This window comes from Coffea arabica, chromosome 4c (assembly GCF_036785885.1).
Source record: "Coffea arabica cultivar ET-39 chromosome 4c, Coffea Arabica ET-39 HiFi, whole genome shotgun sequence".
NCBI classification, from domain to species: domain Eukaryota; kingdom Viridiplantae; phylum Streptophyta; class Magnoliopsida; order Gentianales; family Rubiaceae; genus Coffea; species Coffea arabica.
The window spans coordinates 51291317-51352264 of NC_092316.1; the positions used below are offsets into that span (position 1 = coordinate 51291317).

The window sequence follows — 60948 nt, forward strand, 5'->3', positions numbered from 1 at the left end:
TTTGAAAAGTTTTTATGCATACTAGTGAAGGAAATGATTTTGAGTTGGTTGTATACTTTATATGTTTTAGAATCTCAAATTTCTTAACGTATGTTCGTTACTTCTTCCAATTGTTGCTGCCACATTTATTCTCTTTGCATTTATATCTTCTTGAGTTTCACTAATTGTTTCCAACTTTTAATACTTTTCATTCTTTTACTAATACAATCTCACAAGAGGTAAAAAGGGTACAAATGGAACAACATTATTATCTCAATTCTCAAAAGACTTTTTTAACGATACTTTCTCTAATATGAGCTGAATTTGCTATTAAAACGTTAAGTTCAAGAGAGCTTAATGCTATTTTCGAAACCTCGGGGAGGTGAGTGTAACCATTAAAAACCTCAGAAGAGGTTTTTGCAATTATTGTGATGCCCCGAAAAATAAAAAAAATTCAAGGTATTTTCGAAATGTATTTTTTTAAATTTTCTACTTTGAATGAATTGTATTTCTTAGTGATTGGAAAATGATTTATATATAATTTTATACATTCTTGTTTCCGTCCAATAATTTTAAAAACATTTGCAAGGGTTTAATTGAACTAGTCAAGCTTATTTGGATGTGCAAACTATATTTGAGTGGAAATGAAAGGTTTATTGACAAGATTTCAAAGATATTTTGAAGGGAAGGAATTACCAATTGACATTTGCCAAAATTCCATTCAACGTTTGACCAACCCATTTTCTTTGTGAACCAAAGAAACTACCAATTTGTTCCATCTTCTTCCATTTTTCCTTCTTTGTGGCTTTCCTCTTAGGTTTTGATGGAAAAATGAGGTAAAAGTACTAACAACCCACCAATCTTTGAAGATACTTGAGTTTATATGATTGTATGTTGGATTTGAACCATAAAAGTTAAGTTTTGTTGAAGACATCTCTTGTTTCCCAATTATTTCTTTGCTGCCAACTTTATTTCAAATTTGCACTCATCACTTGAACTGCATATTTGTCTATGATAAAGGCCAAATTAGTTCCTGTTCAAAACATGAAAGTTGTAGGGATTTGAGTTAGCTTTCTACCTAGAAAATTCAGTTCAATCGGAGCACTATAGCTTGTGAAATGACTAAAATACCCCTAACTGTCCAAATACCCTGTTTAACCGACAGCTTTTTATTTTCTCTGAGATTTTAATTTTTGACCATGAAAATGCATGATTTGGCTTTGGAGGTTTTCATAATAAATATAGACCTATGTCTTAACTTCAAAACACCATAAGATTCATCTCAATCCGATAAGTGTAGATTCAGTTGTGATTAAAATGCTACAAGGTGAGAGGAACTTGATGATTTTAGAATTTTCTTTGCTTAATATGATATTTGTGATCTAGGATTTGGACGTGAGTAAGGAAACTATCTATGATGGATGACAATCATAAGCTGTGGTTGGTGAGTGATTCCAAAACTGTTTCCAAAGTTACTTTTCGAACTATTTCTTGCACTGTTTAGTCGATTGCATATCATGTGTGCTTGCGTGTATGCCATGCAATGATTTGATTCAAATGAATGCTTGGAAGTCTTGTATTTAACACCAACGTCTCCACCTTAATAACACTTGTCTTGCCTTGAATGTTGGAGCATCGATAACTCCCTTCTATTGCTTGATTATTACTTGATTTATTTGAGCATTGGATGTTTAAGTACAATGATTTCACTGGCTCACAAGAGCAATAAACTTACATTTGATCACTGATTCATGACATCATCTAAATACATTGTTGCGAAACTTATTTGATTATTAATTTTTATTGGACACTCGCTGAGCTTCTAACTCACCCTAAAATATTTATTTCCTCTCCACAGGGTTTGAGACAAAGGAAACACTTGTATTAACTTATTAGTGTGAATGAATGGAATATCTCATGTAAATTTTGAATTTCTATTCACTTGTGGTGTGTAAATTCATGGAGTATTTGATGTAGTATTTGAGATTCACGTTGTAATTTATTCGAGAACTATAGTGAGTCCTGGCGAGAGTTGGGCAGGCAGTCCGCCGAACCCTTTAGTTTGCCTTAGGGGAAGGTGGGGTCATCACAGTTGGTATCAGACTTAGCTTTCAGATCTTTGTAATGTATCTTAGGCTAAAAGTTTAGGATGCCAGACTGTGGGACTGGTTTGAAAGTTAAGTGACTGCTTGTAGGGATGAAAATCAGATAAGTGGAATTAGAGTGACTCTTAGTACTTGATTGACTTTCGAGAACTCTCTTGACCTAATTAGTACGAGTTGGAATGTCGAGGACAACATTCTCTCAAGGGGGAGAGATTGTGACTCCCAAAAAAAAAAAATTCAAGGTGTTTTCGAAATGTATTTTTTTTTAATTTTCTACTTTGAATGAATTGTATTTCTTAGTGATTGGCAAATGATTTATATATGATTTTATACCTTCTTGTTTCCGTCCAATAATATTAAAAACATTTGCAAGGGTTTAATTAAACTAGTCAAGCTTATTTGGATATGCAAACTATATTTGAGTGGAAATGAAGTGTTTATTGGCAAGGTTTCAAAGACATTTTGAAGGGAAGGAATTATCAATCGACATTTGTCAAAATTCCATTCAAGGCTTGACCAACCCATTTTCTTTATGAACCAAAGAAGCTACCAATTTGTTCCATCTTCTTCCATTTTTCCTTCTTTGTGGCTTTCCTCTTAGGCTTTAATGAAAAAATAAGGTAAACGTACTAGCAACCCACTAATATTTGAAGATACTTGAGTTTATATGATTATATGTTGGATTTGAGTCATGGAAGTTAAGTTTTGTTGCAGACATCTCTTGTTTCTCAATTATTTCTTTGCTACCAGCTTTATTTCAGATTTGCACTCACCACTTGAACTGTATATTCGCCCATGATAAAGGCCAAATCAGCTCCTGTTCAAAACATGAAAATTGTAGGGATTTGAGTTAGTTTTCTACCCAGAAAATTCAACTCAATCGAAACACTGTAACTTGTGAAATGACTAAAATACTCCTGACTGGCCAAATACCCTGTTTAACCGACAGTTTTCTGTTTTCTCTGAGATTTTAATTTTTGATCATGAAAATGCATGATTTGGCTTTGGAGGTCTTCATAATAAATGTAGGCCTATGTCTTAGTTTCGAAACGCCAAAAGATTCATCTCAATTCGATAAATGTAGCTTTAGTTGTGATTAAAATGCCACAAGGTGAGAGGGACTTGATGATTTTAGAATTTTCTTTGCTTGATATGATATTTGTGATCTAAGGCTTGGATTTGAGTAAAGAAACTATCTATGATGGATGAGAATCATGAGCTGTAGTTGGTGAATGATTCCAAAACTGTTTCTAAAGTTACTTTTCGAACTATTTCTTGCACTGTTTACTCGATTGCATATCATGTATGCTTGCATGTGTGCCATGCAATAATTTGGCTCAAATGAGTGTTTGAAAGTCTTGTGCTTAACACCAACGTCTCCACCTTAATAACACTTGTCTTTCCTTGAATGTTAGAGCACCGATGGCTCCCTTGTATTGCTTGACTGTTACTTGATTTATTTGAGCGTTGGATGTTTAAGTACAATGATTTCACTGGCTCACAAGAGCAATAAACTTACATTTGATCACCGATTCATGACATCATCTAAATGCACTATTGCGAAACTTATTTGATTATTGATTTTTACTGGACACTCGCTGAACTTTTAGCTCACCTCAAAATATTTATTTCCTCTCCACAGGGCTCGAGGTAAAGAAAGTAGTTGTATTAACTTATTAGTGTGACTGGATGGAATATCTCATGTATATTTTGAATTTCGATTCACTTGTGGTATGTAAATTCGTGAAATATTTTTGATGTAGTATTTGAGATTTACATTATAATTTATTTGAAAACTGTAGTGAGTCCTGACGAGAGTTGGACAGGCGGTCCGCCAAACCCTTTGATTTGCCTTAGGGGGAGGTGGGGTCATCACAATTATCCCATACGTTAAAGAGTCCAAATTGGTCTATTTTGGCTGACGAGTATTTCGTGTGCTCGCATGAAGCTAGACACGCTGCAGGTCCTTAGGCTTTGGTGTATCCCTTAAAGCATTAGACTATTAGACATTAGCTGCTTTATCAGCTTAATCCTTCTCCAAAGAGAGAAAAAGAAACTTGTTATTGTTGTGGTGCTTGTGTGTTGAACTACAGTAATACATATTTTAGACAAGATTATGACATGTGATAAGATAATGTTAGCACTTGATACAGAACCATCGTTATTAAATCTGGCGAAAGGATCGGGTTAACGGGTCACTGGTTGAATCGATAAATTCTAATTTAATATTTAAAATTATAAAATAGTAATTTTAATATACGTAATATATCTAATGAAGTGCTTTTAGATACTAATTATTCTACTTAAAAAGATATATAATGAATTTATAAATATTTGTTATATGTCAAATTGTGTTTTTACTTGCGTACAATATAAGGTTACTCGCACCAAATCCCTTGAACTTTTGATTCGATCAATTTGTCTTGCTCAACAATTTAGATAGGCATTTTACACCTTATTTATGGTTATCCTCAAAATTTAGAAACGATAATTACAAAAATCTCTCCTATATTATTCATAATATCACTTAATGCTTTTAAGATTTTAGTAATCTCACTTATCTCTCCTATTAGTTTGATAAGAGAAGATGTTTTTATCAAAGATCACAAATTGACAATACTCCCCTTGTACTCTTTATAACTATTCAACCAAATAGCCCTAAAACAAGAAGAGAAATTTTTAACCAAAAAAATGGACCAAAAAAAAAGCCAAATGACCTTGCAATATTGGTCCATATTTCTTTGTGTCCTATGGTGGTGAGGCTAACAAAGGAGGTGATTAAATTAGATTTAGTCAATGCCCCCTTGAAAAAACTTTGGTAATTAATTAATAAATTGGAGAATTTTGTAGAATGGATTTAAGGAAAGCCAAACAAGTATGTTTTGAGGTAACATACTTTAATATATAATGCTATTTAAGCTATACAAAAACACTAAAATAATATTTTCATATGTGTAGTTTGCGCATACATCCCACTTATTGAATAAAATTATAAATCAACTAGTATTACAAACATTAATCTAAAAGTGATCTTATGATAAAATATCTAGAAACTATCTGTGCTATTTTTTTCTTTACCAAAATAATGTCTATCATGCTGGTTGATATGTTGCTTCAACTTTACTCTTTATTACAATTATGGCCCTCCATATTTTCACTTTTATTTTTTAGTCTATGTTCAATTTTGTTTTTGTTGTGAACTTTATAAATAGGATAACATAACGATAGTATTGAAAAATTACTATTATGACTCTTGATTTTCCTTGAAAAGAAGTTGATATCTTACCAAAAAAACATGTCAAATTTGAGAGGGGTAAGTGAACTTTTGAAAACTTCAAGCATGTCAAATGATATTATGAGAAACCTCAAGATAATGTTCTAAAATTATCCAATTTAGAGTGGTAGACTTTACTTTTGAGACTCTTTCTTTTTTCTTCTTTAATAGATGCAGGCGCACCAAAAAGAACAATGTAGCCATCATATCGTATAAAATGCTCTTAAACGATCAGCTATGCCTATCAAAGTAATTGGGATGACAAATGGGAGCATTTCAATTTTCAAAAAAAAAAAAGTGCAGAAAGAAACTAGGGATAATTTCTAAAACCTCCCATAAGGTTTTCAATAATTTCATTCACCTCCTCTAAGATTTGCAAAATTACACTAATCTCCCCTAAAGTTAAGGTTTTGATAACAAAATCAGTCAAAATCAGAAAAAATATCATTAAAAGAGTACTTTAAGAATAGAGACGAAACTTTTATTCCATGAATACCTCTTATGTATTTGTATAAGTTGCATTAATAAAATAATAAAAATAATTAAAAGTCAGAAAAAACTAGAACACGGATTTTACTATTTAAAAAATTCACATTTAATACATTAGACAACACAAATAAGTAACAAAACTATACTAATGATTACAAAATTCAGCTAAATAGACCATTTATCTCATTTAATATGAGGTTTTGTATGATTCCTGTGATTTTGAATAGAAAATTTTCAAATTTTGCCGTTCTTCCCTCTCCTATCTCCTTCACTTCCATGAAATTATTTTACAACTATCACAGTTGTAAGAGTTTCAAAGAAAATTTTCTCATAAATAGTCTTCGTTTGCCTGTATTTTCTTTCTTCTATCAAAACCCTTCTTTTAACATTCTATATAACTAATTTCTAGTCATTGTCAAGTTCTTTCAATTACAAAAGGGTTAATCACAAAAACTACCCTAAGATTTAACTGATTTTGTACTTTACCTCCTAACATTATTTTTTGTCCACCTTACCCCTTAAACCATTAGTCAAACTTAACATTACGTAACGAGAATGTCAAAAAGACATTGATACCCATAACGGTTAATTACAACAAATGCGTTTAAGGTATAACTATTTTGCACTTCACCTTGTAATATCATTTTTCTGTTAATTTGTCTATTATCCCTAAAATCATTAGTCAATTCTAATATTTTGTATAACTCAACACAAATAATTATTAAAAAATTAAAATCCCTAACATAATATTAAAAATTAGGGATAATTTCAGAAACCTTCCCTGAACTTTCTCAAAATATTACTTAGCTCCTCTGACATTTACAAAATCTCGCTTACCTCCCCTGAAGTGATGTAAGGAACATATGTCAATGTCAGATGATATGAATTGTCAAAATTAGCCTCAATTCTATAGAAATTATTTAGTTGCAAAAATTAGAGAAGAACTGCAATGTAACAGAAAGGCCTGGGAAAGAGATGGCGCCATTCTTCTCTCTACTTGTAGCAAAGGCACGAACTTGTGTGTCAGAATGGTCAAGTCTATGAAGGGCCTGACGTTTGTATCTTATTGAACCATCCTTCTTTTCTCTCTTCTCTAAAGAACTAGAGAAAAGCGTCAATCATAAAAAGAGAAAATTGCTCATCCAGTGAATAGATTTCCTAAAAAAGGCGTGATTTGGCAAATTTTACAGCACAACAGGTAAACATCTTTACTTTTTGTTACTGTAAATGATCATGTAATAAATAATAGGACACTATCAAGGTTGTAAGACAATTTGATGCTTCATATACTATGGAGGATGATGATATCCATCGTTTAAAGGGACGTGGGGCATGGAAGGTTGTCAGATCAACCGTCCTTAAACAGTGTGATATTTTTTGAATATTTTGTAATTCTATGTAAACTTCTTGCACATCTTTACAATAGATTGCATCTCTGTTGTTAAGTTTAACAAGTAGTTTATGTAGAGTTACACCTTATTCAAAAAATATTACATTATTCCGAATGATTGTTACTAACAACCGTCCAAGCCTCGTATCCCATTTAGAGTGGTGATTAAACTTAATATTTTCATGATCAAAAGGAATAACATAAAATATGTGAAAACTGATTGTTTTCATATAACAATGAAGAGATGTTTTAGAGATTTTGAGAAATACTAGATGATCAAACCATCATAGCTATGTTTTCTATTTTTATTTAATTAATAATTTTGTTGTGCGTGCAAAGTAGTATTCAGTGTATCTAAAGTTAGATGCTTAATAATATGTGTAATTTGATAGGCCAGTTGTGAGTTTAGTTTTAGTTTTGAAACTTGATCTTTAGTTTCAATTTGATGGGCCAATACTATATTTGATATGCAGGGTATGAATAAGCTTATACTTGATTACATGTATAATATTGTAAAGGGGTAGTGCATAATTATATACTTAGTATATTAGTTGTACCTTGTTGTTTAAAAAAAATCATGACATATCAAGATAGAAGATGTTGTTTCTTTGCATGTTGAAGCTATTACTTGTGATTCTTGGTTTATCAAGCCTGTGAAGAAAGTATGTTGTTTTGAAACTTTGAGTTTTAGTTTGAACTTCATAGACGGCTAGTGCATAATGATATATCTAATATGATAGTTGTACCTTGCTGTTTAGGGAAATTACATGACTCTTATGAAGATAAAAAATATTTTTCCCCTTTTTAAAGTTATTACTTGTAATTCTTATAATAGTTGTCTAAAACTTTCCAATTAACACATTTAATGTAGGATAGGAACTATTGTTACACTTGATATTGTAGTCCATTACATGGGAACAAGAGTTAGAATTTCAAATGTTGATCCAAAAAATTACTACTACATTAACCCGCTAAAATATGTCGTAGAAAAAGCAATGAATGACTTGCCTAGAAATTTGAATCTACTTTTGCATATAAAGTGTGGGATTCCTTAGACAGTTGGTTTTATGGACATTATTGATGACAAATCAGTCCTAGATATGTTCAAACTCCATGAAAAGGATTTTGTTATAAACTTGTATGTGGTTCACATGGATGTTTATCGTACAACAGAGGATACTACCTAAGAGAACAACCAAATTGGACATGAACAGGAAAACTTAGGACTTCAAAACAATCCTATACATGTTCCAGACAGTAAGGGTGATAATGAGATATATGATTCTAACTCTAATAACTCTTGGATGACTGATCTGGATAGTGACTTGGAAGATGTTATAGCTGAAGATGGGGTGTCAATTACTTCTAGTGAGCAGAGTGACATTGACATGTCTAATTATGAGGACAATAAGGATGGAATTATCGTATCAGACTCTGAATTTGACAAAGAGGTTGATCCTGTGAGGGTAGTTATGAGCTCCAAAATATAGACTTACAATCCAAGAGATGAAATTGAATTTCAGAAATGGATGCTTTTTACCAATGTGGATGTTTTCAGGACAGCTTTGAAGGATTATGTAATTAAAAAAATATTTCCATTGGTAAGATTAAAAAATGAAAAAAAGTAGATACATTGCCAAGTGTGGTACTCAGAGTTGTAATTGGAGGATTCATTCATCCCCAGTTGCTGATACAACTATATTCATGATTAAAACATATAATCTTGAGGATACTTCTGTTATGAATGGAAAAAATGCAGAGGCAACCTCTAATTGGATTGCAAAGAAACTAATATATGTAATGAGAGGTCATCCAAAGATGACAAGCAAGGGAATAATTGCTGAAATGATAAAGTATGGAGTTCATCCAAGTAGAATGCAAGTCTATAGGGCAAAAAAGAAAGCATTGGAAGAGATAGAAGGGTCACATGTTGAGGCATATGGAAAGTTACCAAAGTATGCTGAACTTTTGAGGATTAACAATCGAGGTAGACCTAATCTTCTTGTGGAACCCAGATTCTTGGGATTGTTGATAAGTTTCGAGGCACAGAGAGTAGGGACAGGTGTCAGATCAACCGTCCCTAAATAGTGTAACATTTTTTTATTGTTTTGTAATTCTATATAAACTTCTTGTACATCTTTACAATAGAGGTGTAATATTTTGTTACTATTCTTATGGGTCCAATATGTAATAATTGTATCTCTGTTGTTAAGTTTTACAAGCATTTCACGTAGAGTTACACATCATTCAAAAAATATTATATCGTTCATAACGGTTGTCAGCAAGCTCTTAAAAGAATTTTTAGATTTCTTTGTCTTCTTTGGTTTGCAGTTTTCTTCCTAGTTTTTCTAATGGAGTATTGGTCGCCGTATACTGCACTAATTATTTTTGGATTATGGCTATCCAACTATGACTTTGGTATAACATTACTTATTTGGATTTCTTTTACCTCTCAATCTACTATGCAAAATGGCTTCTTGCTGCTTTGAGTTATGTCTGTTTGTGCCTTTTATTGCTGTTGCAACATTTAAACCAACCATTGGTTTCAATAGTGTACTAGTTGTTGATTGCAATAGCTTTTCTGCTAATCACACTTTTGCCCCCTCAATCTCAAATCATTTTATTTGTAAACCTTTTTCTTTTTCCTAGTTTATTGATTGTTCATAATGGGATAGCCTAAGGGTATTAATGGCACAAAAATAATCTCTCTCCTTTAACTTGCATTTTCTAATATTATTTTTAAGCATAAGAGCTTATATTATTTAGATAGAGTGTTATTTGAAATATAATTTAGAATAATTACGGTAATATTTTTTTGTAATATGATGTATGTGAGATAAAAAGATGATTGAAAATATAAAAAAGTGAATTGAAAAATGTGATTATGATACAAGCGAAATATTATTTAAAAAAATTTGGTATCCAAACAAATACATTGTTAACCAAATGTTAATTCAAAGGGAGGTAAGTGAGATTTTGTAAATGTCGGGTAGCTAAGTGATAGTTAGAGAAATATTGTAACAAGTAACATACCTTATGAGGCTTATCCCTATAATTACATATTTTTAGATAAAGAAAAATATCTTTCTTATCTCATATGATAAGGGAAAAATATCAGTGCAAAACTAAACTATGAAAATATTATTAAAGGTCTATTAATGGGTTTGGTTGAATTGGAGATTATTTGGAAATTTTTTTTTAGAATAATAGTACTTTTTAAAATTTGAAATTTGTGAGATAAAAAAGTAGTTGAAAAAAATAAAAAAGATTATTAAAAAACGTATTGAGATGCAATAAAAAGTTTTAGAAAAATTTAGCAATCCAAATAAATTTTAATAGCATCTACACATGGTATATTAAAAGAACAACTCTAGAAACTTTAAATTCCAAATCAATCATGTTTCTCTTTTTGTAGTATTACCAACAAAAATATATATGCCTCTATATAAAAAAGTATCTAGCTACTAAAAGAAAAGTTTAGCCACGTGTACATTCTCAAAGAGAAATTGACAATATTTTGGTCATTTTTAAAGTTTTAAAAATATTGTCACATTTTAGTTTTTTAATAACAATTTTTCTTTCTTTTAAATTTCTTTCTTTTTTTCCATTATTAAGTCAAATTAGCAAGATATTCTTCTCAATCTAAAAGAAGTACATTTATGGAATGAAATTTAACTAGAACCATATATATAAAATCATTATTAGTTATTATTATGTTAAGAACTAGGGGAGTGCCCGTGCATCGCGTGGGTGTTTGGTGCTTGTGGAGAAGGAAGTTTTTTTATTGAACAAATAATAGTACATTGTGAGAAGAAATAAAACTTAGTATGAAAAGATAAACGATATAATCAATCAATTCACACAGCGTTACAATAAAACTGTGTCAAATTGAAGGTCGTTGATAATGCAAAAAGGCAGAGCAACACAGAAAACTAATCTTATTCCAGAATCCCCACCGAGAGCTCTTTCTTGTTGTTGCTCCAAACCTATAAGATTATAACCTACCCAGACCAATTGGGGTTAGGCAACGCGAAAAATGTTATCCTGCAGCTAGGTAACACGATAAGAGTCGCAAATTGTAGGTACTAAGAACACACCGACAAAATTAAGGGAGGAATTGAAAAATTAGAAGGGGTGAAATCTAACCTCACGCTGAACCACCAGGAGTAGCTGGGACTGAAGAGCATTCTGAGCTGATTAGTATAAAGTCAGGTAGAATTATCCCAATCCTAAAATGCAAACAGGGAAAAACTAATAATCAACTGTTTAAGATACTAACGGTTCGGCAATTGAATTGGGTGTAATTGATGACGAAATAATAGTTAGAGTTCAACTCGATGGAAGAAAAAATGATGAGGCAAATCGTTGTAGATAAAGACAAAAAGGAAAAAATTAATTCCTGAAGCTGAAAGGGATAAAATGACCAACGTTTGTGGCTCATAAATGTATATTATAAATGACAGAGAAATGGGTTCCTACAATTGATAGAGAAATCGTTGGCTCATTTCCTAAATCCGATTGTTATTCAAATGTTCCAGACAAAGCAACATCTCAAATGGTTATTTGCGGCTGAAAAGGGGAATTATTGGTAGTTAAGGGATATTCCGGTAATTACACCAACACACAAGCATATATGGGTTGTACAAAATGTAAAAACAATTACACACTAATTACACATTCCATCAATACCCCGATGGCTCATCAATGACAACTTTAAATGTATTAAAATGGGGTCATTTCAGTAAACATACCCAAATACATGCTTCTTTAACTTGTACGTAAAGCTTTTAAACTAATACACAACATTTCACATTCCCAGAAAGCCCCCACCTATGCGGTTGAAATTCAACTTATTCTTTGACCAAAACTCAATCTTATATAGTATAAGGATATTGATTTTTTATATATTAATTGTCATAAGTGTTATCAAATATTGGAATTCACTAATGATTTTAGTAACAAACAAACAAATTTAAAAAAAATTATGTTAAGGAATAGGGTTAATCACATTTAATCCCCTTAAAGTATATTCCATTTCTCAGTTTACCCCCTAACCTATAATTTTGCTCACTTGACCCCCTATAAAACAAAGGGTTAATCGCACTTTATCCCATTTAAGTATAGGCCGTTTCTCACTTTACCCCCCAACGTTTGTTTTTCCTCAGTTTACCCCTTCCGTCAGCAATTGCACCGTTAAAAACTTTAAGATTTCGAATTTACCGTACGAAAAGGGCCGTTGGTTTTAGCAGACAACAATGCCCCTCAATGGTGTCTGATGCTTTTAGCCTACCTTTTCCCTCAAAGAGCCGTTGGTTGGTTGGTTTTAGCGGTTGGTTGGGCTTTATAAAAGGAGGTATTTTGCACCCAATTTTTCTCATACATTCTCAAAGGTTCCAAAGTTTCTAAAATTTCTCTCCAAAGTTCCTAAAATTTCTCTTTGTCAACCAAAAGCATCATAAAATGTCACAAAGTGCTTCAAATGATGTTGGAAGATCACCCCAAAAAATGTGTAGATGTGGTAAAGAGGCACCATTGTGCACGTCTTGGACACTTGAAAATCCGGGAAGAAGATTTTACGGCTGCTCAAATTACAATGTAAGAATTTTTCATTAATAATTTGTTAATATTGTCTTTAATTTTGCTCTATACCTGAATTAGTTAGAAAGAGTTTAAACAACTAATTATTTTTTTAATTTAGAACCGACACGCATGTGGGCACTTTGAATGGGTAGATCCTGAAGTATGTAGCCAAACAAAAGAAGTAAGTGCAGTGCTGCAATCTAGATTGCTGGAGCAAAAGGAGAAACTAATGTACTTGCAAAGGAAGCATGAAAAATTGGCAAATGAGCATGAGAAATTGAAAAGCAGATATGAAGCCTTAAAAACAGAAGTCTGCGTCTTACAAGTTGAAAACCAACAGCTACAGCAACAATACATGATGGTCAAAGCTGCTCGATTTTCATCATGGAGAAAAACACTAGCCATTACATTTCTGATTGCTAGCATTTTGTATATGTACTCTATTTCAGAACCAAAAAGTAACAAAAATCTGCTTTATCTACCATAGTTGTAAGCAAATATGTATGAAAGAAAATTATATTAAGTTAAAAGTATTTTACACATCAGATTACATCTTAGCATGTGTCTGCATGGCCACCCAAACAAAGGCCATTTTAGTAGAACCCAGCCAAAACATGATTCTAGAACATGTCCAAATAATGGGAGAAGAAAAACAACATCAGCATTTCTAACATTGCTGCAAAGGTAACTTCAAATACTAGTAATGACAAAAATAGCAACAGCAACACCATTTCACATCAAAACACATTCAGGTGTGCGCATAACTGTTGAACGTCCTGTTGCAGCAGTTGAAGATCCTTGGGTAGAAAATACAGCATCTCCAAATCTAATACTCTTGGTTTGAACCTACATGGATGAGGGGCATCTTAGTGCATCAAACTACTACTAGGGGTGGTAGCATGTAAACATAGCCAAAAGACTTGAACTCACCGTTCCAGTTTTAGTAGCACCTGAATTGGTTTTAGAACTTCCAGTTTTAGCATCACCCAACTTGGTTCTTGGTCTTTTAGTTGTTACTGAAGTGGTTGCTTTTGAACTTGTACATGGTACGCTGGTGGGAGCAACAACAGTAGTTGAACTCAAATTGGCACCAGATGTAGGTGTTCTTGTCCACTGTATCATCAATAGGAAACAACAAGTGAGCACGTATAAAATGGCCATGCATGCAGAGTTTTAAAATGTAGGCTTACCAGTTGGGTTGGAGGGGGCTGGCCAGTCTTTGAAGTACTTGGAATCTGCATAATAAAGGTAGTTTTTAATCATTGCAAGTGTCTAAAATTAAATTAGTTACATACAAATACAAAAGGAACTCACCATGCTAGACTCAAATGGGATATATGTTTTACTTGTTGATATCCCTTGACCATTCCAAAGTCCAATGCCACATAGTGGCCCATTGTTATGGTCTGAACCCCTACCCTTACCCCTGCCCCTACCTCTACCTCTCATTTTAGCTCTAGTTGGGTCTCTTGCAGTTATAGATTTAGTCACATCAGCATTTTGCACAACATCAGCATCAGTATTTCTCTCAACATCAGCATCAGCATTTGTAGAGTGGCCTCTACCAGCTCCTCTCCCTCGTTTAGTAGGCCCTTGCATCTTGCAATACATCAAAAAATGACAGTCAGATGTAGATAGAAAAAAGCCAAGCAACATATATTGATTGAAGTTACCTGTGCAGTCACTGATTTTCTTTGCCTCACAAATGAACAACCAGTGACCTTGCAACTTCTGCCATTGTGGTCAGTATGACCACAATGACTGCAGTGAATTGGCAGCCCTACTTTAGATAGTTTTCCAACATGTAAGTCCTCCAATGGAGCCTTTTTTCTAACTTTCTTAGGCCTGCCTGGAGCTATCTTCCTACGAGGTGGGAGTAGTGTATCACTGCTAGCATTCACCCAATTTGTTTGGTCTGGCATAGGCATAATAACACCAGCATATGCCTTTACATATGTTTCTACTGAGTAGCAATTATCAACATATGCATATGGATCTTTGTTGTCTTGCACAAGTCCAGCACATGCATGGACACATGGAATTCCTGTCATATCCCACTCATTACATGTGCAAGACCTTTGAACTGCATTAACAGCAAAGGTTCCTACTATACCAGTCACCTCATACACCTCTCTTGTAGACACAAGTGCATCAAACTGAGCTACCTGTTTTTTCCTCTCTTCAATTTTCTGACAGATCCTCGGACAAATATGAGACTTCACCTTCTGAATCCAGTCTCTTTTTTCTTGAAATCTGCACATAATCTGTCTTCGAATGGCCTCAAACATAGTCAAAATAGGCTCTTCCCTAGCTTCCTTAATGTATTGATTGAAGCTCTCACATATATTATTACTTAAAAGGTCACATTTTGTCCTTGGAGAAAAGGTGTGTCTGGCCCATAGGTTAGCTGGTATGGAACTAAGCCATGCATGTGCTTCTGGGGCTACTAAATGTAACTCTCTCATTTTGCTTTCATAATGACAGGGTAAATAAGCCCTGGCTGCCCCCCACATTAAATCTCTTAGGTGCTTATCCTTGAATTTCAGTTTGAAATTAGCATACATGTGTCTAACACAGAATCGATGCTCCACTCCAGGATACTTATTCTCAATGCAATCAATTAATCCCTGACATAAAAACATAAATAACAGATTAGTGAAAGGAGTGAGTGAGGAATAAAGGAAAGTAAATCAGATTGTAGTGGTGCTGACCTTTTGTCTATCTGATAGAAACACCCAACCCCTTTCAATTGGAGTGCCAATGGCATCAGTAAGGCTGTCCAAAAACCACCCCCAACTATCTTTGCATTCAGATTCAACAAGTGCCATAGCAATTGGGAACATCTGGTTATTAGCATCCCTACCAATTGCAGACATAAGCTGTCCTCCCATGATCCCCTTAAGGTGACATGCATCCAGTCCTATTACAGGCCTACATGCATTTACAAAACCTTCTTTTTGTGCAGTAAACATCAGAAACATTCTCTTGAAGATTGGACTTTTACAAATATTGGACTTTTCAGTTACAATAAATGCCACTGAACCTGAATTTCTTTGTAAAAGTGTAGCACAATAGTCTCTTAATCTTGCATACTGCTTTGCACATGACCCTTTCACTGCTTCCTCTGCTTTCTCTCTTGCTCTATACATTTGAGAGTTTGTACAGTTCAGGTTATACTTCCTTTTTATGCTCTTCTTGAACCCTTTTACTTTCATATCCGGATGGTCAGCAATCTCCTCCATAAACATCCTAGACAGCCACCTAGAATTTGCACTCTTGTTCTTGAAAGACCATGGACATCTATGAGGTACGCCTTTAATGGACTTCACTTGAAGTGTAACTTTGCTTCCATTATAGCCACTAGCATATATTCTCCATCCACATTTATTTGAACATATAACCACAGCTTTATCTTTGTCATTCTTAGTGAAGGTAACTTCAAACCCATTCAAAATTGAATACATTCTAACTGCAGCTCTAAAATCATAAATATTGCTAAAAATTCTGCCTACAGTCAATTCAGGATTTTTGAGATCCCTTTCCATGTTAAACTCAGGAAATTCATGCTCCATGCCTTCATCATTTGAATCATAAACTGGTTTAAGTATTTCATCATCACTAACATCTTCATCATCGACCAGTTTTCCATGACCTTTGGAGTTAAGGTATGCATTATATTCTTCACTAATCAGTGCCACATACTTAGCATAATCAGTCTGTTTTAGGTGACAATCTACTTTACCACCATCCCTCTCTACATCATCTATAGGGTCACATGCATCATTTAAATCATCCCCATCTAGGAAAAAATCAAAGTCAGAGTCATATTCAACTTCCCTACAACCATCCCTATCACCTTCCTGTGAAGCATCTGAAGCATCACTTTCGGCCTCATCATTTTGGGGTTGATCAGCATTAGGATTTAGATTTTGTTTACCATTAACCTCAATATTATCCTCTGCAACAGTTCTATCAGCATGCAAATCTTCTTCAGGGATCTCACCAACATAAAGTTGTATGATGTTTTGAGTTCTATTTGCCTCAAACATTTCTATAACAATCTGGTCACTGTTTACCAGTTTAAGACCAACCTTAAAGTCAAGATTCCTAACCCTATAGTACACCTCTGTTTCATGTGATATTCCAGCATCTTTAAAAGCATCTCTTAACTCAAAAATTGACATCAAATCAGGGTCAACATCATCAAAATTAGCAACTTCTCCCCCCACATACTGTAAATTTGGGACATAGGCAAAATGGCCTCCGTAATGAACCTCTAAAACATAGGTTTTGAAGTCCATTCTTCTGTAATCACACAAAGGTAATTGTTTTTAGTGCATGCACAGGTAATACAGAGCAAGTATCTTTTATTGTCCCACAAAAATAAAAAAATCCTAGTTTGTCTATATAACAGCCAACATATAACCATCCAAATAAACAAAAAATCCAGCAAATTAATAATTAAAAAAGACAAACCCATCGTTTTCCATCCTAACCCGACAATGACTTGTTATGAACTTTAAGGGACCACACTAACAGATTTCAAACAAATAATTGTCTACATATTAAAGCCCATGCAGTCATTAAAAAAACCCATACCATTGTTTCTATGCAATAAAATTGATTAACAATTAGAAATTTCTAAAATCGAGAAAAAATTGCAAAATCGAACCTCATAGATCTGCCCAAGCTCTCATAATCTCCTTTCACAATCTTCAAATTCAATTCTGCCGTCTGTTAACAACCACATCGCTTACCCATTTTTTCATTCAAGATTGCACCAGAATTTTCAATTTTGTTAGTGGACGTTTTGCTAAGGCTTCGGGCACCAGTGAAGAGAAAGTAAGTAACCCGACAAAGAAAAAAAGGAAGAGAAAGTGACCCGACATAGTCAAAAGGGGACCTTTGTCTGTTCTGTTCCCTAATTTCTTTTTCTTTTTCTGTCCCATGCCAGATGGAGGGAAATTTCCCTCCATTATTTCAGGGTAATTTTGGAAACTTGCATTTCATAAACCAGCGTATATGGGTATTTTGGGTTGTTCAATGTTTTCATAAGGATATTATTGTCTTTTCAATATTTCGTTTATGTCCATTAGAGTTGACTGTTAGTTTTTGGGGTAGACTGAGGAAAAACAAACGTTGGGGGGTAAAGTGAGAAACGGCCTATACTTAAATGGGATAAAGTGCGATTAACCCTAAAACAAAATTGCCCTTGAATTATTTTGACTTTTTATTTACCTTGTTTTCCTTTCTTTTATTTTTTTTTCTCATTCTTCTTTATTTAATTCTTTCTCTTTTCCACAAAAATCTTCACTTTAATGATTGAAATTAAAAAAGAGAAATTGCAGAGATCTATTTTCTCCTTAAATGATTAAAAAAAATATTCAAATCACTTTCCTAAAATATAATTTTTTTAGCCTTTTAATTCTTTTAATTTTGGGGTTTCCTCTTTTCTTTCTAGTTTTTTATTTTATTCACAAGAAAATATCATAAAACGAAATTGTTTCCTTTCTTTTATTTCTTTTTCTCTTTCTTCTCTCTTGTGTCCTTCCCAATAGAAAATTTCATTTCAACGAAAATTTTTTATTTGAGTTTGTAATTGCATATTTCTGGGTGAAAGTTTAAAAAGTATCAAAAACTAATTTTGATTTTTTATATGATGCCACGTGTCACAAATTTCAATTGATGATTATTAATTAAGTCACAATTTCATCTTAAGATATTTTCTCGAGAATAAAATGATAAACTAGAAAGGACAGAGGAAAATCCAAAATTAAAAGAATTGAAAGGCTTAAAAAATTGTATTTTAGGAAAGTGATTTGAATATTTTTTTTAATCATTTAAGGAGAAGATAGATCTCTGCAATTTCTCTTTATTAATTTCAATCATTAAGGTGAAGATTTTTATGGGAAAGAGGAAGAATTAAATAAAGAAGAAAGAGAAAAAGAAATAAAAGAAAGGAAAACAAGATAAATGAAAAGTCAAAATAATGCAATGGCAATTTGTCCTATAAGGGGTTAAGTGAGCAAAATTAAAAGTTAGGGGGTAAACTGAGAAATACGGTATACCTTAAGGGGATTAAATATGATTAACCCTAAGGAATAAAACACAAAACAAGCTATACTTGGGATTTACGTAGAGGTATAAATATCTTTTTGATGTCACTATTACATAACATTAGAGTTGATTAATGGTTTAGGGGATAAAATGAGAAAAAAATAACGTTAGGGAACAAAGTGCAAAAGTGGCTATACCTCAGGGAGAGCTTTTGTGATTAACCCATCATAAAATGAATAATTTTCGTTAATTAGTTACTAATAGTTAACTAGACCTAATTTTGCAAGCAATCGGGCCTACAATTCTATCAAGGGAGGTAAACATAATTTTACAAATCTCAGGAGAGGCTAGTGAAATTATTAGAAATCTCAAGGCTGGTTTCTGAAACTATCCCAAGAAACTATTAAAAGTACAAAAGATACAAACAGACAAACAAATAAAAAAGTGCTGACACCAAAAACGACACTTCCATGCTTGGCCTGCCGCACTAATAGAAAACGTGTGGCACTTTCATTCCGCACTCTTCTTGCTAAAAGGGCTTCTAGTACTTCAGTCAAGTGAAAGAATTCCATTCTGTTTTCTTCAAGGAAATCATGTATAGACTAAAGGGTTGCCGGGAATTGAGGAAGAGAGCTTCTCAAATTGCTCTCAATTGGTTCAGCACGTTCAGTTTTTCTAGGTAATGTTAATGTTTTTATTGGGATTTTGCTGAGGCTTTTTGCGTGTTTGATTTTGTTGAATTTTGTCACGAAGGTTTTCCGAGGATCTTTTCATCTCTGTGAATCTGTGATTGTGATTCGTTTTTTGAAATTTGATCAGACTTCAAATGCATAATTAGAGCTATAAATTGTTTTTGATAATTTTATTCGTCATTAGAGGTGATCAGATTATTATCCGCCTGGCATAATTGCACTGAGCACTACTATGTAAAAGGAGGCCCAAATTAGTGAAATGAAGATACTTGAAGAAGCAAAGTTTTGAGTAGGCTTAATTGAATTCCAAAACCATGTTCTAGCTTTCGATTCAATTTGCTCGCATGGGCTTTCTCTTTCTTTTTCATTGCTTAATTGCCAAGAACATCTACTTTAACCTTAGATAACTTTTTTCATGCTATCTTCATTGGTGATGCTTGACGTCTTGGTTGTTGCATGCTTGTCTAGTTGCAGCATTCCTCTTGATCTCCATGCGAAATAATATCTACTATAAGCCAGTAAAAATGTGATTTTGTCAGCTTTGAACTATGATGATGTAGATTTAGATCTTTGGGGAAACATGATGAGATTCGGGTTCAATAGTTTTAAGAAATGTTAGCTCGTTGAAGTACAATTTGGTGAAACTGGAATAGTGTTCAGATAAGGTGATGCATGGCTAATGTTAGCTGTCTTGGTCTTGTAGTTGCATTTAGTAAGTGTGAGTAACTCAGTTTGCTAAGTTTTTCTATGCTGTTGCACAAGTTATAGCTTAATGTTGTTGTGCATCACTACTGCTAGCTTACTGTTCTAGTATTGCTGCATTTGAAGTTGCAAAACACAATTGTCTGTGAAGATGATGTTAGTTATGATGCTTTAGTTTTAGATTTTACGGGTAAAAAGGACTTTGGTTTGGTTGTGAAACAAGTTTGTGCCATGACATATAGTTTAGTGAAAATTACTCAGACAAGATGATGCGTTAATGAATGTATTGTTCCTTATTGCTCTAATTGCAAGTGAAACTGTGGTAACTTTACCAGTTTTTCTCAGTGGTTTTTCATTAGGAGTCTGACCATTAACTTTTGCAAAGTGCAGATCAACCCACTCTGTATCTTTTGACCCCATAATAACAGCTGAAGATATATCCGGTTCAAAACCTGCAGCAGTACAGAACTTGGGTAAGTAACACTGGTTTACCAACTTGTAATACTGAAAACTTGTAAAATACGTCTTATCTCATGATTTGAAACAGTTAATGTAGACGTATAAGTTGTTGCTTGTGTATTCTTGTGTTCCCCTCAAATGATTCTGTAGGCTGATAAAGGGTCTATAGTCTCTTGCAAGATAAAATGTCCTGAAGAAGGATGTTGTCTTCTTTAGTGCAGGGTAACTGGACCAGACCTTCTAATTGGACTACCATAGTAGATCCATTGAATGGAGAGCCATTCATCACAGTCTTTGAAGTGGATGAAAGAGGGTTACAGGTTTGCAACGCGTAATTGTACTAGATCAACATTCTGCAGTCTGTTCAAATTGAAAATTTGTTTGTTAGTAATAGCTATATACCCTGTGAAAAATCTTTGCCCTGCTTTTTACCTTTCACTGATAAAACTGGGATGCTTCTTCTATTCCTACACATGTTTTTTTTTTAACTCTTTGAGATACAATTTTTCATGAATGTAAAGTTGGCATGACCAATTGTTACAGTGCCAAAGCAACATTCTTTGCCTAATTTGCTTATGACTGGACATCTGTCGCAAGAGTCTCATGCTGTCCGATGCTTTTGCAGCCATATATAGAGAGCTTGCACAAGTGCCCTAAACATGGTCTGCATAATCCATTTAAGTCACCAGAGAGGTGTGAGTTCCTAAAGTTCATTTTTTTAACCTGCCTTCCTCGGAACACGTCCCCCTTTTATTGCTATTCCTATTCCTTCTCTTGTTTGGCTTATTCGACATCGAATAAATAATATCTCATACTAATCTCCGTACTGGAAGTTAGTTTGGTAATGTTTTATTCACTTGTAAGAAAGTCAAAAAGATGTTAAGAGGAGTGTTTATTTCAGGTATCTTATGTTGGGGGACATATCTGCAAAAGCAGCTCACTTGCTCTCTCTGCCCAAGGTATTAAATTATGGAGACAAAAATGTTATGCTGTTAACTGATCATCTTATCAAATGTTTGGCTTTCTGGATCTTAATTTGTTTTGTTACATATTGTCTTAGATATCTGACTTCTTCACTAAGTTAATTCAAAGGGTGTCTCCAAAAAGTTATCAGCAGGCTTACGGTGAGGTTTACGTTACACAGAAGTTTCTGGAAAACTTTTCAGGTGATCAGGTACTGGAGATGTTTAACACCGCAGCTTGTTTGTTTCTATTATTTTTTTAGCCTATAAATAATAATTGGCTTTAGCTATTTTGATTTGACTGTGAAGTATTTTCAATGTCCAGTTGGTAACTAGATTGGCCTGATAAAAGATCTTAATTTGTTGAGTAATTTATTTTCTTGCAATTATTTAGCCTCTGTGTGTGTGCGTGTCTATATCTTTTCAATATGTTTTTATGAGTACACTCGTGATGCATATTTTCTGTAACTGAATAAATAAATTGGTCTTCAAATGTTTTTATTAAGCTACTTCTGTGTCTGACTTCATTTAGTACTTTCAATTTTGTATCCTTTTCTTTTCTTTTTTTTTTTTTGAGCCAATTTTGTATCTTATATTCCATCTGTGCACATTGACAGGTTCGTTTCCTTGCAAGGTCTTTTGCTGTACCTGGAAATCATCTTGGTCAGCAAAGCCATGGCTTTCGATGGCCTTATGGTCCTGTAAGATACTTATTACAGGCTCTTTATTCTGATGTGTGGGATGGATAATAAATAGTATGCAGAAGTCACATTTAGTGACACCAAAATTGATGTCTTTCAATTAACGAGCAGATGGTTCACCTAATCTTCAAAATAAATAGATTATGGTTACATTCCATATACCTGAAGTTGAATGTTTTAGCTAAGTTAAAGACAACTAATTAGTTAGGTGCCTTCGGTAGACTATGAGTGGGCCCAAAGTTTTGTTGAAGTTTTGTTGTAATTTTTCTGTTTTAAAGATATGCATTCGATTGCTGGAGTATGAGTTGCAGGTAACCTTATTAAGTGCAAGTTTGGACTATGGTGTTTCTTGCTAGAAGTACTTCCATTTAAAATGTGCTTCTGAATGTCTTCAATTGTTTGGAGACATTTTTCTGATAAGAGAAAGAGGTGAGCTTAAAAAGCCTCTCCCGGATCTTGATCCAAAAGTTAAAATGTAGCAAATTGAGCGCCTAAACTTCTGCATTTGAACATCATATGCTCTATAGCTAACAGATGATATCCTCTTGTGCTAGAAGAGCTATTTAGTTACTGTATTTAGAATATTGCCTGTTAAGGACATGGGTAGGTATTAACCATGATAATTTGATGTAGCTGACATATATTAGCAAGTCCATAGGAATATAGGACATAGGACTGAAGCAGAATAGCAGTAAAGATGAATAACTTCACTTTATGAAATGATGATTGTACAAGAATATTCAAATAAAATTAATTAGGCCTTTGGACTCATCTCTTTGATCAATAGTAATCTGAATCTTTAATGGCTGAAGAAACCTTGTATCTGTGCAGTGTATCTATGAATTTGAAGCAGCCAATCCCTGTATTTCATGGATACTGATCATTCTTGCTTTTCCTTAATGATTAAGTATTTATTTCAGGATTTTTGATTGAAATCTTGTGAAATAATTTTGCAGGTGGCAATAATTACTCCATTCAATTTCCCATTAGAGATCCCCGTCCTTCAGTTGATGGGTGCACTCTATATGGGAAACAAACCAGTTCTCAAAGTTGATAGCAAGGTAGGTACTTGAAAAGGCAAACTAATTAATGAGTCTAACCTTATAATCAAGTCTGGAGGACTGGCGAAGCATATTGATTCTCCATCTTGCCGAACAAATCAGGGAAGTTATTTGAATGGTTCAGCAACCTTGTACCGGAAATTAAATGTTACAGACAATTAGTTTGATTAAAGGTGTCACTTTTATGGGACTTCTTCCTCTTGTATTCCTGCTATACCTTTTCTTTTTTTAATCTAGTCATCTTCTCTTTCACACAAATGCTTGGGCAGGGTGTACTCTGCCGCATGCAAACACAAACATATATGTTAAGAATGCTTCCATAGGTTGGTTCATATAGATTTTGAACGATTATGATCATTGGTTGTGTTCCATAGGTCTCCATTGTTATGGAAAAAATGCTGCGACTTCTCCATGAGTGTGGTTTACCTAGGGAGGATGTTGACTTCATAAATTGTGATGGAAATACCATGACCAAGCTTCTTCTTGAGGTAAGTTTATCTAATGTGTCTTCATGACTAAAATTGCTTGGATATTGCCTCCTCACCATGGAATTTTCTCTTCTACCATCCGCTGCCAAATTTAAGTTCAGTCATTTCTCCCAAAAACTTTTTGGTTTGAATTGACATGATCACAAATTATCTGCTATAGTTCTTTTCTTGTTGATGGACCAAATTGGTACAATTCTGTGCTGAGAATAGCGTTTTAGTCTTTAGCAGACATAAACTCATGCAGCTCCTATTCTTCATTTTTTCTGCATAATGATTTTGTTTTTAGGGATTATTCCCTATAATGCCTTATTTCACAAGAAAAGCAGAAATAGGGTAAAAAGAGACTACAGTATCATAAAAGGCAATTCTTCTTCCAAACTACTTCAGGCAAAACCACGGATGACTCTGTTCACTGGTAGCTCGAGGGTAGCTGAAAAATTAGCTGTCGACTTAAAAGGTCGTATCAAATTGGAGGATGCTGGGTTTGACTGGAAGATCCTTGGGCCTGATGTTCAGGAGGTTTGTGAAAGCTTACAGCATTAAAAAGTTTGACATTTTCTATATGAATAATCAAGTTGAAATTCACACCAAATATTAACTAAGCTATATCGGTAGGTGGATTATGTTGCCTGGGTCTGTGATCATGATGCTTATGCATGTAGCGGTCAGAAGTGTTCAGCTCAATCAATTCTTTTCATGCATGAGGTCAGCAACATCTGCCTGATGTTTTAAATTTTCATTGTTTGATATTGATATGCTGTATTATAAGATAGCTGATGATTAACAATATTTTATGCATTAAAACATTGTTATGCTGGTGCAGAATTGGGGTAGAAGTCCACTCCTGGATACAATAAAAAAACATGCTGCAAGAAGGGAGCTAGATGACCTCACTGTTGGCCCTGTCCTTACAGTAAGGGCAATGACTTGCTTTCTTGTCCTAAATTGCCTCCAGAGTGAAAATGACTCTGGAAGATTCTGCAACTTTTATTATTAATAGTTGTGTTTATTTTTTATAATTTAGATAACAAGTTGACCAAACATGACCTGACTGCTGTGTGTTCCTGGAAATCCATTGAATTCTAATTTTGCTGAAGATGCACCTACCACACATGAAAGGAAAGAGGAATAGTTCAAATTCTCTATTGTTAGATTTCAGTCTACCAGTTGCAAAACAGTTTTCCCGAACTATACCATATTATTCTGAATTCCATGTCATTCAGCAACTGAACTTGCTCATTTCTTTTTCTGGGTCAAAGATACTTCTGTTCTATGTCTAGTTGAATTGCTTCATTTGACCAATGAGCGACTGGCGGGTTTTCTAGGCTTTCTAGCACCTGGCCTCTATGCATGCTTGTTGGGAGAATTAACTTTGGACTTACCTGGTCCTCCTAATGTATGTCAGCAGGAGGAGGGAATGAAACAGACTAGCATTTAGGTTCCACAAGCTTTTTGTAGCCACTTAATTGAGGAACTTTTCAGTTCTTTAAGATTTCAACTTGGGTTTGTGTGACATTTCCATGCTCCACATAATATCTTACCTGTGCCATTGAAGTTATATGGGAGAATAGGTATGACTACATATACAATGAGTTACTTATGTCATGGAAGAAAGACCATGGCCCTTGTCTAGCTGTCTTCCTTTTCCATTCCCTCGAAGACCTATTTGTCATTAAACATCTCAACTCGCTATCAGGTTGATGATTCACACTAAATGATGAACTAAGTTATCTAAATGGAGTGCCATGGACCAGTTAGTGATGGCTTCAAGGACCATCCAGGGAGTTTATGAGCCATTGTTACATGTCATCATCTCATTTCCTTTTATTCTTTGCAGGTTAATACAGAAGCATTGTTGCTCCACAAGAACAAATTGCTTAAGATACCGGGATCAAAGTTACTTTTTGGTGGTAAAGCATTAACAAACCATTCTATTCCTGCAATATATGGAGCAATTGAACCAACTGCAGTGTTTGTTCCTCTTGAGGAAATACTTAAGGACGACAATTATGAATTGGTGACAAAAGAAATTTTTGGTCCATTCCAGGTAATAAATATGACAAACAAATAGCATCTTGTACTTATCAACTAAGCTTTCTGATTGAGATCTGGAAAAAGTTTGAATATGACTTGTTCTTTTATGTGACCGTTCCCTGTCACTGATATATATGATCATTTGTGTGATATTTTATTTCAGATTGTTACTGAATACAAAGATAATCAGCTCCCAATGGTATTGAATGCCCTTGAAAAAATGCATGCACATTTAACAGCTGCAGTGGTTTCAAATGATGTGCTCTTCCTACAAGTAAGTTTCAACTTTTTGTTGGTTGCCTTTTTAATGTTCAAGTTGTGTTTTCCTTTAAAAACAAATGTCTATCATTAACATCTTTGTTCCCTATCTCATCAACTGTTTCATCTGTTCCACAAAAATCAATATTTTTTATTTCCTGATTATGCAAATCATGTATGAATTGAGATTTTGATGCTGGGCTGCAATGGTTGTCAACGGCATTTTGAAGTGCTTGATCTAAATAGCTAATAGCATAGATTTTGGTATTGAGACATGGGGAAAATTACCTTTAAGCCGAGATTTCCTCAAGTTGGACTTTAATTGACTTCTTTCTTTTATGACCTGGGGGAAATGAATAGGAACATAATTTAATAAAATTGATGCAAGATCGATATCTGATGTAGGTTGCGCTCAATTCTGTTAAACTTGTGTTGTCATGGAAATTAATGTTTGCAAAAAGTTTGCACACAATGTGGTGGATATGGTTGGTCACACATACTTGAGAAGAAAATTGTCATCCTATGCATTTGGACATGTACAGAGCATATTTATCCTCATGGAAGCCATTATATAAGTCAAACTCTGGACACAGGTTGGGCTTGTTAGAGTCACATGTTTGGAAAGTTCATATTTTTTGGTTGGAAAATGAAACTAGGAGAAAGAGTAGAGAAAGGTGCCTCAAGCTTGCATATAAACCCACATATTCTGTATTTTTACTGTTCTATCATTGAATCAAGGGAACAGCCTGCATTATGCGTTTGCTTTCAGAATCAGTAATGCTGATGGGGATTCGATGTGTAAGGAACAAACCAAATGTAAATTAAACTTATTTAGATGTTTTAGAGTCTCCTGTAAATGTTATAACCCCTTGATCAAAGAGAAAGTGCATTTTCTTGTTAACCAAAATGTAAATTAAACTTGTTTGTCTGACGTAAATATTATAATCCCTTGATCAAAGAGCATGTGTATTTTCTTGTTAACCTAAATTTGATGAGAAATGGAAACGGTCAAAAGTTACAAATAGGTGTTTCGGGTCAGCACCTTTCATGGTGATGTGGATGGATTCTGAACTTGCAGAGTGCTGCAAAAGTTGTGTTTTGGTTGACACAAAGAGCCTGCGTTAAATGGATTCAAGCGAATCCTCAAAATCAGCTGAGCAGAAGTATCTTCAAAATTGTTAACTAATGGTCAATAGGCATAGATATCCCATCAATGTAGGACCACAAGAGTGGGAGAAAGATTGCTGCAGTTGCACGTTTAGTCATAAAAGCCTAGGCATGCTTTAGAACTATTACCACTGAAAAATTTTAACGAGGTCCATTTTACTTCCAGTAGGTTGTTTCAGTCAATTTTTACCACGTTCCTATAAAAAATTTTCACATTTGTCTATCCAATCCCGGAAAAATTATGCATTGTTAAAAGTGTCTATCTGAATCTTGACTATATATAATGGCGTCAATCGCTAGGAATAGCATACTGAACCAACTGGAATGCAATTTTGTGAATTCCTGTTGATCTTCCATTTGCTTATAAAAGATGAATACTATAATATAACCTCTATTGCAGGAAGTGATTGGAAAGTCTGTGAATGGAACCACTTATGTCGGATTGAGAGCAAGAACCACAGGGGCTCCACAAAATCATTGGTAAGCGGAAACTATACAGTGAAATACTACAGTTGCTTATATGCATTAAAGCTCCGTTCTAGTTCTTTCATATGCTAAAATGGTTGCTAACTGCAGGTTTGGTCCTGCTGGAGATCCAAGAGGGGCAGGCATAGGGACACCGGAAGCAATAAAGCTCGTCTGGTCTTGCCATAGGGAAATTATCTATGATGTTGGCCCGATAGCACAGAATTGGCAGATTCCTCGTTCTACTTGAGGATCACTCTGTCTCAAATGCCAAATGTTGAGTATTAACAAGTGATTATGCGGTGTGGTGACCTTTTAAGACACAATGCAATAGTTATCGAGAAGAAAAATTTTCCCTCGAGTCTTGATCTGTTTATTTGGCTATGCTGGTTTGGGAATAAATTGCAGAATTCACAGATCACACAATGTAGTCCAGTTGTGTTTCTTTGGCTTAGATATGACATATCCTGCTGCAGTTACTTTTGACATTTGCTTTGACCATGTTTTCATGCATCAGTACCAAACACTCTTGCTTCATAGGCAAAAAAGGGATTTTAGATTTTCAAGCTGATCAGATGTATAGCTCGGTTCAGTTACTTGAAGCCATAACAGAACATCCCAAAAAAAAAAAGAGGTAATACTTGATGCAGATACATTCGAATGATCACCTGCAGTGAACAAACTCTCTAATGGTGCAGCATATTCCTCAAGGCAAGTTACTGCAATAAGACTGACCGACCGCGCCCCAGTGCCCTCTACGTGACTCGATTCTAACTCAAACCCATGAAGTTTCAAGTCAAATTCATTCATTTCATGTTAAGTTCATGTCGTGTTTTCAGATCATGTTGAAAATTACCATCCCTACTCATGTGCCCTCTACGTGACTAGGGCTGTGAAAGCGAGTTTCCCTACCAACAAGCAGGCTCTCAAGCATGTGAAAACTTTGACTTTTTTTTTTATCATTAAACACACCAAAAAATCTATATAAAAAAATTCGTCGTGAATTTTCTTTCTTTTTTGTTTTTTTTTTTTGGTGCAAAAGATGGACAATCTTTCTATCGAGATGGCTATCATTCTATAAAAAAAAAAAAAAAAAAGACTTGTGGTGTTAAATTTTGTTATTACATTTATGAATTTTCTTTTTTACCCACACAATAAAGATGAAATGGCATCATCCTCTTAAAAAAAAAATAGAAAATACAAATCATAAGACACTCATAATGAGTACAAATCCACTGAAGTCTCCAATAACACCACTAACTTGAGTAATTTTAAAAAAAAAAAATTTTGCAGGCACAAAGAATGTAGCTTTTGTTATTTTGTACTAGTATTAACTACTTTTGGTACTTCCACCCAAAATATTTTTCCTCTAAAAACAGAAAAAAAAATATGTAATTCTAGTGATTGGTAACCAGGTTAGAATGAAATGTCTATTAGTTTTCCAAACATTTGGTTTAATCAATATTCAGATGCCCAAATAGAATAAAATATATAGTATGTACAAGTTTGACTTATTTGTTGTGAGTTATATTATAGAAAAAAAAATAAACAAATTTGCATAAAAGCTAGAAAAATAGAAAAAAGGATAATAATTTTTAAAAAAACATAACTGCAATTATTAGTTATAAAAAAAATCACAAATAATAGTATAAGCTCACAAATAGTGTAAACTTTGGTGGAGTGAAGCGGATAAAATTACCCTTGACTATTTGGGTGACTCTAAGAGAAAGCTAGAAAGGACTTCCTTGTAAAATTCATTGAGGGGTAGAGTTCTTTGGATTGAGCATTCTGATAGGGAGAGGAGGGAGGGGCGCATAGGAATGCGTGGGATTGAATTGTTAAATTTGGAAGTTCTTCTCATTCTATAATATTTATTATGCGGTTTGTCGGACGAATACACATAGGGCACTCGTTAAGATATATTTCAGGTGTCATATTTTTAAAAATATAAAATTAATTAAAAAAAGTAAATAAATACAAGAGAGAGTATGCAAGACTAAATAGAAAAAATATATAAATGAAAGTGAGAGCAATAATTGTTAATATATATGTACATACTAGGTTACCATAAAAATTGGAATGTTTGGTAAATCAATTTTTATATATCAGGATGGAATAAAGTATGTACAGAATTAACTGAACTACCCTGGTTTCTTTATTTTAAAAAAAAAAAAAAAGAAACGCTTTTTCTTTTTGACCAAAAACAATATAAAAGATGTATTGTCTATGTTATTATTTGTACCTACAAAATCAATTTTCGGTTTTTCTATGTTATTAGTGTAACTACGAGAAATTTTGACATGTTCTGTCTTTTAAAAAATTGATGTTCTTATTGAAGCAATTCAAATTTAATATTAAATTAATTCAAAAATATAAAAATATTTTAAAAGTTTTCGTGTTCATTGCAATAATAATTTAGTAACATGAAGAAAATAAGTGATATGGAGCCTAGCATTTAAATTCTCACCATATCGTACTTTCATTATCCACATGAAATTCAAATAAGTTCTTCCACATATGCACAAAAGTTAAAGATAGCATCCTAAAGATTTTGTTGCATAGCCAAAAAAAAAAATTTTAATTTACGTAAAATGATTTTGTTATACAAAATGAAAATCAATTACTAATTAAAATCACAATTAGATGAGCAAAGGATGATGCTTGTGTCTAGAATTGAGGCAAGAAAACTATAAGGCAAAAACAAAGATTATTCCCACTACATACAAAGCTTAATTTCTTATTAGTCTTTCATAATTTTTGTCCTTAGGACGGTTCTCCAACAGTATAATCCTCAGGCTTCTCTATTTCTTGAAGCCAAGCATACTTCTTTGTGTCTTCTTCTTCAGTAGGTACCAATTCTTCTGCACCACCTTAAAGTCAAACAGACCACAGATAATGAAAAAAATTCAGAATATTATTGCATGGCAGCCATTGATTGCCCTCTAAAATCAAGTCATCCAGTTCAGGAGGAAAGAGAGAAAAAACCCAAAAAAAAAAACCCAAATTCCCTACCTGAAAATTTGTCATATGGGAAATCTTGAAAGTAAGTACAATGCCGGCCTTCAGATTCAGAATAGGGTGGACCTAAGACATCCAGTATTGCACATGCAGTAAGGGCTGTGAAGCAGTGCATATTGCCTCCTGCAGCAGGAAAAAGTACAGAGGCGTTATATGGGGAGGTGACATCTGAATCCATATGGACTTTAGCTAAGCGGATTCCATCCTGCCCTACAACCAGGGAAAGAAACAAGTTGAGATCAGTAGTATGCAAGGCCTGAAGAATTTAGTAATTTGGATTGCAAAGATCATGATGACTTCAAAACACATGCAATGAGAGTTGTCGCACGTAGGATAATGAATCATTAGACAAGATAGTAAGGACTGTGTTAGCTGCGTCAGAGTTTGATTCTTCCTGATAATCCCTTGCCAACTTAAATGTAGTGAACAAGAAATTTATAAACCTGTAAGTGCATAAATTGCAACTTACTGTGTGTGATTTCACCGGAATTTATCTTGCTCGTGCTGCTCGTGCCATCATCTACCCAATCGTATGACTTGATTCGCAATGCCCCGAATAGGAGCTTGCTGAAGACAGTCATGTTTGGATGATTATGAAGGGGAATGACTGCAGATGGTGGCAAGCAAAAGATCCCAATCTGCAGCAGTAGCAGACAAATGTAAACTGCTGCATTGAACAGTATGTTCTTGTGATGAAGCTTTCGCCTATTATGCCTGAAACATTTGTGTACCACTTTGCAAGAATCCAAGCAAAATTTACAGTGTACATATGAAATGACTATTTTGGTACTTTGCAGTACTTCCAAGTTCCAGTATGCATGATTTTTTTTCCCCCGGTATGTATGCTTGGTGATAGAAAGAAAGAAAGAGAGAATGGGCATGTAGAAATATACCGAAAACTGATCGCATTCAAGTAGTTCAATATAGGTTATCTGATGATGGGAAGCTTCTTGGGCTGTAGAACGTCTTCTAAACATTGGCATGTTTGGTGAAAGATTGAGATCCTCCGGTTTCATTCTATCTACATAAATGAAACATGCATTGCAAAGAATCCAGATGATTAAGCCCCAAGAACTAAGCAAAGAGGTTAAAAAAGCACCAATTAACTAAGTTCTACTAGTAAGCAAGGACCATGCTTAAAATGATATGCATATCTCCATATAGGAGGATAAACCCCCTACTTCTATAGATATAACATTTTATACATAATTTAGATGGAAAGTAGAACGTTTTAGAAACTAATACAACTTTCTACTTTCCAACTAAATTATGTGGTGTATATATAAATGTTATGCAATTTTGAAGATGAATTAATCAAATCATGTTTTGACGGAATCAAACTATTTCCAGAATAACTTAGCAAATGATCATGAGGCCCGTTGTAAAACTTTAGTGCTAGCGATGGGGCCATCTTGTTTTTCTTCGCAACTAAACTAGTTCGTTTCTTGATTCTCTTCTTCCACATACAAGAGCCGATCTACATCATTTGATACCCCACTCGTTATCTTATGCAGAAAAATTTTGCAACAAGAGAGAGAGAGGGGGGGATGGAAATTCAAGCAACTTTAATTACTGCAAAATTCAGTTATCAGATCAAGGCAAGACACTGACCCAAAACCCAATAATCAAACTCCAAACATACCAAATATATCTGGAGTTACTTAATGAATCTAACATGCCAATATATGACATACATATATGCACAGAAATCTAGTGAATTCCAACAGACGACTGGCTAGTTTGGATAGAAACTCTGGAGTAGAAAAATTTTACCAAGAACTGACTTGAGCCTTTCAATATCTGGAGTGGGGGGAATATACCCAGAAATTTGATGATCACCATCTGCAAATACTTCACTGCAAGTCTGGTACAACTCTTGGACAACGTTCGCCATTTCTCTTTTCTTCTTCTGTTTCTTGGACTTACTCTTTGCTTTCTTCGGTACAGTTTTCATGCAGCTTTGGTTTTCTGAAATTTTCGAACTGCCCCTCCTGTAAGTTTTCATGCAGGAGCTTGAGAAAAAAACTTATAAAGATGCAGAGAATTCCATGTCTTATGTATTCACAGAATAAAACTTATATATCCCATATACATATATAAAGCGCAAACTATTTCGCTTTTTGTTTCGTAAACAAATAAAATATAGGGATAAGACATGGATAGCTAAAGTACCGGAGGTGAAGAATGATGGGTTGGGAGCAGCTGTATGGTGTAAATGACAGAGGTATCAAATTGTTTATGTATAAACTGCTTGTTTGATGGAGTCAAAGGATGCAAAACCAGGGGCCATGCAAAACAATTCCAGTGTGCTACTCAAGCTGGATTTTTATCCATTTCTTAACGCACCATTAAAGATACAAGGCTACCCAATCCAAGTGTGTACTCGGCCAACATAAGTTGATTCAATTGACAAGGACGAATCATTCTTTTTTTCTTAAAAAAATCGTGTATTCAAATTTTATTATCAATGTAAAAATTATTTTGGTAACTTCTATAAACGATGTATGATCCCAAAAATGTCAATGACGGTGATCAGAATCGAATCTATCCAAACTTTTTATTATATAAAAAAAAAAAAAAAGAACTGTGCATTGACAATAATAGCTTTGATTGATTTTTTTTCTTTTCTTTATTTTTTTTAAGTAGGTGATGGCTTTGACTGTATCAACCTACAGAAGAGAAAAGAAAGAAACATTTATGTCCCCAGTGTATAAAAATCTGAATTAAAAATTTACATGTGTAATATGCAACTAATCATTCGTAATAGTAGTATTATATATGTCTCCAGTGTAAAAAAAATTAACCCATAGTTAAAAAAATCCTCATAGAACGAATTCTAGTATGCATAATTGCCTTTGTATCACATTTTTTTTTTAAAAAAAAAAAGAAATTTTAGATGCCACTTGGATTGCAATTTTTTTGGAATACCACAAATTGCTCTTAATGGTCCGCGATGTCTGCGCACGAGTACGAGGTGTACCAAACAAGCAGCAGGTGTATTACCAATCCACCAGGGGTTGCATGGGCCTCAACTTCTTCTTTTTTTTTTTTTTTTCATTTTTCTTTTGGGGTCAAAACTCAACTTTGTGCTACTATATATATTAGCAGAAATTAATTACAAGAGAAATTACGGCTGGCAACTGTCACAACATAATCGTTGTGCGACTCTTTTCTCGCACCAACAAATCTTCTGTTCCACTCTTTGTTTTATTTTTCTCCATATTTTGATTTTATAAATTTATTAAATTTTATGTATTACTCAGATAATAATTATTGAAGTTTGAGAATACAAAAAAAGAATCAAAATATGATATTTATGAACAAAAAATAACAATATATAACAAAAAATGAAACAGGGAATGAAACAGACAGTTAGACAAAAGATCCATGGCGCTGTTTTGCAAGCCAAACAGTGGAAATTTTGCTTCCACTTAGTATCAATAATAAGGTTAGTAAGTAGCAAACTTTGCCAACTTGTGACCAATGAGATTACATTTCCCTTTCAATTTTTTTTTTCCAAAGACGACAACTATTGTATAACCTATTTATCTTAAACTAGAGGGAAAGAGAGCCTAAAAAGGCTTTTGTGTTAGGAACTAGTAGATACACAGATTTTACTAGATCAAGGGAGTGATTTAGCACAATTCTTAAATTTTTTTTACTACAAATGTGATTTAATCTCTTCACTTACAGCTTAAGCAGTGTCTTAAGACCCATCTCGGTAGCCACTAAGCTAAGCTCACTGAGCTAGCTAAGATTACATTCCCTTTCAATAAAGGTGAATGAATGAATGAACAAACAAAAGGAGTTGCTCAAAAGCTGGAAGTCATCAACTGCAACATCTAAAGGAGAAGTACCCGTACGTGCATCCAGCAGTAATCTTATCCACTATCAATTTCCAATCAGAACGGATCAATATTGAGGCCTGCTACTGTTCCTCCATTGCCTGTATCACACTGCTTCTCTGATTTGTTCAGCCTCCAGTACATCCCATCAGCATCTCTTTCACTTGGAAATGGTATTGACCATGTAGATGTGAGTTTTCCATTGTGGTCTTTCACTGCTATTTCCAGCCCAAACTTTGTTCTTGTGTGGTTATGTTGGATGCATGGGGCCTCACTGGCCACACCAAAATGTCCTCAACCTTGAAGTTTCCAGTGCGCAAGAGCCAGATACCAGACAGATACCCTGGGTGCATGGGGCCTCACTGATCCCACCAAAATGTGGAATTTATATGCAGAAGTTTTATAACTTTTTGTCGTCATAGTTAGAAAATATGTTCCCCCCCCCCCATCTTTCAACTAGATATTTGTTTAAGATTATCCTTTGTTTGTCAGTTTGTTGTCAACGATTGAGTACAATTAGAGGGAGAAACAACCTGACCGTTTGTATTGCTATTTTTTAGGGATTTTTATAAAAAAATGTACTGTAACAATTTGATGTACGTGAAATAAGAAGGTGATTAAAAAAATACGTTCACGAAAAACGTAAAAATTTTCGTACGAAAAATTACAATCCAAACTGATAAGAACACCTCTCACAATTGCATGAAAACAGGCTAATAAAAGCTCAACTTTACCTATATTCTTGTCTTCTCCTTTCTCGATGTGCTTTCAACAACACACTCATTTGAAAAGTTCTCATAATTTTATTCAATATGTTTATGCCGTCTTAAATTAATATTAGACGGTAGAACGAGATTTACTTATGAGTTGACTCACATCAAGAATTACTCATAATTTAAGGGTTTGCCCGTATCAAATCATTTGCCTAAAGTGGCCTACTTGAAGCTAGTGATCAGACTCACCATTTAAAATAGACTACCATCAAGGACTGGTCCAGTATACTTAAACGGATTTAGCGATTTTTTCTTGGGCTATTCTAACTTAACTCTTCTCCACCTTTGAAAACCAGTCCACTGTTGAATCGAAACAAGTTTTTTTTTTTCCCTTGATGTTTGTTGTTTGAAACTATTAATGTATTAGTTTTTTTTAATGAGATTGCTGAAACCCTTAAATACATAAACAAAAAGTTATACAAAAGTTTAAAGTGAACGTAAACAAAAAAGATTGATCAAATCCAATTATCTAACATAATGGACGCTGGGACATGGGAGTTTTCCATGAAGAATGGAAATGAAAGGAAAAAGGAATAAAAGAAAAATAAACAAAATAACAAAAAGGAAAGGAACTAAGAAATATTAGATGTAAACATAATATGTGATTGGGAGGGCATTCTAGTCAGTAAACATTAAATACGGGGTAAAGTGCCCATTTAGAAAGTGGAGGGTGCAAAGTGAAACCAATCCAAAAGTTCATGGTGTTTAATGCAATTAATACCCTACTTTTTTAATAATGTGAAAATAGTAAAACCATCACCATATTTTATGGCAGTGGTAATTCGAGAGAAAATGTAATATTTATAATAACTATATATATATATATATATATATATCTGTGTGTGTGTGTTATTATTTTAGATAATTTAAACAAGTTTCATAAATTCGTATCCTAGTGCAATTTTAATTTCTTTATTTAAGTTGTGACTTCAAAAGAAACAAGTTTTCGCTCTGTCATTGCTAATATCACAAATGCGTTAAGTGGGAGAACGTAAAACTTGTCTACTTTAAGACATGAATTGACTCAGGACCACAGGCAGGAACAGCATGTCTTAACTCGGGACCACGGGCTGCAACCGTTCCTAGCGATTTTGTGCATTTTGCATAATGCGTAACTTTATTTGCACACGGCATAACTTTGTTTGCACAACGTGTAACTTTAGAACAAATTTTTGTGAATCCCACACATGTTATTAAAAACGAGGTACTATAAGTAATCTGAACCGTATAATTTTTTAGACCAAATTCTAGTCGTGAACAGCTCATGAGCAGTCCATTTCATGACCGCTCTTGCCCTCATCCATTGACTCACGATAGGTACTCTAATTGGGGTCACTCTAGGAGAAAATATTGTCCATTGAATCCCTCAAAAATGGGTGTGAGTGTGTGCGCGCTATCTTTTTAGATAATTTTCATAAATACGTATCTTAGTGCAATTTCAATTTCTTTATTTAAGTTGTGGCCTCAATAGAAACAAGTTTTAGCTCTGTCATTGCTAAATATCACAAATATGTTAAGTGGGAAAATATAAAACTTGCCTACTTTAAGACATGAATTGACTCAGGATAAGTATTCTAATTGGGGCCACTCTGGGAGAAAATATTGTCCATTGAATCCCTCAAAAAATGGGTACCAAAGTCCACTGATTCTTCTACTAAAAGTACATATTCAGGTTGAATTTTCATTGCAAAAGAGGACAGACCAACTTGTATCTCAAAAATCAAAATACGGCAGTTGTGCTTCCTCAAGAATAGGACTAAAAAGAATAGGACCAACTTGCTAAAAGTACACTTTTTTCAGTTTTGTGGCTAGGCTTGAAGACAACCATATGATTCAGGGTACCATTGGTTGGACTAAAAAGCATCATGCAAAGATGAGGCAGGGTAAATAAGTAACCGCAATGTAACGGATCTTTTGTCTCATTTTTTATGTTACTTTTTTTTTTATTATATTATTATTTCTTCTTTTTTTATTTTTTTAAAATCTAATAACTATTAACTGAGTAAAAGATCCTTATACCATATAAGAATGAGTTTAGGTTTTTAGATTTCAACTGCAAGGGTGGGGCTATTTTGGGAATGTGAGAGTGTTTAAAGTGTAATTGAAACATTGAGTACAAGTCATTATAACTTTAATTTCACTATAATTACTTATATAACCTTTCAGGCATTTAAGGTTAGGGGTAGGTTTGGTATGTTACAATGTTTGGTGCCAAGTTGAGTATCAAGTACAACTGAATTAAGCTTATGTTTTGATAGAATTATATAAAAGCCCTTTTAATCATTTATTATACTGACATCCAGGTCTTCCAATTTCTTGAAACCTTTCTCATCTGTTAAGGAATTAATTGGATGTTTACATAATTGAATTTTAATTACAATTAATTAACTTAATTATTATCTGAATAATTATTATCATATTTATGCCCCCATGTTTAGCGATGCCCTTTCTTCTTTTTCGGTTTCACCCCTTTGGTTTTATTATGGCTATTAAATATTTGGTGGCATGTGTAGCTTTTCCTTTAAATTGAGGTGAGTTCTTTGGGTTTGTCTTTTTCAATTGTAGTTTTTTTTCCTAATAATTGGTTTATTCAAAAACTCCATATAATTTGCTTTTTGATACTTCTAATTCCAAAAACAGGCTTATTGTATTGTTTTCCTTAATATATCCCAAAGATTCTGTCTCTGGTCAAAGTACAATTTGAAATAATATTGTCACTTTCTAAAATAATCAGAAAAACAATTTTATCATCTGCTCCTTCTCGGCCAAGGTATTATCTCTTTATTTAAGTCAAATAACCTTATTTCTCACGAACTTTCTCCTATTGTTTTTGACTCCAGGGATCTGTTGACTACATTCCAGCAGTTATGGTTCAAGTAGTTATTTTTTCATGTAATATGATTTGGAATTCAGCTTGTGTTTATTTTAATTGGGAATTTTATAATTGTAAAATTTATTAACTTAAAATTTTGTACTTCATTGAAACTAAAAAAGAAAATTAATCATGGTGCATAGTACTAAGATGTCATTTGCACTCTATTTGCTTTTCATGTTATGATCTCGTTCTTGTATTCTACTGTTTATATAGTTTCAAATACAAAAAATTTACCTTTTATGCTATCTAAAAGAATTTGTAGTTGAACTTGATGAGTTTAAATGCTTTAACTATAGTACCATTTTAATTGCATTGTATTAATTCATTTACTCATAATTGTATGTTGTACAATGATAAATAATGTTTCTTGATTTGATTGAAGCAACTATTATCCATAGTTCAAACGAGCCAATTAAGTAGAGATACTATATTGGATACTTATACAAGTAAACATTGGAAAATATCATTAAGCAGTTTCTACCTATAGTTTGCAATTCGAACTCGTACGAGAAATTTCTTCTGATTTTAGTTACCATTTTCTACAATTTCAAATTTAAAAAATATTATTTGCACCAATTTTTTTATAATCAAGATAGTTTCAATTCAGATCTTTAACAATTATGCATATTTGAACTTATTTATGAGATTATAAAGAAATGCCCCTAGCAAAAAACACCAAATCTGAATAGTTTCTACAAAATTTTGAAAAAGACCACTTAAGTTTCTTATTTGTCTATCATTTTTTGGCATTGTTATCTCTGTAAGAAACATGTGATTAAATCGTATTATGCCCACCAAATTATATAAATAGTTAGTCAAAAATAAAATTATTTTAGATTAGACTGAGCGCAAAGTGATTGATGGATAAACTTGACTTGATAATTCAGGTTGAGCTTAAGTCGAGGGAGAAATCAGAAGCATTACTTGAGGGATCTTTCACGAACATATATAGATTCGAGAGATGAATGGTCCAATTGATACTTTAAAATGTTTTATCATCTTGGATAAGTTTTAGAAGAGACATTTGGATACTTTTCAATTACATTTCAAACATTTTTAAATTTTCAAACTACCCTTATATTTGCAGTTGAAATTCAAACATAACTTTTGATCACAACGGATTCTTATATAGTATAACGATAAGGATGTCTCATTGCACATTATTTTTATTGACTCACTATGTAACTTATGATTTTTCTATTAAAATTATATGATAAAATCATCATAATTCAGTTCCTATATTACAAAATATTAAACAATAATTATTAATTATCTTGAATCACAAGCACCAAATTTTCGCGCGTCGCGCGGGCTGTCCTTCCTTAGTAAATATAATAGTTTCAAAAAAGTAATATATAATAAAAAATTTAAAAATATAGCAAAAAATTCATTAAAAAAAATATCAACAATAAGGGGAAGAAGGCTATCACTTGACCAATAAAAGACAAATAACGTATTGGAACATCAATGGCCTTCTTCGACGTCACTAAACAGAAGCAAATAGTAACGATAGTAAATGCTGATATTGTTGGCATAGTTGGAAAGCAACGTACTGACAGTGGCGGAGGAAGAGGGTGACTATCAAGGCGGTCACCTTCCCCAACTTCCAACAACTCACATTTCTACCTGCTAAAATTTATAGATTAATCTTGTCTATGCTAGCCAAACGTGTCACTTAATTTTGATTTGAATTTAAATTTTTTTTTTTTTTTTTGTGTATGTGACATACATATAAGGATGTTAGTATATATATTGTCAGTGTATATAAAATTAACACTTATATTTTTATAGAATGTGATTTTTATATAATGATTTTTCTCTGTCTTTAACCTTATCTTTGATTGACCTTTTATGGTTCCTAGTGTCAAGAACTGATTCCTTTTTTTTCTTTTAATTAGATGTAGTATCATAATTTAGATGTAATTTAGGTATAATCTTCGTACTTGTTTTTTCCTACATCCTTGAAATAATACTTCATCTCTTATTAATCAAGTTAGGCTTGCAACTATTATCTTTAGTAACCATCATCTTATTAATCAAGATAAAAAAGATTATTGAAAAATGTACTTGTGATGTAACAAAAAAATTTTACAAATAAACCACTATCCAAACAAATTGAATCTTGTGTTTGGACAATTCCTAAATTGCTATACTATTTCCCTTTTATCTCTTTTATATTTGGAGAAAATTAAGATTTTGAAGGTCAAACTTATAATTTTTCAAAATCATATTTTCTTTTCCAAAAGAAAGAGAGAAATAAAAGGAAAAAAGAAAAAAAAAAGAAACAAAGTAGTGAAAGGGTGAATTTATTAATTTAATAGTTTAACTTTGAATTTTTATTGTTGGCTGTTAGTTTTAATGGAAAAGTTAAAGGGTGATATTTTAACCTAAACTAAAAGAAGATTATATATGGGTTTTTAAATCATAAGAGATTTAGTAAAGTATTAAATCACTGGGGATAAAAGATAATATATCAAAAAAAATTACTAATATCTAACTAGATTATAGACTATGTTTTGTAATTTTTGTATTCAAAATTGACTATGTTTTGTAGACCATGTTTTGTAGACTATGTTTTTGTGGACCATGTTTTGTAGACCATGTATTCAATATTGAAATTGACTATGTTTTGTTTTGTAATTTTTGTATTCAAAATTGACTATCTTTTGTAGACCATGTATTCAAATTTTTTATAGACCTGTTTTGTATATTTTCATGGGAGTATTTTGTTCACCAAAAAAAAAAAAAGGACAGAGTCCATTTCAATATTTTAGAGCCCAGTAAGTTTTATTTTTCAGCCCCGAATGGGAAAGGCAATAGGCTTAAGCCCAATTCTTTCTCGAACTTCTAAGCCCACTCCAACAAACCCAAAAAACTAAAACCCCTTCCCTTCTAATTTCTTAAGCCTCTTCTACCCACCGCTTTCTCCCGCTCCTCTCAATTCCGCCCCCGCCGCAGCCGCCACCTCGTCAGCCGTTACTACCTTGTTTAAGGTCTGTAAAATCCTTTGTAGCCTTTTTTTTTTTTTTTTTTTGTGGGTGCCCAGAAATTGTTTCTCTTTTGAGTCTATGTCGTTACTAGAAACAATCATAAAAGCTTCATCCGGCCTGGCTCGGCCGGATTATGAGTCAGAGTACCCTATAGTTCTGAACCCAGACCCCGTTTTCCTGAACCTTAAGCCTGAAAATGAGGACCCAATTGATAGAATACTAGTTAAAAAGGATGATGGTTGGCCGATTTCGCAAAATGATGCTGAAAGAATTGAATTAGGCCGAAATTTCTTCAAGAAGTTGAGAAGAAAGCTGAAGAATGCTAACAGTTTCACTAAAGATGAGTTTTTTGAGATGTTCAATCCATTTTTGGAGAAAAATGGGGAGATATTAGGAATTTCGGCTAAAATTGGTAGGCGGGAGGAAGGTTATAGTGTGAAATTGGTTGAAAAGGTGGGATATTTAATGGGGAGAGATGTGAGGGGCTTAATTTTGGAGGCTTGTATTGTTTTGGAGCTCTGGGATGTTTTGGAGAGTTTGTTTGTTAATAAGCTTGTTCTGCATTCCTGTGTTTCTAATTTGGTTAATAATTTGATTGAAAAAAGGAGGTCTGATTTGATTGTGTTGTGCGTTAAGCACATCGGTGACATTCAGACTTACGAAATTATGTGTATTTTGAAGTATTTTCTGTGTCCCTCAAAGGAGGGGTATGAGAGTATGGTTAGTGTGAGGAAGGATTGGGAGAGTCAAGCATTGTTAGCTATTGAAAAGGTTAGTGATAAGAATCTTACTGCGAAGAAATTGAGTGTGGCAAGGGATGCTTCTTTGTTGATTATGGTGGCATATGATGGATTCTCAGTATCAGAATTGTGCTTACATTATTTGCTAGCATCAAAGAATGTTGATGATGTGATATTGGCATCTTGTATTAGTAAGTTGAATGGTTTGGAAATGATGAGTTTGATTCAGTATTTGAGCAAGTGGTTGAAGAAGTATGAGAGGTTTCCTCAAGTGAGTCCTTGTCCAAAGGCATCTTCAGTGTTGGGGCTGAAAGTTTGTGAATGGATTCCAAGTCTTCAAGACGTTGTCAGGTGTCTTGGTTTGGTTATAGATGAGCACTTTTCTTCTTTGGTTCTGCATCCCGAGTTTCATGAGGAGTTGAGATCCTTAGGAGGACTGGCTAGTTCTTTAGCTGCAGAAGCAAGGCTCTGTGGTTCTCTGGCAAATTTGACTGAGAGGTTGAGAACAGATCATAGAGGTATTTATATAGAACTTGTAACTACATTAAAATCTACATATTTTTAGTCTTTATCTCAAGGTTGAGTCTGATTTTGATTTAAGCAAGTCTCTGCCGTGCAAAATGAAATGCTTATCCTTCCATTTCAAGTTCGGCCTCTTTGTTTCTGTCCTTTGGATGATTCATTTTAGGGATAGTTTTTTATACATATAGAACTATTCCAATGATACTTGTATTACTGATAGCGGTAATAGCAATTTCATACGAGGCTTTCTTGAACTAAGAATATGCTACAATTATGGCTGTTACCTCTTTCTATATGGTTAAGGCAGGGAAATGGGGTTCTTGAGGTATAATCAAACAAGTTGCTGTCAATATAGTTCACTTGTTATCAACTAATTATCATCATGGGCCAAAGAAACCCTTTTTTTAATTAAGAAATGTTGTCGTGTTCAATTTGCAACAGGGTCGAACGGGGAATATATGGTTCATTTATGTGTGAGGCCATGCTTTTAGGTTTTTGCACAAGGCAGTTTTAGATTGAATGGCATGTGGAAAAATTGACGGGCCAAAGAGACCGAGGGAGAAATTGGGGTCTAATTATTACATACAAATATGTTTTGAGATTTCGAAACTGAAACATTTGTTACTTGTATGCTTGAGTGACTTCAACATCTCAACATTATGGTTTATGTTAAATCTGTATAATGCATGATGAACCATTGTAGTTTGCATATTGAAGAAAAATTTTGGGGGTTAAATAGAAAAATAGTGCCAGTGGCTGTTCTTTGAACCTGAGAAAGTATTGAGTTCAGTACTGACGAAATGTTTATAGAGTAAGGCAAAATTATGGTTTTCTTAACGCACTTGTACATTTGTCATTAGAGTGAGGAAAGGTTACAACTAGAAGTGGCAAAATGGATTCATATCCACCAATCCATCCATATAAACCAACCTTAAATGGATTTAGATGATCCATATAAATTCAATGGTTTTAAATGGATAACCATTTAAATCCAATTATGTTAGTGGATTTAAATGGATTATCCATGTCATCCATATATATTCACTTAAGTTAAAAAAATAGAAAACACACGTAAGTCAGTGGATTTTGTCCTCTTCCCACCAGAAGTGAACTCAGGCTCCCACTTCCCACCCGAAGCTTCGTCCTTTTCTGCCCCTCTCGCAGGCAGAGCCGCATGCCCCCACTTAACCTCTCCTCTCAACCATTGTCAGTTCATCACCACCCATAAAGCTCACCAATCACACACTCTTCTTATACCCAAGAAAACACACACTTCTTCCCTCTCCCCTGTGTATATAAACACACAGTCACACACCCTTTAAAATTTAAAAACACAATTGTGGATAGATAGCCAAAATTTCAAAAAAAACAAAAACAAAAAAAACAACGACGACAACAACTCTGTTTGTTTCCTTCTATATGGCTTCCTCCATTTTATTCATCAACTTCGTCGCCACCATAATTCTCCACGTCTCTATCTCATATTCATCAATCCTAGTCCTCCCCTTAACTCACTCCCTCTCGAAATCCCAGTTCAACAACACTCTCCACCACAAAAATAGAAAACACACATAACTTTGGGAATCTGTATTTTTTGAAAAAAAAATTTGGATCTTAAATTTAAGATTTGGGAGAGTAAATGGATGAATGGATGGATCATGGTTTACACTATCCATTTAAATGACATCCATTTAGATCAATTTATTAAATGGTTTTAATTGGATTGGATCAATTTAATCCACTATTCATTTAACTAAAACCATTTATCAACCATATATCCATTTTGCCACTTCTAGTTACAACTACTGAAGCAGCAAAGGTGCAGTATTTATGCTGTTGAATGTTTTTTCACAGTCATGTAACATAATCTTAGCTTCCATATGACTCCATTTAGAAGCGATGACTAGAAGCAGCAAGTGCTGAGGTCACCAAGAAAAAGTTTTCTGGCCACCTAAACAGGAAGCCTTGTGATTGCAATTGACATTGATATGAGAACTTACTATGAGGTCAAATAGAAAAAGTGCATACTGAATTTGGCACGCACTCAGTTATTGTGTTGATAGAGGAAAAACAGAAAAAGAAGTTGTCACTTCAGCAGAATAGACCTTAGTATTCTTCTCCACCTTCACATGACAAATTTTTGCTTTAGTATAGGATATAATCTTCATACTCTACTGTGGAATTTTTTTTTACTATGTATGGAAATTTTATGAGTTTTCTGTCTGCTGTTTTATCTCTCATTGGTTACGACTACCAGATTTAGTGTATATGGTGGTATCATCATCCTTTAGTAAAATTTTCCCATCGATTTTTGCGGTTTTGGGCAAGTCTTTATAGTAGTTTTGTTTTTTTTTAATATTGGTGATTGTTTTGGTGATTGTCATCCATTTCAGCCTAAATCATGTCTATTTGCAAATACAGTGTATGCCATTCGATCATCCCATTCTGTTAATATTGGTTAACTTTCTGCTTTTAAAGATTTGTCAAAACGAATTTTTCCAAGTTTTAACTGAATTTTGTAATTTTAGCATATTTCATTTACATCCCAACGCATTTTCTGCAGGCTAAAAAACCGTAGAGGTGTGGAATTGGTTGGTAGATTGAGGAGTCTATCTTGCTGCTATATAAGATCATTGTTGTAGCAGGTTGCGGGCCTATAGCACGTTGTAACTTGGGAGTGCAGAAGTTTGATACAACAATTTAGATTGACAAAGTGTAATCTGAATACAATCACAAGAGAAGTTTGATTATCCAATTGCCTTTCCGTTTCCAGGATTGGGGAGAAGGGTTAAACATATTTTGTACTGAAATATCATCTCCTGTCCTACATTTTAGATTTTTAAATAGTTAATGTTCTGTTTTTGTAATATCCAGATCATGCAGTGGTTAAGTATCTCTATGATACTATTGTTAGATAAACATGACACAATTTGAATTTCGGATCAAGAGATTAGTGTTTTAATAAACACAGAGATTAGTGTTATCATTGATTTACCAAAATGTTATCAAGAAAAATTCCCTTCCACCTTTTTCTTTTTAATATACTACTTGAACCCTTTTGCTCCCTTCCCTCCTGATTTTCAAATTGAAGAACCACAAAATAGAAGTCTAATCCCCATCCAACAAGAAGTATTTGATGAGGATGAAATATTTGAATCAGCTCTGCCATGCAAAGCAGGAAACAGCTATAAAATCCCCATGATCCCAAGTACATTTTTTCACAGCAAACTTTACAAACTCAAAACATCAACCATGAGGAACACAGCTTTAGTGTCCCTTCATTTCTGTCTCTACTTTGTGCTCTTGCTCAATCATAGCACTGCCATTTCCATCAAATCTCTAAACAAAAATGCTGCAGCAAACAACATAGGATCTGGCTCTACCTCCTCATCATGGTGGTGGTATCGGTATCCACAATCTCCATCTCCATCTCCTAGTCCATCAGGGCAGGTGCATTCACCTAATAATACTCCATCAGGGCAGGTGCGTTCACCTAATAATGCTCCCGGTCCAAGCCCCAGTTCCAGCACTACTTCTTCTTCTTCCCCTCGGTCATGGTGGTACTTCCGTTATGATATATTTGGTCCATTACCCGATGGCAAAACTCCTCCTAAATACTACTACAAGTATTTCTTCAGATGGGGTGATCCAGCTAAGATTCTTCCATCGGGGAATAATGCCCTTCCAACTCCTAGTCAAAATGCTGGAAATGACTATTCTTGGTGGTATAGGTACGGTTCTGGTCAGAATCCTTACTATCCATATGGGTACAGATATGGTTATCCATCTAATGCTCCTAGTGGCAAGGGCTCTCCCTCACCGCCTCCTAAAGCTTGAAAGAAATCATCAGCTTATAACATATTGATATCATGCTCCATAGTAGAATAAAGGAGGGAAAGGTAGTATATATAGTTTTTTCAATGAACATCCCGTAGTATTATCAGTCTCTTCTTTCTTCTTGGGATAATTTCACAAACCTCCCCTGAGGTTTCAGACACTTGCATTGAGACCTCTCCAGGTTTTAACAATTACACCTAGCTCCCTTGCTTTTCACATTTTGGTAACAATTCAGTCCAATTAGCAATCCAATATTCCTGTCATGACAGAGTTGATAATTATATTCCATGAATGCCCTCAATGGAACTACTCCCTCCGTCCCAATATTAGAGACGTTTATAGGGAATGCAACTTTTTATGTATAGTAGTATCATTATTGACAGCCAAACCTTTGTTCCAGATTTACCCCGTCGCAAGTACAATGGTCAGCTGCACTTTGTGTTTTTCATGGAGTAATGATTTTGTGGGTCCCATCTTAACCAAAAACATCCCTTTGTATGTTAGAGACACGCGCTATTATTGGCCTTATAAAGTGAGAGTTAGTCTCACGTACTCCTCTGGCTTCTCCAAATGGATAATAAATAACAGGTCCCACCAATTTTATTTGAATTTTCTAGCACATGCACTATGAGAACAAGGACAGAACATTAGAAGGAAAATAGTGTAACGTGACTCTAATTTTGGGACAATGAAAAAGGTGAAACATGACATTAACAATGGGACGGAGGGAGTATATTAGTACAAGATTGGTAGTTAATAACAAGGTAGACATAATTATCAAAGTTGAAGGGGTATAAATGCAATTTAGGAAAAGTTCTTCTGTTACACCAAGCACTCTTCAGTAGGCAACGGTCTGATGCACAGGAATAGGCAACGGTCTGATGCAATCTTCCAACGGCCAAAAATTTGGAAAAGATTGTGCATATAAACATCCTTAATAGTAGATTCCATGGCCTCTTCAAGCCAAATTTTTTCATGCAAATTTGGAAAGCACATTTTATCCTCAAAAGCCAAAAGACTATGAGGAGCATTCACAGAAGGCTAAGCTGAAAACATTTAGCAGATTCCATGGCCTCTTCAAGCCAACCAACAGAATTCTGGAATTCACCAACAACTTTCAGTATTAAGAATAGATATTGCTACTGCAATCGCAAGGTCACAGTGAAGATATCAGAGAGCGAAAAGAATCCAGACAAATTGTATTTCTGCTGCTCAAATTGCAAATATTTCAAATGGTATGATGGAGGAGAAGAAGAAGAAGTTAATAACAGAAGAAGCAACCAAGACACAAACAGGGAAAGGGATATTAGCAGAGCTAGAGTGCTTGGCATTTCAGAAAGGCAATCTGAACCTAATGTGAAACTGCAAAGACAATTTCCAGCTCAAAGTATCTTAGAAAACGTGCTGCTCATCACCAATATGCTACTGTTTGCTATATATATTTTCATTCAAATAGTAAAATCAATCAGCTCTTGAATTCATGTAAATCTGCTGCAACAATGTAGCAGTTGTAGTATGCCTTTTGTGGTGAAAGCCAAATGAAAGTTATCTAGCTATGTCAGTTAGAATGCTACATAAACTAATGTAAAATCCATGTATGCAGTAGTTTACAGTCATTGTATATGAAAGGGAATAGCACCAGTATGCTAATTTGATCAATAGCAACTGAACAATAGCAGCAGTTACATTACCCATGCTAAAATGCAACTTTTCTAGCCAACAGAACATATAACATTTCCATCAATGCAATCCAGAATTACAAAACACCATCTACCAGAATAGTTTCTAGAATAGATGGTGAGGATTGCACCACTAATAGTGTAAAATAGTGTGAGCTCCCATTAACAAAATATTTCAGCAGTCCTAACTTCTGGTACATTTCCAAATAGCAGCACCGAATTCAAAAGAAGTTAAATTAATCATTACATGCTAATTGGTCTGAACTGGCAACTCAAAACCAGTTACTGAAAGTGCTGGTACTGCTAATGCTATTAGAGTTCATAGTTGGTGGTGCATTCATGCTGATAGATGTAGCATTTTCAGCTATGTCAGAAGTCGAATAAACTAGAACCTGAGGATTGGAGTACATTCTGGTACTTTTGGTCCTACCAACACCTCTGACTGTTGAAGTAGAAGGATTGTTTGAAACAGGCCTTCCTCTCTGTAAACATAATAGGATGAAAGTCAAGTTCAAATGAGCAAAAATTAGATCACAGAATTTGTTATTCTCTTACACAAGCTATAATATACAAGTTATTACCTTTCTGTTAGAGCCTGCAGCAGTAGTTTGACAATTATTTTGCATGTTAACACCTCCATTATGACCAGTAGGACTAGGATTGCTCCCTTGATTGGAGTGAACTATATGTACTGCTCCTTCTACATAATCCTGTGAAATGAGAGCACTTGTGAGTCCCTGGAAATCTTTTCACATATATAATTGTAATAGATAAGGAATGAAACATAAAACTGGCAGCAGAATACCCAAAGTACAGCTCCTGATAAGCCTGTGCTGGCCATTCCTCTGCCCGGTCTACCTCTCCTATTTGTCATCTGTGATAACAACTTCAAATGAGTAGCACATAACAAAAATCAATGTAAGATGATGCAGTTCAGTGATAAAATAAAAAACTACTAGTTCAGCTGTGATTTTGTTTGCAGTCGTTCTGTGCACGGGTTGTCCTTTGCAGGTCCTCTTATTATGGCCAAAAGCTCTACAATGGCCACACTTGAGAGTGCTGCTCCTTTTTGGTTGTGAAGAGGAAGCTCCCTCATCAGCTTCCCTTCTTCGATTTACTCTTGGTCTACTATGAGCTCTTCGCAAAGGAGGTGACAACACAATTTTTGGGAGTAAATCAGGCATCGCAGGCCACCTTTTCACATCAGAAATAGGATGAATCATTTCTGAGTATGCCTTCAAATACATGTCCCTTGTGAATCAGGCTTCACAGTAATGTTCTAATTTTTCTCTCCTGTGCAATTATTAAAGGATTCAGTGAAATTATTTGTTACATGATCACATTTAAGTTCAGATGAGAAGACATGCCTACATCAGGAACTTTTTAGAATTTTGTCCAGATATCTCCAAGCAGCAATGTTAATATCTTTAATACTTGCCATTGCTTTATTATAGCCAACAACATCATAACTTTTTGCTACCTTCCAAAAGAAACTTCTAAGTAATATTCCTGGAAATTGAGACTTGAAATTGCAACATATATGCCTACAACAATGCCTACTAGTTGCATCAAAAAATATCTCCTCATAAGCAAGATTCAGTCCCTTCTGCCTATCACTCATGAAAGTTAAAGGGATGTTGTTGTCTAATGGTCCAAAAAACTCTTGAAAGTAGTAGAAGAACCATCTCCAAGTATCCTTATTCTTGCATTCAGTTACAGCAAATGCTATTGGAAAAATGCTGTTGTTTGCATCCAAAGCAACTGCTGTGAGAAGCACACCTCCAAATGGACCCTTCAAGAAACATCCATCAAATCCCACAAAAGGTCTACAACCTTCTAGGAATCCCAGCTTTTGAGCTCTAAAGCTAATAAATATTCTCAGAAATTTAGGCTCAATTAACAAATTTGGCCTATCATAATGTATTTTACAAATGCTATTGGGATTATTGTTCCTTAACAGTTCAGCATATGAGGGGAGTTTAGAATAAGATTCAGCATGTGCGCCTTTTATTTCATTTAGTGCTTTGTTCTTAACTCTGAAAATCTGCATTTTACTCGGCTTTATACCATACTTTCTCAACTCTGCCTCTACACCTTTGCTGGTCATATTAGGATGATCTCTCATGACACCAACCAGCTTCTTGGCCATTCAATCAGAAGTGGCTTCAGCATAGTGTTTATCCATCACACAAGTGTGCTGTGGTTGGTAATTTTTAATCTGAAAAGTTATATTATCAGCCACTGGTGATGCATGTATTTTTTACTGGCATCTCTCAGCATTGCATATCGCAGTCACTCTCGATCTCTCATTTTTCAATCTCAGAAGTGGAAAACCTTTCTGAATAACATAATCTTTTAAGACAGCTCTAAATGTATCCACATTGGTGAATAATTGACCCTTCTCAAATTCTATGTCATCTTTAAAATTGTAAATCCACATCTTTGATCTTATTAACTGTCTCCTAGAATTATCCCCTTCCTCACTTTCAGAATCAGGCACCACAATTTCCATTTCATTGTCTTCAAAATCAGAAAAATTAGTATCACTTTCCTCACTATCATCATTTGAGACCCTATCCAGAACTAATTCATCCTCATTGTCACTATACGGATTGTGTCTCCATGAAGAATCAGAGCTAGAATCTCCATACTGATCATCTGAGATATCAACATCTATAGCTATTGTCTTCTTATTCTGTTTACTAATAACCAGAGTATCTTGCATGTTCACAGTAGTCGGATTTACTAAGTTATTCTCTTCATTAGTAGGGATAATTTCCATATCAGAGACATGCAAGTTTATCACTAGCTTAGATTGATGTTTTTTGAACATCTCACTAATAGAATAATCATCATTAACATCCATCGTGCAATTTTTTTCAAGAATTTCACATCTCATCTGCATAATCATGTTAACATTCCCACTTATCTTGCTCAGTACCTTTTCAGTTACATCAAACAACCAGTTAATGTATGAGTAGCCACTTGGATCAACATTTGGAATCCTGATTTTGTTTGTATTACAGTGAACAACAATGTCATATGAGCAGCAATAGTCCCCATCCTACATTTTCAGATTTGGATGCAAAGTAGTGATTAAATAAAAGTGCATGCTTCCTGCCTTTACATTCGACCAGAAACACCTATAATTTTCAGAAACACATCAGCATACATCTCACTACATATCAACGTATTTCAGCATTACAGAAACTACTGATCAAGCAAAACAGTTAATATTTGCTAATACATTCATGCACATTTTTAATAGAAGTTAATGAAATTTCCAGAAAACATCTTCCATGCATCCATCGTGCATGAAATTTCAAGAAACATCTTTAGTTACAGTAGTGCATGAAGCAACAAACATCTTTAGTTTCTTGACACATCTACTGATCAAGATTAGTACCTTAACAGATAACATGCACTTTTTTAACAAACTGATTCATTACAACGGACGAGATTATAGTACTGCATATCTGAAAATGAAAATTGGTACCTCAATTTCTGCTTCTAAGAAGCTTAACTTCCACTAGATGAAGACAGCTTCACACCAGTTCCATTGCCTTCTTCATTGTCCCGTTTCTTAGCATTTAGATATAAGACATGTTATCTGAGGTTTGTATCTACAATGCAAGATACATCTGTTCAATCAGCCTCGTCACATCACTCATCATCAGAAATTGGCGCCAATACCAAATTACATCTTCTATTGGCGCCTAGGAGTAATCATTTTTTAATCACCATCATTAGACATTAAATTTCTGTTATTCTGGTTAAACATAATTAGAAACCTCCAAATGCATTTGTGTAGGTAGTTAACGTCAGTGCAAATGTATCCTCTGAGGACAAATAGGTCATTTCAGTGCCTGCATATCAGATTTGGGCCCCAATAATCTGCCAGGGGAGCTAGGTGTAATTTTTAAGGGGTCTCAGTGCAAGTGTCAGAAACCTCAGGGGAGGTTTGTGAAATTATCCCTTCTTCTTATGTAAGAGACAAGGGTTGTGCTCCATATTCAATTATCATTAATAAAGCGAGTTCTTTTCTGCATTAATATTTGCTGGTTTTTTCTTTGAATATGTGTTATAGTAATTCTTTTCCATTGAGAAAATTGTTATTGCCATTTTAAGCCAAATTTCCCCTTTTACCAGAAAGCCGTCTACTTTTCTTTACTTTAATTATAGCAAGTATACTAGGAAACCATGTTGTGCAAGGCACAGCTTGGGTCCACCTGAAATATTGTTTAAAATATATATAGAAAAATAACAGCAATATAAGAATTAAATATATGACAAATATAGTTTCAACATGATAGCGTTTTTGTTTAGCATTGCTAATTCGAAACATTAGCCCAAAAATAAGTTAGTCCTAAGTTAAAAATTAACTAAAAAAATAAAGCATGAATATTTTTTTTTGTAAAATTAATTCTAACAAATACATATACTTTCACATGTCCTTATTTGAAAATATAATAATAGCATGAAAAACTATGTCGATATTGTTAGAAAAAAAATAACTCATCCAACTCGCAACTTAGAGTCTAAAAGTATCATTTAACATATAATGTCCCACTAAAAAGTATAAATGGGAATACATTGACCTCATTTAGAAAGAAAATTAATAATATGAGTTATGTTAGCAAATTCGTCTCGTTTAGCAAAAGAAAAATGAAAGAGAAAGGTTTAAAGCATGGGAACAATTAGAGAGATAAAGGGTGGAAAGAAATGAAGGACGAAGCAATGGTACATTAAGATTTGTGTAGGTTTTTGTCATGGTAAAAAAGGAAAGAGAAAATAAGGAAAAAAGAAAAGAAATTAAATCACCTTCCTCAAAAGGAGTATGCCACTTGTCAAAAAGAAGAGGTGCCATGTGGCAACCATTGGGGCTGCTACAGTAACTTCCCTTCTCTTTTTATTATACTTGAGGGATGAGGGATATAAGGTACTCCCTCCATCCTATTGAGACTATTATACTTTACATTTTGGGATGCCTTAAAATATTTGTCGTGAAAGTCAAAACTCCTCTTATCCTCTTCTTTCTTTAATCACGTGCATATGCATGTTGCTATTCAAATTCAAATTTTGAATTATGGAGATAAAATTGAAAAGAGAAGTATAAGCATCATAATCAAAGTGCTATTCTTAAAAAGTTGCATCCTAGAAGCATGACAAATAAATACAATTTTCAAATAAATATAAATAAATTGGGACGGAGGGGTATAAAGGATAGCTATTCACATAAAAGAATAAAAAGAATAAAAGATTTTGGTATTAGTTGAATTACAAGCCTTTCTTTTACTTTTTGAGTGTACTTTTTCATGTCATTCAAAAGTGTACATCTAATCTCTCCCTTTTCCATTGTATGTTGAAGGGGCTCTCTTATCACAATGTAAATATGGGATCCTTCTGCTACGAATTTCTTTCTATTCAGTGATTGTATTTAGTGGGTTTTTTTTGGGTGTATGCATACAAATTTTATGCACTCATGAAGTGCAACAAAGACACATGCTAAGGACATTGGTAATTTGAAATCTTAATTAGTCATTGTTGATAAGCTTTAGCGTTTAACTGAAGATAAGCATCGCCCTCTATGATTTTTGTTACTAAACTGTGATTAACCAATTTAGTTTGCATAGTTGAAGATAAAGTTTGGAGCTCCCATAGTCCATACAGAAGAGTTGCCTATATTTGGGCTCTCCTTTATTTTGATTCAAGAATTAAAACTGAAAGCGAGTTTGTCTACTTAATCTTCAAATAAGGAATTTGATGAACACATTTCATACATTAGTAATCAACCAAGCCATCTGAATTTATATGCATTTTTTTGCTCAAAAAAATCTCAGCCTTACAAATTCTGTTTATCGCGTGTATTATAGTGTTTACCTTCTAAAAGATGTTTGAATGGCAGATGTGATCCTCTGTCCATTATGTCTGTCCACTTTGCTCTCTCATGCAAAATTACGTAGTCTCACTTATTAATATTGCTAAAATTATAATCTTAATTCGTCATGTTAATTCAAAAAGTAGACCGTCCATGTTAAAATTGAATTTGGAACTCATACATCAAACACCTCCTAAATTTGCATTCAATGTTATGTGCCATATCAGCAGTATTAGTAAGTGGAACTACGTAGTTTTGTATTAGAGAATAGATAGGTGCATAGTAAATGTTTACAAATCTAAGGAAGCTGAAAATGACGAGAAAATATAACAAGAAATTGTAAAAACAAGAAGCTCATGGTTATAGGTTTACCCCATAGGAAAATGGGCAACATTCCAATACAAGGTACCCTGGCAAAAAGAAATGCTACAAAACTGAACCCTAAAGAATCAATACAACTACCTATTGCCTAACATCAACAGGCATTCCAAGATTTGGGACGCCTAGAATGCGTTCTGTATGGATTAGAATCCATCGAGTATCAACTGAGTGTCAAATCCAATTAGGAATCAACAGTAAACTTCCTTTTCAACTTTTAAATCATCAGGTGAAGATGGAATGGAAGAACCTTGTTTACAACAAAAGGTAAAAGTTTAACACTAGAAAGTGTCTTGGGTCCACAAATTAGAAACCATCTGTAAGGGCAAATACTCGGCCTGCCAAAGGTGGAGCCAGTGAAGAAATTGCGTGTTGAATGACCTGATTGACAGAAAAAACAGATTTTGATCATCAGATCATGCAAGAGGAAGAAGGGGGAAAAGGGAAAAAGAAAGAAGTGAAATAACTACATGAATGTTAATGAAAACAAGTAAATTTCTGGTGCTGATAATTTGAAATATCACATTTTTGGCATAATGTAGAAACCCAGGAATAATCGTCAAGCTTTAACATGCCAATTGGGTAAGAGAACTCCACTTTAACTCGACTTCCTACTGGTCACCAATCAGCCAAAGATTTTGTTAAAAAAGGGAAAATAGGATTTATCATGCTTGCTATGTCAGATTTGTCAACAGAAAGGAGTAAAACATAAGGATATCAGTGTTTAAAGAGTCAAATTCCTTTCGAAGATAGAGGACAACTTACATCCAATTGATAGCGAGACGAAAAGTGGATCAAAAGAATCGCTTTGTTTTCAAACAGATCTGCATGGTGAATTATCTGCACAAATATACCAAAGCAACATCATACATCAACTGCAGTAAGGAGATTAGAAGGTAAGAAATGGTGAAAACTCAACCTCTGACAAATGCGTGTGCCCATAATCCCTTGCATCATCCACCGTCATGGTGTCTTCAACATATGTGCTCTTAATAGAAATCAAGACAAAGGAAACTGTGTCAGAAAAAATCAGTCTCTTAAATAAATACCACACAAGGTAAGCAACACATGTTCGAAGATAACAGCTTTCTAACTCCCAAAATCACCACATGCTGTTAATATATAGCTGTTTAATAAAGCTTGACTCGAGTTGTTAGTAGCATCAATGCCATGGCTTTGAAGTCCCTTTTGCTGTTTTATCGTATTGAATCTCTGTGCCACTCATTTCGCTATAACAAGCAATCACATGTTAAAAGACTCCCAAAAACTCTATACAACAAAAACATATGTCTCCATCTAAACTAGATAGTCACATAAATGATTCTTTTTTTTTTAAATTTTCTAAGGTTTTTTTACGGCACAACTACATTAATGTAGTTCTTCCAAAAGTTAGGTTGGATATAAACAAGTCTACACAGATCTAATGAAAACTTATGACAGAAAACACCAAAGTGCAGTCATAAGATGATAGGAAAACATAAAATGCATATTATTGTGATTGATAAAGCTCTACACAATATACATATACATATCCATATACATATACATATATATAATGCAGCCATTGAGAAGAAGTTTCTAGCCATTATCTCTGCTTTCTTCATGAAAAAGAAAAAAGAAAAGAGAAAAACCCCAGAGCCATATCATAGAAAAGGGAAAAAAATGAGGAGAAAAAAATAAAAAAAAAGGAAAGAGAAAAGGCATGACATGGCATGGCTTGGAGATCTTGCACTCCAGCCACAGGATGAACATGACTTGGCAGTTGCCTGGATGCTTGGCTCAGCTCGATTATTGGGGTTAATTACCTGATTATTGCAAGTTTTGTTAAATTCTACTGATCATTTTTTAAGCCGTCCAAAAGCACTAGTTACCCTAGCAACTTTACGTCTAACTAAAAATGCTACTCAAAGGTTTAGCTATTTCTCTACATACATCCAAGTTCAGAAAACCAAAACAAAACAAAAAGAAAAAAAAAGTGTCAGCTTCAACAGTTCAATGATTCTTTTTGACGAAGTCTCCTTAAATTGAGCCCCTCATGAAGCCTGCTTTTGGTCTAACCTCACTTTCCTCCTCAAAATCCCATGCAAATTGATTCTTCTGTCTCTTTCCTCTTAAAAGAAGACATTTTCATCCTCCAAATCTGTCTATGCATCAGAGGCTCCAAAAGCTTTAAAACATGTGCACATGGCAGACTAGGACTCCAGTAACATTTAAAAGCCTCAAATTCTCTTCAATGTCAAAACCTATTTTAACTGTGTCCAAGGCAGGGGTTTGGACAACATAAACTTATAAAGATGCTAATCGAAGTAGTTGCTTTGAGCCAGACTCCTTATAGTCACTACTTCAATTAGCATAACCTCTATCTTTTGAAGACTAAAAGAAAATGATTGGTAAACTGTGAAATTAGATAAAAAGTTGCAAATATTCAGGTAACTAACCCCAATCACTGTATTATTTTGCTTGCAATCTAAGACACAAGTTGAATACAAACAATTATGCATACAAGCCAAAACAATTAACAAAATCACACGAAGGGCATGCATAAGCATAACCCAGTACGTCAAGTTAAGTCCACATTTTCAAGTTACTTCTTTCACTATAAATAACAATGATAAATGACCACAGACGTCCAGAATATCAGTCACAGTTAGGGTGTCATACTTCCATAATAAGGACCTTTGCTCTTAAAGCATCAATATTGTTGCTATCCACAATGAAGTCTGACGTTGTGTCTCCTGTGAAAGCAACTTCAGGCGTTGTTGTAGTATATGTAATCTGCCAAAGGCAACAACAGTTCAGTCATTCTCTCAGCTATTGAGTGAAATAAATAAAAGTTACTGTTTATCAATTTAAATTAATAGGCTCAACCAAACACAGCACCAGATATGCGCAAGGCAATCTAATGAGAAGTATGAGTTATAGTGCTATGAGAACAAATTCTAAAATCATTTAAGCATCAAAGCCCAAGAAACACCAATATTATTCATTTGAAAACCTTCCTCCAACTTGCAAAGAAGAACAATCAAGATTAAAGAAAAGCAATGCATATTTATGCAGGTATTAGCATGCTGCACAACAAGAAAACTAGACTACAAAAGTGAAGTAAATGCTCGAAAAAGCTACTTCTGTTTGGCAGCCTAGAAGTAATATAGAGTTATCAAGGCACAGACCTCCACACCTGATAACCTCAATTTCTTTATCTCGTTCCCTGGAAGCCCAATATATTCGTCCTTAAGTTTCTGCTTTACTGAATAAACTACATAACCCTATCATTCAGGGTGAGCAGAGGAAATTAAAGCCTGAAACAGTACTATGGATGATTGTTATAAGGTTCAAGAGAAGACACCTGGCTGGGTATGACATGGTAAGTCTTGAAGGCTTTTACTTTAAGGTCCTTTCTCAAGTAAAATTCTTCTCCTGCAGAGAAAAACAATTACATTGAGGTGATCAAATTCAAAAGACCCTACATCCATTCAAAACATAACTTTTCTGAAATAAATGTATAAACCAAGTGTTAATTAGAAGATAGTTATTACCCACATCCAAGCCAATCAAAGTATGGTTCAATTCTGATTGATCCATATCTCTATGTGCTTGAAAAATCGTTTCAACATTTTCCTTTATGGTTTTTGGCACAATTACAGTTGGGGCTGCCATTCTGTATAATCCACGAGTTGCAACAAACATTGGCAGTCCTCCCTGCAAAACAGCAATACGTGCAGTAAGCACTATATCATAAACAATTTAACCAACTCATGGCTCGCAAACTTAGATCTTACACCTTAGTTCTTTACAAAGCTTAACAAAACTATCAATGCATAACAAGCATGGCACGATATGGCATGAAATTTGGGAATTATCAAAGTAACTAATCAACAGAAACTTAAGCAACCCATCCTGATTTTCCATAAGATTTCCAATGAAGGGCACTGCAAGCAAACATGGATGGTAAAAACTAAATCTCCTTATATAAAATCCAATTTTCTAGTGCATATCCACAATCAAATTCTTTAACTCCAGTAAACAATGACATTTTTTTGGTACAACATTCGATAATCAAGAGTACCATTCTCTGCTTCCCAAAGATTTTCTCTTTTACAAATTCTCTTTAATCCAGCCTACTTGCAAAATATACCGTAAACAAGCATTCCAAGTTCCAACTGAACCACACATCTGCATCTTACCAGCAATCTAGACTCGAAGTAGAACTGTGAATTCAAAAAGAAAATATTGCAAGTAATCAAACACTAAAAGCACACACAATATAAGAGCTCCAGAAACACCAAGCAAGTATGATCTTTTTCCATATAAATTACTTAATTTAACGCACCCCACTACAAAAACACAACTAAAAAGCAATAAAATCAGAAGCCAGATTTTCCCATGTCAATCTAGACTCAAAATAAATCAGTGAATTCACAATGAAACTATATCAGGTAATCAAACACTAAGAACACGCAAGCACGGACACAAAATAAGAGCTCAAGAAACACCATAACAATACGACCATTTTCCCAGCAAAATTACTTAAATTTAACTCACCCCACCCCAATAACACAACTAAAAAAGCAAAAAATTCAAAACCCAGAGTTTCCCAGGTCATAATGGAAGAAATTCACAAATTGCAGCAGAAAAATTGCCATAAAAAAGACGCAAGTAGAAAAGAGTTCAATTAATCACAAGAAGAAAAACTACATACAATGTGATCCATGTGGCCATGGGAGATAAAGAGGAACTGTTGCGAAATAGCACGTTGTGGGCATTTTCCAATGTCAAAAGCTAAGTTGAGAGAAGGGATTATCACGCAGGTCTCATGCCCTGCTATTGATATCCCTTCAATTTGATACCCTTCAATTTCCAATCCCCTCTTTCCTTGCTCCCTTCTTTGGCCACCGAATTTGCTCTTCTTCTTCTCCTCCTCCATTTTTGGGTTGTAAATTCTACTACAAATTTCTGATTTTCAACAAATGTTTTTTCTAATTAAGTAGCTACTTCTTAATCGGTATACCAGCAGAGAAACCGGAGTGCAGGAAGAGAGGTTTTATTAGGATGAACTATTTGCATTCTCCGGGTTTTACCCTTCTTAGCTATTCATTAATCATTATTCATGAGTCCTTTGTCATGAATGAAAAATAGGGTTAAATTCCCCTTTGTCCCTCAAACTATGCGCAGAATCTCACTTTAATTCCTAAACTTCAGAATTGGACAATTAAATCCTTATACTACAAAGTTTGTCCTACTTTATTCTAATTTTGGATGAAGTGCACAAAGTTTAAAGAAATAGTTGCCAATTTATTATAGGAAAATTTGTCAAATTGGTCCCTAACATTTTCACAAAAAACTTTTTTAATCCCTAACATTTAAAATTAGTCAGAATAGTTCCTATCATATAAATTATGAGCCAGTTTGGTCCTAATGCTCGTATTTGCTCTTTTTTCGGCCAAAAATAGCACAACGGCATAATTTCAAGGACAAAATTGAAAACATTCGTTAATTTCGACCTTTTTCTTTCTTTCTGATGGCAGCTTGTATAGCCAGATTTCTGGAATTAGCTCAAAGGTTTTTGAGAATCTGGAAGCTTATAATGGGAAAGGAACAAGTGGTGGTGGGGGGGGGAAATAATGGAAAGGTCAGGAGAAGGAGGGGATGGTGAAGATGGGGGTGGCGATGGGACCAAAGGTAGTGGTGATAAGGGCGGAGGTGGCGATGGTGAAGGGTGGAGGGGATGGGGATGGTGGGTGCGAGAAAGGAATTGCAGGTGGTGGGGGTGAAGGTGAAGGTGATACAGGCGGCGATGACAGTTGAACAAGTGGCGGTGAAGGGACTACGGGTGGAGGCAGCGATATGGCTGGTGGTGAAGGTATGAGCAGTGGTGGTAGCACTACAAGTGGAGGGGAAGAAAGTAGCAGTGGCTGTAAAGGAATGAGTGGAGGAAGAGGAGGAGAAGGCTGCATAATTGGCGGCCACGACAGAGTCGGGCGGGGAGAGGGAGTTGGCCTAGGTAGGAAAGGGTTGTTTCCGTAAGACCTTGAGAAAGGCCATTTCCCACAGCTTCCAAATAAATATGAATAAAGGGGACCACAATTTGATGATCCTCTTGATCTTCTTCCTCTGTTGCGGTCTCTTCTACTGCCACCACTGCTCCTCCTTCTACTGCCAACTCTATTTCTTCTTCGAGCACTTCTTAGTTCTTGATCCTCTTCTTGTGGACTCAATTTTGTATGGTTATCCTTGGGATGGTTTCTAGAATATTCTGCAAATGATGAATTGACAAACACCAATGCTATTAGAGTCACTACCAGTATGTTTCTTTTCATCCTCAGTATTTTTGGTCGTGTGTGTTAGATCCCAACTCAAAACCTTTGAGCTAATTCCAGGAATCTGGCTATGCAAGCTGCCATCGGAAAGAAAGAGAATGGTGAAAAATTATGGATTATCGAATGTTTTCAATTTTGCCATTGAAATTATACCGATGTGCTATTTTTAGCCCAAAAAAAAGAGCAAATACGAGCATTAGGACCAAACTGACTCACAATTTATATGTTAGGAA

At 34.4% G+C, this 60948-nt stretch overlaps 5 protein-coding genes across 11 annotated transcripts; 2 read left to right on the top strand and 3 right to left on the bottom strand.

The window, feature by feature from the left end:
* Positions 1-19324: 19324 nt before the first annotated feature.
* On the top strand, positions 19325-28351 carry LOC113740354 (probable aldehyde dehydrogenase). Of its 3 annotated transcripts, XM_027267959.2 has the most exons (16): positions 19325-19553; positions 20659-20741; positions 20944-21047; positions 21353-21420; positions 21629-21686; positions 21788-21901; positions 22307-22390; positions 23347-23451; positions 23826-23939; positions 24327-24458; positions 24555-24644; positions 24763-24852; positions 25777-25986; positions 26137-26247; positions 27799-27878; positions 27975-28351. In XM_027267959.2, exons 1-16 carry the CDS (start codon positions 19468-19470, stop codon positions 28111-28113), a joined length of 1668 nt encoding a protein of 555 aa, XP_027123760.1. In that variant the 5' UTR covers positions 19325-19467; the 3' UTR covers positions 28114-28351. The 3 variants fall into 3 exon arrangements, with proteins under 3 accessions (XP_027123760.1, XP_027123762.1, XP_071902446.1); XM_027267961.2 differs by lacking the exon at positions 21353-21420 and having other exon boundaries at positions 19459-19553; positions 20949-21047; XM_072046345.1 differs by lacking the exons at positions 19325-19553; positions 21353-21420 and having other exon boundaries at positions 20657-20741.
* Positions 28352-30507: 2156 nt separating this feature from the next.
* On the bottom strand, positions 30508-33204 carry LOC113740355 (plant cysteine oxidase 1-like). Of its 3 annotated transcripts, XM_027267963.2 has the most exons (6): positions 33054-33204; positions 32655-32872; positions 31775-31902; positions 31351-31519; positions 30876-31091; positions 30508-30733 (listed from the first exon to the last, which is right to left on the bottom strand). In XM_027267963.2, exons 2-6 carry the CDS (start codon positions 32833-32835, stop codon positions 30627-30629), a joined length of 801 nt encoding a protein of 266 aa, XP_027123764.1. In that variant the 5' UTR covers positions 32836-32872; positions 33054-33204; the 3' UTR covers positions 30508-30626. The 3 variants fall into 3 exon arrangements, with proteins under 3 accessions (XP_027123764.1, XP_027123765.1, XP_027123763.1); XM_027267964.2 differs by lacking the exon at positions 33054-33204 and having other exon boundaries at positions 30876-31004; positions 32655-33047; XM_027267962.2 differs by lacking the exon at positions 33054-33204 and having other exon boundaries at positions 32655-33047.
* Positions 33205-41271: 8067 nt separating this feature from the next.
* Positions 41272-45609, top strand: LOC113738514 (uncharacterized). The gene is made up of 2 exons (XM_027265753.2): positions 41272-42622; positions 45190-45609. Exons 1-2 carry the CDS (start codon positions 41443-41445, stop codon positions 45192-45194), a joined length of 1185 nt encoding a protein of 394 aa, XP_027121554.1. The 5' UTR covers positions 41272-41442; the 3' UTR covers positions 45195-45609.
* A 3905-nt stretch (positions 45610-49514) lies between these two features.
* On the bottom strand, positions 49515-50291 carry LOC113739339 (uncharacterized). Its single transcript, XM_027266555.1, has one exon. It carries the CDS (start codon positions 50289-50291, stop codon positions 49515-49517), a length of 777 nt encoding a protein of 258 aa, XP_027122356.1.
* Positions 50292-54357: 4066 nt separating this feature from the next.
* On the bottom strand, positions 54358-59655 carry LOC113738627 (tRNase Z TRZ1). Of its 3 annotated transcripts, XR_011813242.1 has the most exons (9): positions 59098-59655; positions 57935-58097; positions 57745-57815; positions 57569-57664; positions 57060-57173; positions 55318-55386; positions 55164-55238; positions 54923-55012; positions 54358-54779 (listed from the first exon to the last, which is right to left on the bottom strand). XR_011813242.1 is itself a non-coding variant. In XM_027265866.2 (8 exons), the coding sequence occupies exons 1-8, from the start codon at positions 59320-59322 to the stop codon at positions 54705-54707; spliced, it is 888 nt and encodes a 295-aa protein (XP_027121667.1). In that variant the 5' UTR covers positions 59323-59653; the 3' UTR covers positions 54358-54704. The 3 variants fall into 3 exon arrangements, 2 of the variants coding, with proteins under 2 accessions (XP_027121667.1, XP_027121668.1); XM_027265866.2 differs by lacking the exon at positions 54923-55012 and having other exon boundaries at positions 59098-59653; XM_027265867.2 differs by lacking the exons at positions 54923-55012; positions 57569-57664 and having other exon boundaries at positions 59098-59654.
* Positions 59656-60948: the final 1293 nt, after the last annotated feature.

Coding starts and splice junctions, on each gene's coding strand:
- LOC113740354 (XM_027267959.2), top strand. CDS start 19,468: ATGTATAGACTAAAGGGTTGCCGGGAATTGAGGAAGAGAGCTTCTCAA. Junction 23,452..23,825: donor TTCTCAAAGTTGATAGCAAG/GTAGGTACTTGA, acceptor TGTGTTCCATAG/GTCTCCATTGTTATGGAAAA. Junction 24,853..25,776: donor CTGTTGGCCCTGTCCTTACA/GTAAGGGCAATG, acceptor TATTCTTTGCAG/GTTAATACAGAAGCATTGTT.
- LOC113740355 (XM_027267962.2), bottom strand. CDS start 32,886: ATGAAAACTTACAGGAGGGGCAGTTCGAAAATTTCAGAAAACCAAAGC. Junction 31,903..32,654: donor AAGGCTCAAGTCAGTTCTTG/GTAAAATTTTTC, acceptor TCATTTATGTAG/ATAGAATGAAACCGGAGGAT. Junction 31,092..31,350: donor TTCCGGTGAAATCACACACA/GTAAGTTGCAAT, acceptor CCCTGGTTGTAG/GGCAGGATGGAATCCGCTTA.
- LOC113738514 (XM_027265753.2), top strand. CDS start 41,443: ATGTCGTTACTAGAAACAATCATAAAAGCTTCATCCGGCCTGGCTCGG.
- LOC113739339 (XM_027266555.1), bottom strand. CDS start 50,291: ATGGCCAAGAAGCTGGTTGGTGTCATGAGAGATCATCCTAATATGACC.
- LOC113738627 (XM_027265866.2), bottom strand. CDS start 59,322: ATGGAGGAGGAGAAGAAGAAGAGCAAATTCGGTGGCCAAAGAAGGGAG. Junction 57,174..57,568: donor TGAGGTTATCAGGTGTGGAG/GTCTGTGCCTTG, acceptor TGCCTTTGGCAG/ATTACATATACTACAACAAC. Junction 55,387..57,059: donor CAAAGGTCCTTATTATGGAA/GTATGACACCCT, acceptor ATTTCTATTAAG/AGCACATATGTTGAAGACAC.